General features: G+C 51.0%; 1 long non-coding RNA gene across 1 annotated transcript; it reads right to left on the bottom strand.

Moving 5' to 3' along the window:
- Nucleotides 1-17,842: 17,842 nt before the first annotated feature.
- LOC116909589 lies at nucleotides 17,843-51,203 on the bottom strand. Its single transcript, XR_004389083.1, has 3 exons — nucleotides 50,964-51,203; nucleotides 19,068-19,200; nucleotides 17,843-17,934 (listed from the first exon to the last, which is right to left on the bottom strand). It is a non-coding gene; the product is annotated as an uncharacterized LOC116909589 (long non-coding RNA).
- Between the last annotated feature and the right edge of the window lie 20,886 nt (nucleotides 51,204-72,089).

The following is a 72,089-nucleotide window of genomic DNA, read 5'->3' as shown; positions in this document are numbered from 1 at the left end:
ACCATTCTGCTACCCTGGGAGCCAACCATGTTTGTGTCAGAGGACCTCAGGCGATATCTAAAGGGACCCTTGATTTGACAATGAGAAAAGGTCCTGGGGACCATAGAAGAGGCACAGGTCACATTTGTGAGTTCAGAGTTCCTGAGGCTATCATAGTCCAACCATTTGCCAGAAGACTTACAGAAAGTCATTTTGCTCCCACAAGGATGGTTTGCCCCGGGGAAAGGACACAGGTAAACGAAAGAAGAGGCCCTGGGGAGTGACCAGGGGACCAGCCTACAGCACACTCTGCTCTCTCCATGAGAGGCCCACGAGCAGCACTGACTTTGTCAGTGATGTGCATAACCACACACGTGTGGGTCGCCTGCAGAAGAGGTCCCCTGGAGCTGAAGTCCCAGGCAGTAGTGAGATGCCTGATGTGGGTGCTGGGAACTGAACTCTGGTCCTCCGCAAGAACAGCAAGCCCTCCTCACTGCTGAGCCAGCTCTCCTGCCCCGGTTCCTATTTTGCTTATTGAACTAATCAGGCAGCATTTGCATAGACTATAGCACCTCTTGCCCAGTGAACCAGGAGAAAAGAAAAACGTTGCCAAGTTGCCAAAATGGGTATCTGAGACTCAATTTTTAAAAAAGATTTATTTATTTATTTTATGTATGTGAGTGCACTGTCGCTGTCTTCAGACACACCAGAAGAGGGCATCGGATACCATTACAGATGGAGCCATCATGTGGTTGCTGGGATTTGAACTCAGAACCTCTGGAAGAGCAGTCAGTGCTCTTAACTGCTGAGCCATCTCTCCAGTCCCTGAGGTTCAATTCTTTTGACTCTTAATTGACTTAACTATGGATCTGGAAATGACTAAGACACATGCCTCGAGAGTGCTTGTGAGGATATTTCCTGGGAAGGAATTGGATAAGGTAGGAAAACCCTCTTCTCCAGTGCCCAGATATAAAGAGGTCTGTGGAGCAAACAGTCCTGCCTGCCTTTGCAGCTTGCTGATGAGCACATCTACCCTAGGGCTGCTATGGCTGCTACCACCTCCCCTGCCGCTAGACTCCAGTTTCTTCAGGTTCCAACATGGACTGATGACCAGTGTCTCTCAGGACCCTTGCAGGCCTCTAGCACGGGATCGAGAGTGTTGATGTATCCAGCGTCACTGAGCCTCTCCAGCACTCAAGATGAGTGGTGTTGGTCTGCCCAGTCCCTGCTGATTAATCTTACTAGTAAATCTCCTTTTATAGATGGGTAGGAAGGTAGCCGGGTAGATGCAAATATTTATTTTATTAGCTCTGTTCCCCTGGTACACATCCCTGCCCAAGAGCCAGACACTCGACTCTCACCCACGATTCACCCACTTTAATCTGCTTACTCAGTTTGAGCACAAGTTTGGTTTTGTAGGCTACATTATATATAGTTGAAATTGAATGGGGTAGATCTTCACCCTGTAACCACTGTTGGTACAACTATAACAGAATGCCGGATGGGAATGGAGGGCCAGGGGCATCATCTCTGAAACACGGAGAAGGGGAGGAAGTGATTTACAATCTCAGCATTCACCAAAGTTGACTTGCATTTTAGGAAGCAGACAGTCAACTCTCTGTCAGTGGAAAATGCTCAGGTCTGGAGTAGCCCCTCCTACCCATGCTAGTGACAGGCATCCTGAGCATGTAATCTTCCTTAGAAACTTCTTTTTTTTTTTTTTTCTTTTTTTTAGAGCTGGGGACTGAACCAGGGGCCTTGCGCTTGCTAGGCAAGCACTCTACCACTGAGCTAAATCCCCAACCCCCAGAAACTTCTACTCCCTTCCCTTTTCCTGAACATTTTATGAGTTTGAGCATGTGTAAGAATGTGAATTTCCTGTGTTATGGCCACCTCTACCTAGACTGGCCCAATAGTGGGACCAATCTTTCACTATCCCCTCAATGATGATTTTCTAGAGTTCAGGAAAGTTGGTGGGGTAGAAGTGGGGGCAGGTAGGGTATGGCAGTTTCCTCCCAGTTGCAACATTCCATCCTGTGGGGAAATTCCTTAAGATTCAGGAAATAAGCAACTCACAAGTCTCAGGAAGCCCCTGAAACTTATAAGATTCACAAAGCCCTCCCCTGTCCAAGGTTAAGTAGGTGGTAAGGATTGCTAATGAGAGGAGTTCTACGTGTTGAGCTTCCTATAAGTTGTGCAGAGAAATCTAGGGTTCCAGCTTTCATGAGTTCTCACCCACACTAGAATGGGCTTTGGGTGATGCAGCTGATTTTGACTCCTCCACATTCCTATATGTAACCCAGATAAATTCATTGTCTCATCACATTGGGCTTTGGTGGTATTGTTACTTTCATTTGTTCACATCTGCCCAGGAACAATATCACAGAGCTAGATAATTTAAAGAACACAGACAAGCCAGGCCAATCTAGTCACTTTGCCCATGGGAACAAGGGAAGCTGTCTCCCCACTTGGCTCCCGCTGCTGTCCTGGCCTTGCTCCCAATGGTCTCTTGGCACCTTCCTCTCTAATTCCATTCATGCTGTGCTCCATTCCATGTATGGTGCCTCCTCTATCATTTGTGGGTCCCTGCTAGCTCTCCCTCTGGCTAACTCCTGCTCACTTTCCCCTCAACCTCATTTGGATGGATCACAGACCGTCAAGAGAATGTACCATACACCAGAAGAGGCTGTTTCTCATGCTACTACACCAGGAGGCTTCTGACTTGCCCAAAGCTCATTTATAAAAGCCCTATAGGTTTTAGATCAACTCATGGTCCCTTAGCCTAATCCTCCATCTGTGTCATGCCTAGGTGACCAAGGATGCTAACTGGCAAGGTGAGCCTTCTTCCACACCTTGAGCTCTTGACATATTGCTTCATTGTGGTGCCTGTCATACATGCTATCTATGACCACACCCCAAACATGCTGCAAAGCCTTCTGCAGTGCACCATGAATAGGCTTTAATACCCAGCAGAGTCAGCACCAGTGTTTGCTCAATGAATGAGTGGGAGCACAGTCAATGTCCCTTGAGATGCTCACAGGAATGACATCATCACACATGCACCTGACTCCAGGAGGGTCAAAAATTTCATGTGTCGTCTGGAGTTTCTGGCTCTTTTTTTAAAAAAAAGATTTATTTTATTTCTATTAAAGATGAATTTGTTTTTATTTTATGAGATGAATGCTTTCTTACACTTATGCGCGTACGGCACTACGTGTGCACAGTGCCAATAGAAGTCAGAAGAGGAACTGGATCCTCTGGAACTGGAGTTAAAGAGGCCTGGGAACCACCATGTGTGACCAGGAACGGAACCCTGGTCCTTTAGATGAACTTCAAATGCTCTTAACCACTGAGCCATTTCTCCGGTCCTTACCTGGGGCTTCAATCTTGAGTTTTCACTTGTGTGCTTGCTACATGCAGGCTCTTTCTGGGGTTGGAAGGGTGGCTCCCAAGTTAAGAGGGCTGACTGCGGGTATAGAGCACTGGAGTCTGAACCCACCACCCAGCTAACAAGCCTGTAACCCCAGCTCCTAGGAGTCCTCTACCCTCTTCTGGTCAGCCACAGGCATGCACACTCACCGATCTCCACACGAATGTGCGCACCCTCGAGGACACACGCGCACATACACGCACATAAGTAAATAAATAATAGTATTTTTATTAGATACTCTTTATCACTTTTACAGTACCATTTCTCTGTTTTACGTCGCAGCGTGTATAGAAATAGTTTTCGCGCGGCATGAATTAGTTCCTTTGCTTAGCACTCTGACAAAGTACTTGATGGATGGCTCTTGAGTGCAAAATGGAACGGTGAAATCGGAGCTCTCAGAACTCCAATGACCTGCTCAAGGCCTCCAGGGCTGCAGAGTGACTACCAAGCTGTTCTGCTGAACCCCACATGGGTAGGGATGGGGCAGGGTCAGATACATGAGTATGGACAAAGAGAGTATGGCGGAAGATGGGGGCTGGTACAGGTGTGGTGTAGGGTCGGGATAGGGATGTGCAGGCCTAGGGGCGGAGCGTGGGTAGAAGTGGGGCAGGGACAGGGGCAGGGGCGGGGCAGGGCAGGGACAGGGGCAGGGGCGGGGCAGGGGCAGGGGCGGGGCGGGGCAGGGGCAGGGGCGGGGCAGGGGCAGAGGCAGGGGACACTGTTGCCTTTATCCGGTTTCTTCTCCTCCCTTCCTTCTTATCCATGCTAGGTCTGACCAGAACTCGGAGGCTTTTCATTTTCTTAGAGAGACAGCTCTTCTGAGGAGTACCATGGGGAGACTTACGCTACCTGAGCTGGAGGGGAGGAGCAGTGGGGTCAGGAGTTGAGCTGTGACTGTGAAGACCCTGAAGCTCCTTTCTTCAAACTGCAGCCTCGTTCAGTGCCCCTTAGGAACGCCAGTCAAACCTCGCCGCCATCTTGCTTTTTACCATTCAGAGAGGAGAAGGCAGGTTAAAAATACATGACTGGCATTTTCCAGGTTGCCCTGCTGAGCACCGTGAAGGCCCTCCTGCCTCTCTCCTACCCCGACCCACTCTGAAATCCAAGGCATCTCCTGGAGCAAAAGTGGAGGGGGTGGTGGTGCGAGGGGGCAGAGGCGCAGGGAGCAGAGGGGGTAGGAGGAGGCTTTGTGCTTTATTGAAAGAAGGTTTCTTTTCATTCCAGACTGCCGCCTATGCTGAGGTCCCCCAAAGCCTGGGGATTCGAGAGTAAGCAAAGAAATCCAATCCCCTAGAAGAGTGGCTTTCCAGCAAGTGGGCTCAGCAGAGGATTAGGTGGGAGCCTGGGCTGCTCTGAACCCTGGTTTCTAATTGGACCTTGCTGACCCTCAGAGAGACTTTTAAGAATCTGACCCGGCGTCTCTGTGTGTGAGGATGGTGATGAAATCTCCTGTCCCAGCGCTGCTCAGGCCTCCCTTTGCTGAATGACAGGCCATCGGGCAGGGGTGTATGGAAGGAGCTGACTAGCCCAGGGATAGATCGCTTAGAGCAGTCTACAGTGTCACACACGGGCCCCTCTCCACCCAGCAGTGTATTTTTAGGGTCACTTCTGCGCAAGGCTCCGACCCTGAGTAGAGTCACATGGGCTGCTCCGGGAACTCTGAGCGGATCATCCAGCCAGCACTTACCAACAACACACCTCAGGCTTTCTTCTCTACCCTCAAGATAGCCCAGGTGCCGGGCACTTTCCCAATTAAAAAACAAACAAACGGGGGTTGGGGATTTAGCTCAGTGGTAGAGCGCTTGCCTAGGAAGCACAAGGCCCTGGGTTCGGTCCCCAGCTCCAAAAAAAAAAAAAAAACGGGGTTGGGGATTTAGCTCAATGGTAGAGCGCTTCAAGGTCCTGGGTTCGGTCCTCAGCTCCGGAAAAAAAGAAAACAACAACAACAACAACAACAAAAACAAAACAAAACAAAGCAGGGCCCAAAGGGTTAGGAGTGGGGGAACCGGGTTCGAGTCTGGTTCTTTCATGTAACAAAGCTGGGACTTCTATGTTTCTATGTTTACCCAAGTTAGGGACTGAAGAGGAGGGCTAAGCCAGAGCCCCACTCCCCTCACAAGCCCCTGTGTGAGGGAGAGGGATGAGGCCCACAGAGGCTTCCTGTCCACTCCTCTAGCCTCATGCTTGGTTTAGCCTCTCTTCCCCACATAGGTTTGAGGTGTCCCTGTACAGTTGAAGTGGGGGGGATAGTTTTATGTCAACTTGATGTAAGCTAGAGTCATTTCGAAGGTGAAAACCTCAATTGAGAAAATAACTCCAGCTATAGGGAATTTTTTTATTTAGTGATTGATGGGGGAGGGCTCAGCTCATTGTGGGTAGAGCCATTCCTGGTTGGGTAATCCTGGGTTCTATAAGAAAGCAGGCTGAGCAAGTCACGGGAGCAAGCCAGTGAGCAGCACCCCTCCATGGCCTCTGCTTCAGCTCCTGCCTCCAGGTTCCTGCCCTCTGAGTTCCTGCCCTGACTTCCTTCGATGATGAACATTGACCTGGAAGTGTAAGCCAAATAAACCCTCTCATCCCCAACTTGTGTTTTGGTCATGGTGTTTTATTACAGCCATAAAAACCCTAGGGGCATCTTCTAGACCGTGAGGTCAGACCCTGACCCTCAGTCCAAGGAGATCTCTCAGTGCCCTTTCCCTCAGAGCCCAAAGCTGAGGTCTTTAAGCCTAGAGTCCCTCAGGCTTCCTACATAAAAGCTGCCTCTGTTGGGGTAACCCCTGGCTGTGGTCTTCCACCCACTCCCACCCCCCCCATCTTCTTCCTGATGTCAGAAGTGGGTCCAAGAAGATGTGGGATGGATCCTTTGGATTCGCTACAGCCCATGTGTCTTTCCTTTAAGGGTGATGACAGCAAATACCCGTGTGGTAAGGGCAGACGGGTCTGGCTCAGCACCAATCCACCTACCACGGAGGGGCGTCCAGACTCACCTCCCACATCAAGCCCTATCCCTAGTTGGCCTCAGTACAGATGGGCCCCTCTGTCAGCCACTGGGTGTCTCACCTGGGCACCAGGAAGGATTGGTGAATCTGTTTGTTCATGCCCAGTCTAGAGAGCCATGCATCACACATCATCCATCCATCTATCCGTCCATCCATCCATCCATCTGTCTGCCTATCTGTCCATCCATCCATCTGTTCATTCATTCATTCATTCATTCATCTGTTTATCAATTTTTCTGTCCATCTATCCATCTGTCCATCTGTCCATCCATTCATCCATCCATCTGTCCATTCATTCATCTGTCTGTTCATCCATTCTTCTGTCCATCCATCTATCCATCTGTTCATTCATTCATCCATTCATCTGTCCATCTGTACATTGATTAATCCATTCATCATTCATCTATTCATTCATTCATCTATCTGTCCATCCATCCATCCATCTGTCCATCTGTCCATCCATTCATTCATCCATCCATCTGTCTGTCCATCTGTACATTGATTCATTCATTCATCCACCCATCCATATATTCATTCATCCATCTGCCCATCCATCCATCAGTCCATCCATCAGTCCGTCCATCCATCCATTTACTCATTCAGAAACTTTCATTTGCATACTCACTCTTGTATGGATGTATACATTCACATTCATTTCTTACCTCATTCCACTTTCATTTGCTCCTCTCTCCATTAACTCATTCCCTCTTGCATTCATGCGCTTCGCAGCTGTAGCCCTGCAAGTAGCTGCCTCTTAGTTTAACACTTAAGTGGCTTGATCAAGATAAGCTTCTTTCCAAGAAGGACAAGGAATTATCCAGCTTTTTTTCACCTACTCTGGCCATGCTGAGCAGCCAGTGTCCCAGAGCCTTAAATGATCACCGTTTCCTGCATGCTGTGCTGTGCTGTCCAAGCTGAGACCATCCTGGCTCATGCTGGCTCAATGCAGTCCCATCTTAGCTCCCAGAAGGGAAGAGTTACAAAGTAACAGAGTCTAAGCCACCCCCACCTGCCCTCCTTTCACATTAAAGGAGCTCAAATGTCCAATTACAGCAGGGAACACGTGGCGGCTTTAAACCAGAGGCACTGGCTCTGCTCAAGGGTATTTGTGATTGCCTCCAGCCTCCCCCGAGCTAAAAATTATCTGCTTTTCTCTCTTTGCTAAATTACAACCCCCTCAGATTGGTGCTGGGACTGGAGGGAGTCCCCGATGGAAAGCCCGAATGTCAATCCTTCTCACCAACTCAGAGCTATTAATTGGTTTGGAAATACCGAACGGGTAGCTAAAAAGGCTTCTGGGGGATTAATGTCAAGTAACGCACCCCCTTGATGGTGTGAGGAGTCATGGTGTGGACAGAGCTAGTGGCAGACACCACTGTGTTTGAGCCTATGGCACAGAAGTAGGACTCTGCCTGAGCAATGCAGCCTGTGGCTTAGGCGCTCACAAGATGAAGGGACCTTCTCTGCTGGGCTAAGGCTGCCCTCGTTCTGAGAGGGGCGTCGGGCTGGGTGAGTCAGAAACCACACACAGGCTGTGCCTACCTGTTGCAAGGATTTTATCCCTTGGTTGTGGGGTGGCTGGGGCAAGGCCAAGGAACGAGACAACATCTTACCACCACCCCCCCACCACCCCCCCCCGTTCTAAGGTCCCAGTGACAAACCAGGGAGTTTATCGAGCTTACTTAGAGAGTAGTGGGCAGCGGTCGTGAGTGTGGGTGACTCTGAAGCAGCCACACTGACGGGTTTGCACCCAACAAGGACGATGACTTCCTCCAGGCTACAGATGCAGTCCCCTGCCCTCTTGTTAGGAGCAGAGCAGAGAGGGTGATACTAAGGAGGGAACCCATTGTCTCCTGCATAGCTTTAATCTTCCAAAAACACTCACCTCAACCTGAGCACCCAGACTCACCTCCTGAATGGCTCTTCCCTATGTCCACCCACCTCAGACTCTTAGGAACGGAGCGAAGTCCTCAAGGCTCTGGAATACAGGGTGGAGAAGGAGGCACTCAAAACAAGCAGCCTCGCAGGCCATACCTCTCTGCCCTGCATCTCTGGCCCTCCCTCCAAGCCCCCCTGCCAGGTGGCAGGACATGTGACCCCGGTGGAAACCAGTTAAGAAAGCATCCTGACATCCTGACATCTGGGCACTATTGTTGTGCTGTGACCTTAGAAGTGGGAGGCAGAGACAGGAGGATCCCCAGGACTCACTGACCAGCCAGCCAAAGCTAGCCAATCAGTCAGCAAGGTCCCAGTGAGCGACCCCATCTCAAAAAGCCAGGTGGACTTAGGAATGAGGCTGAAGGTTAGTAGGTTAGTGAGAAAGTGTGTGCATGTGCGCATGTATCTGTGCCGCACACACACACACACACACACACACACACACACATACACATACACACACATATACATACATACACACACACACACACACATACACACACACACACACACACACATACACATACACACACACACACACACACACACACACACACACACACACACACACACACACACACACACACACACACACACACAGAAGGAAGGAAGGAAGGAAAAACCACTCTAAGCTGTCCAATCATTTGCTTCTGGAACCTAAACCAGGAAGTCATCTGAAGGATTAACTGGAACCTCACTCAGACCAAGAGGCTTCGCCTGCAGAATGCACCCCTTGCCCCTTCTCTCCCCAGCAAGCGAAAGTCAGCTGTCTGTACCGGGTTAACAATATATATTTATGAGATGCAGCCAGCTGCCTGTGTTTTGCACATGTTTGTTAATGAAGGGTAACCTGAGGGCAGGCTATTATGTAAATAACCCACTGTGGGTGGAGGTGAAGCCCTGCATAATGACTGGTCTTGACTGGTCTCAGCAGCTTTTGGGAGGTGCTAATTGATATTGGACCTTGTCATTTGCTAGGCCCCGCTCTCACTTTGCCAAATGAAGGACCCAAAGGATGTGTCCCCGTCTCTGTTTGAACTCAAATGGCCTTTTCTCCTCTTGGTTTCTGCATGACCAGACATCCTGTTCCACCATGCCTAGACATCCTCAGAGACCAGCCTAGTCAGAGCTTGCAGCCATGCAGGATGCTGGCAGCAGTCAGCAGTGTGCAGAGGGACCCCTCTCCTGCACTGTGCACAGGGACCCCTCTCCTGCACTGTGCACAGGGACTCCTCTCCTGCACTGTGCACAGGGACCTCTCTCCTGCAGTGTGCACAGGGACCCCTCTCCTGCACTGTGCACAGGGACCTCTCTCCTGCACTGTGCAAGGGACCCCTCTCCTGCACTGTGCAAGGGACCTCTCTCCTGCACTGTGCACAGGGACTCCTCTCCTGCAGTGTGCAGAGGGACCCCTCTCCTGCAGTGTGCAGAGGGACCCCTCTTCTGCAGTGTGCAAGGGACCCCTCTCCTCATGTGAAGGGACCCCTCTCCTGCAGTGTGCACAGGGACCCCTCTCCTGCACCAGGGACCCCTCTCCTGCACTGTGCAGGGACCCCTCCCCTGCACTGTCAGGGACCCTCCCTGCACTGTGCAGGGGACCCCTCCCCTGCACTGTCTGGGGACCCCTCTTCTGCACTGTATGGGGATTTCTGCAGTGTGCAGGGACCCCTCTCCTGCACTGTGCACAGGGACCCCTCTCCTGCAGTGTGAAGGGACCTCTCTCCTGCACTGTGCAGGGACCCCTCTCCTGTACTGTTAGGGACCCCTCTCCTGCAGTGTGAGGGACCCCTCTCCTGCACTGTGCAAGGGACCCCTCTCCTGACTGTGCACAGGGACCCTCTCCTGCAGCTTTTCAGAGGGACCCTCTCCTGAGTGTGCAGGGACCCCTCTCCTGCACTGTGCACAGGGACCCCTCCTGCACTGTGCACAGGGGACCCCTCTCCTGCACTGTGCACAGGGAACTGTGAAGGGGACCCCCTCCTGCACTGTGCACAGGGACCCCTCTCCTGCACCGTGCACAGGGACCCCTCTCCTGCACTGTGCACAGGGACCCCTCTCCTGTACTGTGCAGAGGGACCCCTCTCCTGCACTGTGCACAGGGACCCCTCTCCTGCACTGTGCACAGGGACCCCTCTCCTGCACTGTGCACAGGGACCCCTCTCCTGCAGTGTGCACAGGGACCCCTCTCCTGCACTGTGCACAGGGACCCCTCTCCTGCACAGGGACCCCTGTGCACAGGGACCCCTCTCCTGCACTGTGCACAGGGACCCCTCTCCTGCACTGTGCACAGGGACCCCTCTCCTGCACTGTGCACAGGGACCCCTCTCCTGCACTGTGCACAGGGACCCCTCTCCTGCACTGTGCACAGGGAACCTTGTCTGGCTGCCTCAGCTCGGAAATTATCAGCCTGAGTCTGCCCTGAAGAGGAGAAATAAAACAGCCAGCTGAGGAGTGGGTGAGGGAGGTCTCACACACAGTGAGGGACAGAGGTGGGTGGGGACCGCAGGTGAAGACTCCAGCCTCGATGTCAGGTCACCGAAGGCTGTAGACACTTGCAACCTCTCCCAGGAAGGGTCAGAGCTCCCCGAAGGGTCAGCGGGTGGCCCTAAAATCAGAGTGGGGTCTGATGCCAGAGGTGAGCCAGCTGCTCATGCTCAATAGCCTGGTCCTGGGGCGCTGAGCCCCTCCCTGTAGCCCTGCAGGCTGGAGGGAGAGAGTGAGTCTAGTTTGTCTCTCAAAGTCCAGGCTGAAGCTCCAGCCAGGGCCTGACCTGGAAGACTGACACCAGGCTGTGCTGTCCACCCTTTGTTGCTCTGGTGGGGCCCAACCTCCCTCACCCCTTCCTTCCCTCCCCTTACTCCTTCCTCTCCTCCCCTCATCCTTTCCTCCCCTCCCCTCACCCCTCCCCTCCCACCCCTTCCCCTCACCCCTTCCTCCCCTCCTTTCTCATCCCTTCATCCCCTCCCCTCCCACCCCTTCCTCCCCTCCCACCCCTTCCTCCCCTCCCTTCACCCCTTCCTCCCTTTCCTCGCCCCTTCCTCCCCTCCCCTTACTCTTTCCTCTCCTCCCCTCATCCTTTCCTTCCCTTCCTTGCCCCTTCCTCCCCAACCCTCTCATCCCTTCCCCCCCTCCTCTCACCCCTTCCTCCCCTTCCCTCTCACTCCTTCATCCCCTCCCTCCTTATCCCCCCCCCTCCTTCCTCCCCCCTCCCCTCCCACTCCTTCATCCCCCTCCTCCCCTCCTTCCTCCCCTCTCCTCACCCCTTCCTCCCCTCCTTTCATTCCTTCATCCCCCCCCCTCCCCCCTCACCCCTTCCTCCCCTCCTTCTTACCCCTTGCACTTTCTCTCATCCCCTCTTTTCCTTCAGCTCCCCTTCCTTCCCTCCAAACCCCTCCTACTCCCCCCCCCCTTTCCCTCCTCCCTTACTCTCTTTACCCACCCTTTCCTCCGCTTCCCTCCCTCCCTCCTTCCCCTCCCCTCCCCTCTCATCGGCTGTGCAGAGCTCATTTAGACTCTGAGTAATGGAGTGTTGCCACTGGGGTCTCCACAAATGAGATCCTGCCTCCCCCAAGACTTCCCTGGGTAAATAAAAGCTAAATACAAAGAAGGCACCTGCGCGGGCTCGGCTCTGCCTTTGACTGGAGGGAACACACTGAAATGGCTGATTAAAAATAAATAAAACCGGGCTCTTGTAGGTTCTTCAAACACAAAGGCCGGCTCCTCTCTGTACCAGCTGAGATCCAGCCGCCCAGGCCGGTGGCCCAGTGAGCAGGGCTTGCTCCTGGGGTCACGTGCTCCAGCTGGCTGCCTGCAGCCTGGGATCGGAACGTGCAGGCACGCAGCTGACAGACGCCTTTCAGCCACCAACGGCCTGTGTGTACACAGCGAGAAAGTCGCCTGCAGAAAACGGCTCATGTCCCAGGCTAGGAATGGTTGCCTTCCCAGGAGACAGGAGTGTGGGACACAAATAAACCCTGTCTTGCAAATGGGGACAAAAACCCAGAGCGGGAACCAGCCGCTCTAACCACGGCTGCCCATCACCTCCACACCTGCCTCTTTATGACAGACTTCCTCCCAGGCTCTGTGCCGGGCAGTTTGGTGCCACGGGTACAGAGGAGGTTGGAGGTTTGCATGAGAGTTCCACCAATGGGGAGAGGTAAGCAAAGACATCTCCTTTTATAAGTCCCCATCGACATCGCAACAGTAGCTCAACCATTGAGTTTATTGTTACTTACAGAGCATGGATAAGGGCTGTTGGTGCCTAAGGGAACAGGGGGACGCGGAAGCTGCCACACTGGAAAGTGTTCACCCAGCAAGGGAGGGATTACTTTGTTAACAGATAAGGGGGCCCACCCTGAGTGCAGTGGCATCGCTTCGTGCGCTGGGCCCTGAACTGTATCAGAACTTGTCTTAATCACTTTCCTATTGCTGGGATAAAACACCGTGACGGAGCCAGCTTACAGAAGGAAGGGTTTATTCGAGGTTATGGTTCCTGAGGGATAAGAGTCCATCACCATCCTGGCAGGAAAGTAAGGGCAGCAGGCAGGAAGGCAACCGGAACAGCTGCGAGCGCGTCTCCAACTATGAGCAGGAGGCAGGGAGAGCAGACACGGGATGCGTGGGAGCATCAGGACCGGGAGGAGAATGGGGTGGTTTGAATGAGAGGCCTCCCACAATCTGACCTCTTGCCAGAGGAAGTGTGTCGCTGGACATGGGTTTGGGAGCTTAAAAGCTGTGATGTGTATGCTCGACCCAGGGAGTGGCACTATTAGAAGGCGTGGCTCTATTCGAGTAGGTGTGGCCTTTTTAGAGTAGGCGTGGCTCTGTGGTTGTGGGCTTTAAGACCCTCATCTTAGCTGCCTGGAAGTCAGTATTCTGCTAGCAGCCTTCAGATGAAGATGTAGAACTCTCAGCTCCTCCTGCACCATGCCTGCCTGGATGCTGCCATGCTCCCACCTTGATGATAATGGATGGAACCTCTGAAGCTGTAAGCCAGCTCTAATTAAATGTTGAACTTATAAGAGTTTCGGTTATAGTGTCTGTTCACAGCAGTAAAATTCTAACTAAGACAAAGACTTTTGTCATTCCTGGGTCACTCTCTGCTGGGGGTTCTGATAGGTAGGTGTCCCATGCCTGTGTCTGCACTCCCCAGTAAATGGAGACACCCAAAGGAAACAGCTTATATTTCCCACAGTGTGGAGATCACTCACAACACAGGACACTCACTCTGGCACAAATCACACTTGTACCCAGCACTTGCGGTTCACCTGTCCACAACAGCATCCTTCCTAAGCAGGCTCTGTTGACACCCAAACAACAGGGGGCTGGTGAGATGGCTCAGCTGGTAGAAAATTTGACATCTTAAGTTTGCTCTCCCAGATCCACACGGTGGAATCCCTGGGGGTCCATGAGGTAGAGAACCGAGTCCTGCAGCTTGGCCTCTGGCCACACACACACACACACACACACACACACACACACACACACACACACACACACACACGCACGCGCAGGGGGAGTAATATGGACAAGGATAGCAGGCATTGAGAGGCAGATGACTCCCCCCACGATCCCACTACCACCAAGCAGGAAGAGAGGTCTCAGTGATGTCGTATTTCCTCCTGTGCTGGAGCAGACAAGATCCTCAGAGAGAACAGAGATGGCCTAGGTGCCACTGGCTGTGCACATGATAGCACCTTGGACAGATCCAGAGGCCCGCTCAGATAGTGGTCTAGGAAGCTGGCATTCGGCCCAGGATCCAGCTGTTCCAATGACAGTTCCTGGTAGCTGTGGCTGATCTTGTATGTCACTGTCCCTGGACCTCAGTTTCTCCCATCATGCCCCTAGCACTGAAACAGAAGCATTCAGCCAGATATGCAGGCAGCAGCATTGCCTGTGCAGTATGTTTAGCCATCCCTCTATAAATGCTCCTTCCATACAGTTTGCTACATAATTGCTAATTACCTCATTTCCCATTTCCAGGTGAACAGAGGTTGCCCTCCTGGCTCCATTTACTGAGAAGGGAGTCCTCCGGTCCCTGTATCAAGCTAGGTGAGCTCTTGTGCAGGCCACCTCCTGTTGTTATGTAGCTGAACCCAGGGGCTGCTTTGAGCTCAGTGAAGAGTCAGGACCACCCGTGATTTTGTGGTGCCACTTATGCCGACATCTGGGTCAGGCGCATTCACAGGGACAGGCACAAAGTGGACAGTAACTACTAAGGGCATCCCTCTGGAGTGGCGGGAACGTTCTAGAAGTAAATGGAGGTGGTAATTGCAGTGTGGATGCTCTAAATGGTAGGAGGCTGCGGATTTTAAAGTGATTCCTTCATAGCATATGGGTTTTATCTCCACGTAGAAAGGGAGGGGGCAGGGCAGATCCTAAGCCTTTTCCAGGCGCCATAGCCCATGGATTCCAGTCCAGTCTCTTGCCCTTCTTCAGTCACATCTGAAGAAGCTGACTCTATAGTTAGCACCTCCATGAAACAACCCCGATAACATCTTGACTGTCACCTGGGAGGGTGCTGGGGCGCACTCCATGGTCAGAAACTAGGGGTCGAAGCCCCTGAGGAAGGCTCATTCCAGCACAGGACAGAAGTGTGGATGCTGGTGTGACCCCAGAACTCTGGCACACAACAGAAGGTTAGACATGGTGTAACAGAGGTGCTAAGTGACAGCTACCCGGAAAGTATTGGCTGGGGGAGAGGGGAAAGCCCTCGTTCAAGCCAAGAGAACCAAAGTCAAGTGGATCACCTTCCGGGGATGAGGGGTTTAAGATCGGGAATGGAGATGATGGCCACCGACATCTGCCACTGGCAGGAGACAGTAACGATGACTCAAACCTACTGAATCCACACTCCCAGTCCAGCTCATACCTCTCTGTGGAATGTGGAATGTCCCCTACAGGCTCGCGTGCGAGTTTGAACACAAGGCTCCTAGCTGGTGGGGCTGTTTTGGAAGAGCCTTTAAGGGGTAGATCCTCACTGGAGGAAGTAGGTCGTGAAGGGGGAGGTGTCAGGGTTTATAGCTCCGCCCCACTTCCTGTTTGCTCTCTACTTCCTGTTCGCTCCCTGCTTCCTTATCGTAGAGTCAAGGTGACCACTGTCAAGTTCAAAGGAAATGCCAAACCCCCAAATTCCAAAAAGACAGTCTAGATACACAGAATGGCCTCAGCCTAGACTGTAGGAGGATTTCTGGTTCTTAGGTAAAAGCCAGCATTCCTCAGAAACTGGTGAAGCCAGTTGTCCCCTACCCAAAGGAGTCATTTCCCTTATCACTGGCAGAAGGGACAAATGACCACTCTATGGGTGATACCTGTTAGCATGCCAAAGCCCATGCTGGCCTCCAGGCTCCCTCAGTATCACAAGGACCTGTTATACACTTCGAAGTCCATGCTCCCCTCCCACTCCTTCCAGATCGTGGACTCGCTCACATTCCCCAGATTCCCATTCTCCTTATGACTGCTATTTAAGATATGCCGGGGTTGGGGATTTAGCTCAGTGGTAGAGCGCTTGCCTAGCAAGCATAAGGCCCTGGGTTGGGTCCCCAGCTCGAAAAAAAAAAAAAAAAAAAAAAAAAAAAAGAAAAAACAAACAAACGAAAAAAAAAAAGAAAAGAAAATATGCCCCCCACCCTACCTCCATCTCTGTCCCTCCCTCTTTCCTTCCCTCCCTCCCTGCCTATCTCCTACCACCATGAATTGGCCATGTTATACACTGTGCAGCGTTGAACTTTGACTCAGGACAAGCCCTCCCTCCCTCTCTTGTTCCTGTACTTCTTGTTGGGTATTTTGTTACAGCAGTAAGGATATAGGCTCCGCCCACCAAGATCCATGACTCCTTTCAATGATGGTTTGTCTAAGGAGTGGCTTCCGGGAGCCTCATTCACAAACGACGTTCCTTGGGAGTCTGTGGTCATTCTCTGCTATGACCTAGACCTTCAGAAGTGAGGGACACAACTTGCAAAGCCCCAGTGTCCATTTAAAACTGAGTGAGGGGTCCAGCCCACACTTATCTCCCAAATGTGCCCAGAACTCCAAGGGCAGTGAACCCTCTCAGGCCTGTGGTTCTGTGCCACGGGAGGAATATGCCCTAGGTGAGGTCATGGGACATCTAGGACCCCATTAACAAGGACACAGTCCTGTCGTGGAGCTGAGCCCAGCCTGAGTGGAGATGTCCGCTTTGGTTTCCCCAGTGGTTATCCATGCTTTTCTGCTGGTGCCAGCTTGGCCTCTGCTCTCCCCAGAGGAATGAGGGGAAACAATGTTTCAACTGCACAGGAGTCTGCAGCTGAGTTGGAGCGTCCAATCCCAGAGACAGGCTGGCCTCCGCCACACCCTCCAGTTCCTAGCCCCAGGGCCCAGGGGTGGTGGAGGTGGGGTGGGAGATTGGAGCTCTGCTTTCAAACCACCCATTTCATCTGTGATGGCAGCAATACAAAGAAAGGCAGGAGATTTAGAACTCCTGGGAAAGCACAAGAAAGAAAATCCTCCAATTGCCGGAGGCGTCTCCCTGAGCATTCTGGGAAGATCGATGTACTAGAACACAACCACTGTCTGCCAGGACTGTGGCTCAGGTCTGATCTCACAGGGGCCGTTGTGGTTCTCTGTCTCTGAATTCTCAGGCCTGTTTGAACAAGGAGCCTGTTTACATTTTGCACACTGTGTGCTGGCTGTTTCTGGACAGAAGATGCTTAGAGCAAAATTGAGATTGTGTGACACTTGGGTATGTTAATGATCTGTTTGCAAATAATCATAGTCATGTAGAACAAATTTCTTAGACTAATAAAGATCATAAGAAATTATATATATATACAGAAGGCTGGCTGGAGAAATGTCTCAGTGGCTGAGAGCACTGGCTGCTCTTCCAGAGGACCGAGGTTCTGTTCCCAGCAACCACATGGCTGCTCACAACTGTCTGTAACTCCAGATCTGGGGGATTTGCTGCTCTCTTCTGGCCTCTGCTGCACTGCACATGCAGGCAAGACACATACATATAAAATAAAATCAAACCATATGTGTACATATATAGATATAGAAATAAAACAAAGCGATCTTTTTTTTTAAAAAAACCAGCCAGTTATGGCACACGAATTTAATATTAGCACTTGGGAGACAGATCTCTGTCAGTTTTAGGCTGTCCAGGACTCTATCTAAAACAGAAAATCAAGTCATATTTTGAAATTATTTTTTAGAATCTGTTAGGTGGATTGTTATCCCCCTTGTGGCTCCTGGTTGAGCACCAGGTATGAGGCAGGTGAATGAATGAATGAATGAATGAATGAATGAATGAATGAATCGACTTAGGTGGTGGGAATGTCTTGGAAAATTGGCTAAGTCTCTTGATTCTCAAACTGCTCCAGAAACCCATGAGTTTCAAGCAAAATTCCATTGAATAAAGAGTTTTCACCACAAGAAAACAACCAGGGCAATCTGGCCCACCATCTGTCCCTGTAAATAAAGATTTATTGGAACAGGGCCATGAACATTCATGGGCAGATTGTCTCTCACTGCTCTTCCTGTGCAATGACAGAGGTGAGAAGTTGTCACGGTGATGTCCTGGCTGGCAAAGCATGGGTAGAACGTCATCTGATTCTTGACAGAAAAAAAAAAAGTGCGCTATTCAAATTGTCCCACTTCACAGATGAACAAACTGAGGTCCTGAGACTGGCTTCAGGAAGCAAACTAACACACCCCTTCCTCCCCCTCCTCCTTCTCTCCTTACTCTTTCTCCCTGTCCTCATTCAGTATCCTCACAGATGAACAAACTGAGGTCCTGAGACTGGCTCCTAACTTGTCATTTGCACTTAGCATTAGAAAGAGTGGAAGTGCTACAAGGGCACCGCTACTCAGCAAAACCACAGTAAGAACTGCTAGAACGTGAGACCTGCTAATGCCCACTTTTAATCCCAGCACTCAGGAGGCAGAGGCTGGTGGGTCTCCGTGAGTGGGAGGCCAGTCTGATGTACACAGTCGATGAGTTTCAAGCAAGCTAGGGCTAAACACTGAAATCCTGTCCAGAAAAAAAAGTGGTGGGGATGGAGGTAAGGGTGGGGTGGGGTGCACACTGGAGAGATGGCTCAGTGGTGAGGAGCATGGGTTGCTCTTGCAGGGGACCTGGGTGGTTTCCCTACATGGTGACTCACAACCATCAGTAACTCTGGTTCTAGGGGATCTGATGCCCACTTCTGACTTCCAAAGGCCCCTGGCATGTAAAGGGTGGCCATATACACCCAAAGGCAAAACGTTCGTGCACATAAAATAGATATATCTAAAAAAAGTTTTTTTAAAAAACAAAGAACTGTTAGAGCCCACCCAGGGACCTCATTCAGCTGCTGCTGACACGTGGGTCCTCCCACTGCCAACTGACACCTGCAAGGACATTTTCTGTGCCACAGACAAATGTGCCAACCATGTCCATGTTGGGCTCAGAGGGGCGTAAAGGGGGCCCTCTAAGTGGTCAATTATTTTGTTGCACAGAGTTGGCAGGGTCTTCTCCTCCTCTCCCCCACTCCCTCCTCCCTCTTTCCTCTCCTATTCTCCCTCCTCCCCCTCCTTCATCTCCCCCTTCCTCTTTCTCCCTGTCCTCATTCCATAGACTCATCTTCTCTCTCCCCACTCCTCCTCCCCTCCTCACTCCTCCCCATCCTCTGTTCTCCTCCTCCTCTCCTTCCCTCCCCTTCCCTTCAGCAAACCCTTTCTTCTGCTCATAGACCTCGGCGCCTCACCTGGTCATGCGTTCTTTGGAGTCTCTGTCACCACTTACTATCCCCAAGGGGTTGGACACTCAGCCTCCATGTCCTGCCCCACCTGCTGTAGACGAACTGTGGCATCATCATGACGGGAGTGAGCATGCAGTTTCTGTGAGGAGAGAACACTGTGCAGTTGGCATCATCACCTTGGCACCCAGCCCAGCCCTGACGTTTGTAAATGTTTGTGGTATGCATGTGTACGTGGATCGGGTGGAAGATGGATGGATGAATTGATCGTTAAGTGGATGAATGAATGAATGAATGGGTGGTCAATGTGGGCGGATGGATGGTGGATGGATGGAGTAGAGTGGAGATGGATGGATGGATGAGTAGATGGATGGGTGGATGGATAGATGGATAAGTGGACAGATGGATGATGGATGAACAGATGGATTAGAACATGGATGGGTTCATGGATGAACAGGTGGCCGAATGGTAATACCCACTCAAGAAAGCTACATGGTTCCTGGCTTCCACATCCTACTGAGGAATGAGGAACAACCAGAGACGCTTCCAGCTCAAGGAGGCCTGGAAACACTCGGGGACCTCGCTCTTGCTCCACAGTGCTCTGTCCTTGCACAGAGAGCACAGAAATTGATTTGACAATAGCCCAGAGAGAGCATCTCTCCTCAGGCTCCAGCTTTTGCAATCATTCTCTCATCTTCAGAGCCAGCAAGGGAAGAGTGCCCAGCAAGCGCGACGATCAAAGGCTGCCCGAGAAAATGCAGAATCAAATTACCCCATAGCCGTATTCCCTCAGAAGAAGCGGGTCTCAGGAGACTGAGAGAGCAGAGAACCCAAGCCAGCCCAGCCCTAGATCCCAAAGGTTTGAGCCAACTATCTACTGCCTGCAGAAGCCAGCTCACGGATGGGGTCAGCAGCCCTCTGCTGTGCTGTTTAATTCCAAAGCTTGGATGCTAACCTTCAGGTGTCATAAGCTTTGGTGTAAAATCTGTCTTGGTACTCTGCAGAAGCCAAGTGCTGTGTGAGCTCCTGAGCCCGTGTGAGCCACTCAGCCCCTGTCTGTCTGGATTGATGCAATGTTTCTGTTTCTTGGTTTTGTCCAGGGTAGCCTGGGGTGCACGGTCCTCCTGCCTCAGCTTCCTGAATGCCAGAATCACACTTTTACCCCAGCAGGTCCAGCTCCAGATTGAAGCATTTTCCTGGTGACCACGAGGTCCCTGAGGTTGGAGGGTGTACTGCGTTTCTGGTCACAGAGGATGTGTTGCCCAGATGGCCCCAGGTGTCATGAATTGGAAAGACCTCTCTTGCCTTTCATGGAAAGGAGCTAGTGTCATGGCCCTCTGTCTCTGTCTTCCTCACACATCTGATTCCACAGCTGACCCAGAGCTGGACCAGGCTGAATTCATAATCCTCACACATGCCAGCTTTCAGAGCCCTAATTGCACGAGGCCAAGCTATGCAGTCCTCCAGTTTAAAGGGTGGAGGGAAACTGGGCTAGGGCCTTTTCTAGCCACCAAAGGCCTTGAAAACTGTGTCTGGCAGGCTCGTGTGTGGCTCATGCCGTAACCCCAGGCCTTGGAGGGTACAGACAAATTGATCCCGAGTTCAAGATAAGGGTTAGAGCACTTGCTGCTCAAGCCTGGAGACCTGAGTTTGAATCCCCAGCATCCATGGAAAAACCCGGGCCTGGCTGTAACTCTAACCTGATGGGCAGAGACAGGAGGATGGCTCCCAGGCGCTGACCACAAGCCTAGCTCCAGATTCAGTGAAAATCCTGTCTCAAGGGAACGAGGCAGGGCTGGAGAGACCGCGCACAGTTCAGTGAGCCCTGGCTGCTCCTGCAGAGGACCTGAGTTTGGTCACCAGTACCCACATCTGGTGGTTCACAACTCCAAGAAGGGGACCCAAGGCCAACTTCTCCAGTGTCTCAGCACTTTCATTCACATGTACACACACCCTCACACACATGCACACACCTTCACACACACACATACACATGTAGCTAAAAGCAAAACAAATCATTTAAACAGAGACTAAGGCAGCAAATGATAGAGCAGGACATCCCATGACATCCTTCTCCAGGTTCTGCACATTCAAGGCCCCCAAGGTATATATGTGTGTGTGTGTGTGTGTGTGTTTGCGCGTGTGTGCGTGTGCACATGTACACACATCACACAATATGTACACACATTTATGCATGCACACATGTACATGTGTGCATGTGCACACATATGCATATACATATACACGCATGCACATGCACTTAGAAACACATACACACACAACACTCACACATACACACACACACTCATGGATCACACACACATGTGTCATGCACACATACATGATATATGCATTCGCATAACTTAGACACACAGCACTATAGAACATACACACACATGCATGCACACATGTGCACACATGCTTAAACAAGTGCACACACACACACTCACACACATATACAAACACACACTCACATAGACGTGCATGCACACATACATGCATATATACACATGCACATGAATTCAGACCCACATACATACACAGCACTCATACACAACATGCATACACATGGACTCAACACAAGTACCCACACATGCATGTACACGAATGTGCACACTTCATTCTATCAGTTCTGTTCCTCTAGTGAACCCTAACTAGTACACTAAGTACCACCCTAGCTTGTGGAGCCATGGGACGGGGATGCTCGGAGAGTGTTAGGATCCCATGGGATCTGGCTGGAGGAAGTAAGCTGCTGGGAGTGGCTGGGTGTAGCTGGCCCCTTCCAGTCTCTGGATCTCTTCTTCCTGTCAGCCATGTGGTCTCCTACTCACCAGTCTCACTGGGACTGAACACCGGATTGATAAGAACCAAGCCCCCCAATGCCATGACAAAACAAGCCCCTGCAGCAAAGCAGCTGACAGGCGGCCCATGGGATTATGGGAGCCATGTTCTGCCAGCAGCCGAAAGCCCAGAAAGCTAACTGTGTAGTCTAGCTGGAGCACAAAGGCCTGCTAAGAAGTAACCCACAAACGGATGCCCATGGGCTTGTTAGTGTTTGTCACCTCCACACAAACTGAGTCACCTGGGAAGAGGTAGACTTCAACTGGAGAATTGTTCAGATGACACTGGCCCGCAGGGTGCCTAAGGGCATTTTCTTGCTTGCTGTGTGATGTGGGAGAAGGCAAAGTCCACTGTGCACAGTGCCATCCAGGGCAGGTGGTCCAGGGTTATACAAGAAAGCAGGCTGAGCAAGTCACGGGGAGCAAGCCGTTAAGCAGCGCCCCTCCATGGCCTCTGCTTCAGTTCCTGCCTCCAGGTTCCTGCCTTGGCTCCCGCTGATGATGGACTGTCGCTTGCAAGTGTGAGAGTGAAAACCTGTTCCTTCCCAAGTTGCTTTGAGTCAGTGTTTGATTGCAACAGAAACCAGAGTAGAAACCCCACTCGTGTCTACTCCGTGAGGGCCGCTGTCATTCTCTCCTTTCCCCATTCCTATTTCCCTCAGCCTTGGTCAAGTTGACACCTAAATTAATTCCAGCCAGGTGGCCAAGAGCCAACAGCTGTGGGCTCCACTCTCCCATGGTTCCAGAGGCAGAAGGTGAGAGAAAGGAGCCCTATGTGCGGGGGTGGGGTGAGGGGGTGGATGGGAGTGGGGTGGGGCTAGAATCTACACCTATTTGCTCTTGCATAGGCAGGAGATTGTGTGGTCAGACAGCAGCCAGTGAGGACTGTTCTGGCCATGGTTAGCCCTTGTTCAAATGTATATCCTGGTCAACGAAGAGTCAGCTCAGCTCTATGCCACTGGGACTGAAGCATGTGCTGCTAGTGTTTGGCCGCAGGAGTCCTGAAGGGTGCTGGAACAAACCGGATCCATTCCCCAGCCAACATGTGCTTGTTACCAATTAGCCTAGCCCATCATGCTACCAGCCTTCACGTAAGCGGTCAGCCTGGGGAACATTTGCAGAACTCAGGATGGAAGGCACAGGGAGGCGACCAACGACATCCATACGGGGTTATGTTAGGGCTTACGGGACGCAGCATGAATTCAGGTCTCTCCAAGCCATCAAAGAGGAAAGCATATTTAGTGTAAGGTGCACATTCTTCCCACCCGGGGACACCAGAGCGGGGCTTTTGATTCTCGAGCACGTTCTGTGTTTTGAAGGGAGCAGAGGATCAGGATGAACCGGGCCATCCCAGCATGCAAAAACCTCTTTCTCACTAAAAATGAAAACCGGCCTGGGAACTCTGGCCCTTCTTCTGTCTCAGACTCACACTACCAGAAACCCTGGGAGCCCCCAACTTTCAGGAAGGGTGGCCCAGGGACCCAGATTTGAGAAACTCAAGAGCATCAAATTCCATAACCGCCCGTTGTACTGCCTAGGGCCGCTGCCCATCCACTGACTGGGGCACACGGGCTCTGTGTGGGACCCTTGTTCTCCTCAGTTTATGAGTATTTATTTTTAAAGGGAGCTCTTGTGCTAGCCAACAGTTGAGTCATCTCGAGCCAATGTAAAGACACCCACTGTGCCGACAGCCATATGTGGCACCGCCTGGGTATACTCCAGGCAGCTGCATTCATCTGTCACTGAAAAGGGGCTACTACAGGACCCCGCAGTGTGACTGGTTGAACAACCAGGTCTCTGGTGGGGGGAAAGCCCTGCTTTGTAGTGCCCGCCCGGCACCATGGCATAAATATTCCCACTGCGGCTGGTTTCCAGCTAGCGTTGTGAGGCCTCGAATCAGTGCAAGATGGCTAGCCAGCCCTCCTGCAACTTTCCACTGTGGTGATCGGCTGAGGTGCACCCTGAAGAAATAGACAACCTGAGAGGAAAGGTTACCAGAAAAACTAGAAATCTTTGTCCCTGAAGAGGGACTGGCCAGAGGCCATCTGCTAAGACAAGACTGTCAGGGAGTCCAAATGTCATGCCATAGCTGACAGGGCTGAGAGTGCTGGGCAGAGCCCTGGGCCCTACACTGGTGTGTGTGCATGTATGTACACATGCATGCAATGTTCTGTGTGATCATGTTCCAGTACAAGCGTGCTCACTCCACACCTGTGTCGTGGTCCAATGAGCACCTCAATTGTTCCTCTAACTCTTTCTACTTTTGGCTTGATACAAGGTCTCCTGTTGACCTGGAACTCCAACAAATAGACCAGCCAGCCAGCCAGCCAGCCAGCCAGCCAGCCAGCCAGCCAGCACCTAACATCTGCCTTCCTGTCTCCCATCTTGCTAAGGATGAGGGAGGGTGCCAGTCCATACCACAACAGCTCGCTTTCGCCTCAGTCCTAGAGCTTAGGTCCTCAGACTTTTGGGGCAGGAACTCTACTAGCTGAGGCGTCTCTTGGACCCCATCGCTACTGTGTCGACAGAAGAAAGTGGTCGCTTCAGTTGAGAACCGTGCTTTGTTCAGAGGCACGGACGCTGTGGTGAGCAGTGAGTGAGTGAGTGCCGCCCATTCTCCAACACTCAGTGGGAGCCTGGAGACGTCAGTGCAGGAGACACCACCCACAAGATGAGTGCAGTGCCTAGGCAACAGGTAGATGAGACCGAGGAGACTCCACCCGCACTAGGCAGAAGTGACCGTGACCCTGGGCTCTATTGGTGGCTGGAGATCCCAGCTGTCTACTTCTCTGTGAGATGTAGGGTGCCCCATAGTCTGGGGGAAGGGCATCGGCTCTTCCCGCCCAGGGCTCTTCTGATCCACAGCGGCCTCTCCAGCTTGCTTCTCGTCTACAGCAAGTTCGAAGGGTCCAGAACGCACATCTTGCCTCAGGTGCGGACCCCAAGGGAGAGAGTACACATTATTTTCAGTTGACCCAAAAGACTCCTTCTGGCCCTCTTGTCTCTGCAGGCACGGCCTCCAGAGCTACCATAGGCTAGCCCAGTACTGTCCTGAGGCTAGCCTGCAGCAGGATCAGAATCTTCCCACCTCATCCTCATCTCACTGACAGGATCCATCACTAACCAGTGTGATTAAATGGGTCTTTCTTCCGCCTCAGACTGGAAGGGAGGGCCTTTGCTCACCCCCCCCCGACTCATTTCCTTGGTGGCAGCATTGGCAGGAGTGGCTGGATGAAGGCAGACCCTGGAGCGGGACTGAGCATCATCACATGGCCACTGAAGAGAAAGGAAATTGTGATGGAGGCAGGTATGGTCCTCCCCTGTGGGGAAGAGTCTCCATCAGAGATGCCACCTCAAGCTGAGAAGGCAGCCTGCAGGAGCCAAGGGCAGATACCCACCTGGTGCATCATGGCGTTACAGATTGCGAATTAATCAAGTCCCGGGCCGACCTCCTACCTCACAGATTGTGCCCACAGTGCCAGGGGTTCAGCGAGTACCATCCCTGGGCCGCATCCAATGAGGTGACGTGAGCTCCCGTCTCCGTCTCTCTCCGTTCCCTGACTGCAGATGTTGCCAGCAGCCACCTCATGATGGCTGCCATGCCGTTCCCACCACGACGGACTGTATCCCTTCGAACTGTGAACCAGAAAAAGCCCTTTCCGCCTCACGTTACTTTTGTCGGGCATTTGGTCACAGCGATGAGAGAAACAACGAAGATGCTGTGTGGTTCGAAGCCCGGTGAGTGCTCTGGTTAAGTGAGAGTGGCATGACACAAGGCAAGGACTTAGCCCGTCCACACAATAGGATAATACTTGGCAATGCAAAAGACACAAACTGTGGTCCTGAGTGATGGGTAATTAAAACTGCTGTGTCAATAGGGGCTGGAGAGATGGCTGTGGTCCTGTTTATAGGTCCTGAGGAAAGCAATACAGCTCACAACCATCTAAAACTGGGATCCGATGCCCTCTTCTGGTGTGTCTGAGGGCATATATAAAATAAATAAATCTTTAAAAAAAAAAAAACTGCTGTGTGTCTGGGCACTGGCGCACACATGGAGGGCAGAGGGACTCTCCCAGGGTGGGAAAAGGTGAGCCATCCATTTTATAAGAGCTGATCGTAAGGCGGCGTCAACTGGCATCTGTGTTCCTTGCCCAGCCCCAGGTCTATGGGTCATTCCACCTGGAGACCCCAGCAGTCTAGATGGAGGACTCAGTCACGTGTCCCGCTCCTCTGTTCTGAGATGCCCCAGTAGAAGGCGCGGTCCACTCCTGCTAGTCTCTGAAGCTGAGGTAGCACGGCAGGCTCCACATCTGAGCGTAGTGGGATCTCCCACCCGTGACCCAGATCACCTCCTGGCCAGTGAGGCTTCTTCTTGGAGACAGCCCTCACCCCAGTTCTCTTTCCCAAGGCACCCTTGAGTCCCTCCATAGTGACTTTCAGGCACAATAGGTAGGTATCAGGCAGCCTCATCTGAGTCCAGCCCAGCAGCCATGCCTGACTCCACCTCCTCTCAGAGAGGGGAGGAATCCCACCATCTTCCCTTCCTTTGACATCTTTTGTTTGTTTGTTGTTTGCTTGTTTGTTTGATTTTAGAGCCAGGGAGACAGTTGCAGGACAGCCCTGGCTGGCCTCGAACTCAGAGATCCATCTGTCTCTGCCTCCCAAGTGCAGGGATTAAAGGTGTGCGCCACCACCACCCAGCCTTCCCTTGCCATCTCTTGCCAGGACCTCCTGGTCCGCTGCATAGCCTGGTACCTGGTTGTCCACAATGTGGCCCAGCATACATCCATCTCATCAATCCACCTTCTCCACAAGCCCTGCCACATATCCTCATCTTCTTCCTGGCCTTGAAGGCCCTCCTGTGGCCCATTCTCATTCTGTCCCATGGCCTTTCTTCCGTCAGAGCCTGGGAAGAAGATTCTAGAGTCAGACAGATGTATAGAGTTCAAAATCTGCCTGTGTCAATGGAGTAGCTCGCGTGTCCAGAGCATGGGTAACCTCCCTCTGAGACTCTCAGTGTCCAGCACCAGTGTCTTAGTCAGGGTGCTGTGAACAGACACCATGACCAAGACAAGTCTAATAAGGGACAACATTTAGTTAGGGCTGGCTTATAGGTTCAGAGGTTCAGTCTATTATCATCAAGGTGGGAGCATGGCAGTGCCCAGGCAGGCATGGGGCAGGAGGAGCTGAGAGTTCCACATCCTCAACTGAAGGTTGCTAGCAGAATACTGACTTCCAGGCTGCTAGGTTGAGGGTCTTAAAGCCTACACCCACAGTGACACACCTACTCCAACAAGGCCACACCTATTACAAAGCCACACCCACTACAACAAGGCCACACCCACTCCAATGAGGACACGCCCACTCCAATGAGGACACGCCCACTCCAACGAGACCACACCTTTTAATAGTGCCACTCCCAGGCCAAGCGTATACAAATCATCACAACCATGAAGCAGCGCTATAGTTCTCGCAGGCTATTGGAAACTTAACATGTGGTGGAGCTAGGGGAGGGCTGACCTTCACACAAGCCTCTGACGTCAGTGATCTCAATTACTTGAGGTCAAGAGGAAGGTATGATGACAGTATTATCTTAGTTACCTTTTAAGTGTTGTGATAAAACATGATGATCAAGGCAGCTTATCAGAGAAAACATTTAACTTGGGTGCATACGGTTGCAGAGGATTGGAGTCCGTGACCATCATGGTAGAGAACATGGCAGCAGGCGGGCAGGCAGGATGCTGGAACAGTAGCTGAGAGCTCACAGCCTGATCCACAAGCATGAGGCAGAGAGCTAACCAGGACTGGCATGGGCTTTTGACACCTCAAAGCCAGCCCTTGGTGACACACCTCCTCCAACTAGGACACACCTCCTAATCCTTCCCAAACAGTTCCACCAACTGGGAACCAAGTATTTAAGAGCCTAGAGGGGTCATTCTCCTTCAAACTCCTACACAACTGTTTCCAGGGCTGGGGACCTGGCTCAGATGGTGCAGTGGTTGCTAACGTGCATGAGGCCCTGTGTTGGTTCTCCAGCCATGCTTGTTAATATTTTTTAAATTTGTCATAGCTAAGGTCATCTGAAAGAGGGAACCTGAATTGAGAAAATGCCTCTGTGGTGATTTGAATGAAAATGCCCCCCCATAGGCTCATAGGAAGTGGTACCATTAGGAGGTGTGGCCTTGTTGGAGTAGGTGTGGCCTTGTTGAAGGATGTGTCACTGGGGGTGGGCTATGAGGGTTCAGATGCTCAAGCTAGACCCAGTGTGTCTCTTTCTCGTTGCTGCTTGCTATGATGTAGAACTCTCCAGCACCGTGTCTGCCTAGATCCTGCCATGACAATGATGAACTGAACCTCTGAACTGTAAGCCAGCCCTAATTAAATGCTGTCCTGTATAAGAGTTGTCTTGGTCATGGTGTCTCCTCATCACAAGGCTGCCTCCATGAGATTGACCAGTGGGCAAGCCTGGGGTACATTCTCTTGATTGATGGCTGCCAGGGGATAGTGACACTCCCCGAATAGTGGTCCTGGGGGTAAGGAAACAAACTGGGTGAGACAGCATTCCCCAATGGCCTCTGCTTCAGTTCCTGCATTTCGGACCCTGGCTTGAGCTCCTGCCCAGACTTCCCTCACTGATGGACTGTGACTGGACATGTAAACTAAATAAGGCCTCTCTCCACAATTTCCCTCACTATCTTTATCACAGCCACAGAGAGTGGCCCGGGACAGCAGGAGTGTATAAAACCAGGTGTTGGAGTACGTGTCTGTCAGCTCTACATCAGGGAGGGAGATGAAGGCAACCTGGGCACAAACTCAAGGACATTCTCAGTTACTAGTGATTTTGTGTCCAGGCAAAACCACCTTGATACCTGTTCAAAAGAGTGAAATAAAATAAAGGCATGTACTGGCTGGTTTTGTGTGTCAACTTGACACAAGCTGGAGTTATCACAGAGAAAGGAGCCTCCCTTGAGGAAATGCCTCCATGAGACCCAGCTGTAAGGCATTTTCTCAATTAGTGATCAAGGGGGAGGACCCAGCCCATTGTGGGTGGTGCCATCCCTGGGCTGGTGGTCCTGGGTTCTATAAGAGAGCAAGCTGAGCAAGCCAGGGGAAGCAAGCCAGTAAGTAACATCCCTCCATGGCCTCTGCATTAGCTCCTGCTTCCTGACCTGCTTGAGTTCCAGTCCTGACGTCCTTTGGTGATGAACATCAATGTGGAAGTGTGAGTTGAATAAACCCTTTCCTCCCCAACTTGCTTCTTGGTCATGGTGTTTGCAGGAATAGAAACCCTGACTAAGACAAGGTATTTGGAGAGGAAATGATCGTAGCACATGGCTTCTGATGGTACATCAGTATACGCTTGCTTCATATTTTTGAGTTGTGTTAACCTCTTATTGGGCCTAATTGATAAATGCTATTCCGGGTGTGACTGGGTGAGACCCCAATAAAGGTAAGGCCTCCTGTTCAGGCTGATTCAATCCTGACTCCCACTGCTCAGATGCAACCTGATATCCCAACACAGAAAGGCAGATCTGGTCTGAACCAGTTCCCCTGCCCCTGCAGACACACGGCTGTCCATCATCGCCTGCCTCCTGTGTGCCCTGGCACTGCGTTCGGCAACCATTTTAGCATCTAGCATCTCTGTCTTTCTCACCAGTGGCAACAGCACATTTAGGCAGCATGGGTAGCGTAGGGGTGGGGAAGGACACAGGTATGGGGGAGGGGCACAGGAGGACTTGGGCGTTGGTGGGTGGCTTGGCTGTCCGCCCATCTGCTAAGAGCGGGTGTGCATGACTGCCTCTCTCTGGTGCTGCCGGCTGCCCGGTTAGCCCCCTTGCTTCCAGGAACCACACGCCAGTGATGGATGAGACTTTAATTAAAGTAATGAGACGTTCATAATGGTGGTTATCTCCAAAATTAGGCCCTTTAGCGATTATTCCTGGGGAGTGCTCCCGGGGTAGATGGTGCTCCTTTTAGAACAGTTACAGGGAGGGGCCTGGCTTCTCGGGGATTTTCCCAGCATCCCCTAGGCACTAACGCATCTATGATGAGACCGTTTTCTCTGGAAAAACAAGAGCTGGCTTCTGCTTCTCAAGGTTTCTCCCTTGGGGAACTGAAATGACCGTTGGGGACTTGGTCAGTAGATGGAATGCTGGAAAACCCCAGAGAGAGAGGGAGAGAGGGAGAGAGAGAGAGAGAGAGAGAGAGAGAGAGAGAGAGTGAGAGAGAGAGAGAGACAGAGACAGAGAGAGAGACAGAGACAGAGACAGAGACAGAGACAGAGAGAGAGAAACTGTGGACTCTGGGTTGGGTACTGCCTTGATAATACTGGTTCATGCTGGGAATTCAGACAAAGCCCTCGCTTGCTGGGCCTCATCCATGTCTGTTAGTGCAATGAAGAGCTCATAGGCCATGGGGACAGGTGGCAGAGGTTTGCAAAGGCACTTTGTAAGTGCCCAGGCACCTGTCCCATGCTAAGTTCTTTGCTGAGTACTAAGTGTTCGGGAGCGGTATTGGGTACTGAGCATTGCCAACTACAGTGCCAAATGCTGTGTATAGCAGGGTGTGCCAAGCTCTGCACCACAGGAACATGAAGCTGTGACCGTAGTAGGCAGGTGTGCCCTTGGGAGCTGACAGCCCTCAGCTCCAGCCCAGTCCGAGACAAATGCTAGAGCAGCAGCCACTGTACATGGCCGTCTGGGAGACAGGCCAGAGGAAGCGCTCTGGTGCAGTGAGACAGACACTGGGGAACAGTGAGGCCTGGGTGGAGGAGAGTGAGCTACGACAACAGGAAGAAGTGAGCGGGAGCAGGAGATGACACAGGAACTGCTACGGTAGCTTCCCTCTCTGCTCTGACCCTGTGCAGGCTGGTGAGGGTAGCTCTCTGCCTCGGGGGCTGCCTGCACTGGGCAGGCCGGGTGATGGTTCCCGAGGGGCTGGCAAGGCTCCCACTCTGCCAGGCAGAGGAAGGCCAACCAATAGCAGAGGTGGGAGCAGATTTTTGCCCAGCAACAGCTGTGGAGGGACCGGAAGCTGCCCCTCCTCCACCCTCTCTCCCCAAAGCCCTGGCTGAGCAGACACCGGGATTTGCCAGTTTTGATACTGGCAGATCCTGAGGAAGGAGTCACTGTTCCGTGCCCTGGGTTGCCAGTCCTGCCCTGGGTTGCCATCCAAACTGCCTTGGAGGCAAGGCTGTCCCGCTGAGAATCACTCCAAATCCAGCTCGAAGATATCCCACAGCAGGACCCACAGAGGATGAAATCAAGAAAGACAGTTTGACCGTCAGGTGTAGAGGGCCAAGGCCTACTGTGTGAAGGGGATGGTGGCCTCACTCCCCTGCAGCTACCAGCTCCACAAGACAAGTGGCCATCGCAGGGTTCTTCCCTAGCCTGGCCCATCGGAGTCCCCCGCTCAGTAGGCAGGGCGGTGGACTGAGAACCCTGAAGGGGCATGCTCTAATTGTCCTGCCCTCTGTCAGCTTCAGCGGTGCCTGAGAGGGTCTGAGGCATATCTCACTTCTCGACTGTCTTCTCCCAGGACATCTTTAAGATGTATATCTCAGTCAGAACTCCCCAGAGCAGTCAGGAACAGAGAACGGGGGTAACACACAGCCCCCCAAGACACAGGTTCAGGATGCTTGTTCTAGCCACAGGTATACTAGGACACTGAGCATGGTCTCTGGGAGGGAAGAAGACCAGGACTCTGCCTGTCTTGTGGATCTGTGACATCATGGATGTGGGAGGCTCAGCCTGGGAGTCAGCCAGGTTCCAGCAAGTGGAAGGTCTGAAAGCCAGCAAGGAAGCCAAAAGGCTGGAGAATGGCTTGGTGGGAGAGCCCTGGCTTTTACACACACACACCCCTACCCGGTGCTGCAAAGAAAACAGGAAGAGAAGAAAGAGGGAGGAGGACGCCCATGCCTCCGGCCTGCAGAATAATCTAAGAGATGCCCTATTGTCACTCAGAATCACACCCAGGAGCTGGGAGCACAGTCAGCAGAGTGCTTGCCTCATGCATGGACTACTGGGTCTCATCCCCAGTGAAGGGGAAACTGTGCATGGTGGTACACACCTGTAATCCAGGCCCTTGGGAGATAAAGGCAGAAGGATCAGAAATTCACGGTCATCCTCAACTATATCATAAATCAGAGCTAACCTGGGCTACATGAGACTCTGTCTCAGAAAAGAGAAGAGGAGAGTCACCTGGGACAGAGCCTGGGTTGAAACAGGCTGGAACAGGCTTAAACAGGCTGGAACTGGGAGGATTGGGGGCTGCTTTTACCTGCCGGCTCCTGGAGCCTCCGCTAGTGAACTTTCTAACTCCCTAGGTGGGATGTGTTGGTTGGGGTCTAAAGGGTTGACCTGATGGGGGGCATGAGGGAGACATTTTAGTTAATGGTCTCCAGTCACGTATGTACTGAGAGCGGTCCATACCATGGGAGCCACACCGCCTTGGTGCTGTAGCTTCTTGGAGTCCAAGATGTCCCTAGAGAGAGGACCCTATCACACCCATTAGATGACCAGTAAGGAGGAGTGATCTGGAATCTCTGAACCCCACTTTCCTGATCTCTATGTGGTCCCTTCCCTCACACGTCCCCAGTACCCCCAGCCATGCCAGTACGGACGGGGGTACCTCCTCAAACCAGCAATATGACTGTCATGCCTGGGGAGGGCTTCGGTGGCCTTGGTTTCATGCAGGACTGAAGGCCTGCTGTTCAAGTCTTTGGGATCTTCGCCTGTCAGTCTGGGGTCCCCAGGCGTCAACCTTGAGGATAACTTTCCCTTCTAGACTTAGATAGCGCTGAGACAATGAGTGGCCTTCAGACAGGCTGGTCTGGTGAGGACTTGGAAGTAGAAAAAGCATCAACGTTACCAAGTTTTAATCTGCGGGGGGCGTGGTCCTAGCTTGGTGACAGGTGGAGCAAAGAAAAGACCACTGGAAAAAAAAGAAAGGGTTGGGGATTTAGCTCAGTGGTAGAGCGCTTGCCTAGCAAGCGCAAGGCCCTGGGTTCAGTCCCCAGCTCCGAAAAAAAGAAAAAAAAAAGAAAGAAAGAAAGAAAAAAAAGAAAAAGAAAAGAAGCCTTTGTCCAAGCAGACAGTGCCTCTCCTTCTCATTTCTGCTTCCCTCCTCTCCACCTTTCTCTTTTCTTGAGGAAAGGACTCAAGAGAACCCAGCCCTTTGCTCACGGTGACCCTGCTGGGTTTGACCCTGCAAACCCCAGTCATGTGGGTGTGTGTTCCATGCCCCGAGACGGAGGGCAGGGACAGACCCTCTGTATGTTTAAGTCCAGATCTGTTTATGACCTAAGCTGAATCTCTGGGATCATGACAGAGACCAGCATCTTGGCTCCTTTCTCTGCTCCCCCACGGGTCTGGAGACATGATTCCCCACCCACCTCTGCCCACCTCCACAGCTCTCGGTGCTCCAGCCCTGCCTAGCCCTGCTCTCTGCTTCCTTCCCTCGTGGTGGTGCCCGTACAGGAGTGAGAGCAAGTCCAGCTTTCTCCTTTCAGTCAGAATCAATAACAAAGACGGAGTTGGAGGGCAAGCCTAGCTGTGGAGAGGAAGAAGAAAGCAATGGGTGTCAGAATGGATGCAGGAGGCAGTTAAAGGAACCGATTAGGATTTCAGTCGCCTCAGGGAGTGCTGTTCACAGGCGGGAGTGGGTGTGATGTCAGTGGAGCCCACAGGCAGGCAGGCAGCCTTCACACACCCGTCATTAGCGTGCAAGGCCCGACTTCGCAGCTGTTAGTCTTCAGTGGGGTGCAGTAGGCGGTGCACGGTGGAGATGTCTCAGTCACACAAGACAGAGATCCGTGAGGAGCCTGCTGGGAATTCTGCTGAGATTCTAGGAGCCTGGGTTGGTGGTTAGGTAGTGTTTGGAGAGATAGGACCATGCATGCACCTCAAGGTTAGAGAGGAGCCCAGGGCAACACTAAGCTACTAAGATACTAAGATACCCCTAATCCATGCTAGTACTTAGGGTCATTTCACTGTCTCTGAGGGGCTCCTTTAGATATCCACCCTAAAGAACAGCCAGCAAACAGGAGTGTGTGCATACCCCCTTCTTCTGTCTTGGGTTTCTATTGCTATGGTAAACACCATGACCGACAGCAACTTGGGGAGGAAATGGTTTCTGTATTTCACTTATGCTCCTTGAACATGGTTCATTCCTGAGGGATATCAGGGCAGGAATGTAGAAGCAGAAGCTGAAGTTAAGACCCCATGGGATGCTCCTCACAGCTGCTTTCTTAAAGTACCAGTCACCCCTACCCCAAGTCTGACCCTGTCCACAGTGAGAAGGGTCCTCCTACACTAGTCATCAAATAAGAAAATGCCCCACAGGCCAATCTAGTGGGGGCATTTTCCCAGTGAAGTTCCCTCTTCCCAGTGACTCAAGCTAAAACTAACCAGGGCACATCCCTAGAGAGAGGAGCAGTGGGGTTGGGGCTCTCATTAGTAAGGGAGCCTGGTGGCAGAAAACCCTGGGGCCTTGGGCCACCTGGTGGTCTTCAGGGGTGACTCAACCCCTTTCTGCAGACAGTGGCTTCCCAGGGCTGTTGGAGGCTGAAGGCCCCCAGTCTGCAAGCACAGAGCAAAGACACAGGGTTGCTTGTTGACAGGATCCGGGAGAGCTTCAACAGACACCTGGGCTCCCTCATGGGGCCATCCTGTCAGCACTGCCTTGCTGCCAGGCACACCCCAGGCACCTTGGAGGTGTTAGGACAGAGACTGCATGATCCAGGGCGGGGGCCCCCACAGGGCAGGTGTCAATGGGGCTGCAGGTTTAGAGGTAAGTTATCATTTGAGGAGAGTGGCCCTGTGGCCCTGTCTGTCCACCCCTCTGTCCCTCTGTCCATCTTTCTGTCTGTCTGCATGCTCATGTGTGAACAGGGGCATGTGTGTATGTGCAGTGTACTCATGGAGAAGGAAGGGTAACCTCACTCCGTTACTTGGAAACCATTCATTTTGGGATTTGAGGAAGGGTCTCTCATGGGGTGACTGTCCTTATCTCATAGATAATCTAGAAACTGGTCTTTCCTCTTCCCACCAGAATACCTCAGTCTGTAGTCTGACTTAGCAGAGTCTGAACCAGACATTACTGCCTACCTTTCCCCCCTTTTCCTGCTTCTCTAGGTCACTTGGTCACGTGTGCTAACTCGTGCCCACTCTGTAGCTTCCAGGGTGTGTGGAATCTCTTCTCACAGGACGTACTCTTTATGAGCAGAGGCAGCTTGAGCAGGGCTTGGTGTGAGAAGGCACGTGGCTAATATTTCCATTAAATAAACACATTTTGCTAATTGGATTACTAAGACACTGTGATACGCTACTGGCCCTCCAACATGTTGCTAATAAATTGTGTGAAAAACTTAATCATGTTAGCATCCCAAAAGCCTGTCGGAGAGGAAATGAGAAAATCAGCCAAAGTTGACAGCCAGAGCTTTTTTTTTTTTTAATTTTTTTTCGGAGCTGGGGACCAACCCAGGCCTTGCGCTTCCTAGGCAAGCACTCTACCACTGAGCCAAATCCCCAACCCCGACAGCCAGAGCTTCTAGAAGGTTCTCAGAGCCTGGAAGCTTCCTAGTACTTCCCTCCACCTAGGCCTTTGTGCTGGGTAGGGTGGGGAAGAATTTGGGTACCCAGGCTGGACAGGAGTGAGACTTCTCTCCAGCCCTGGAACACCCTTCGTCAGCCAAAGGTGCCCTGTTGTGAGTGTTCACCTCAGGGGCCAAGCAGTCTGTGGCTTTTTAAATATCTGAAAAAGTGCCCCCTGCTTTCTGGCCTGTTCCTCCTCCCAGCAGAGCCCTTCCCTCCTGCTCCCACCTGTTAAGATGCACCCTTCTGTCACACAGCCCCCGTCACACCCCAGTGAGCTAAGGACTGCTGAGACTGTGAAACTAGATTTCGTTAGTTTCTCATTTGTCTGTGTTTTTGTGGGAGACCAGGTCATCCAGCACTGGCTGGCCTGGATCTCACTATGTAGTAGGTCAAGCCGGCCTTGAACTCAGCCTTTCTGAGTGCTGTATTTCAGCTCAGCACCCCCATATCACACAAAGGCTGCAGCTGTGGTTCTGTGGAGGAAGAGCAGGAACTGAGAGTCAAGTCTCTCCTGGCCATCAGTGCCTTTCTTGGGGCTCTAGAAACTTCTTTTTCTGTCTTCTAATGCGGAAAGGGGATGTTGTGTGCTTAATGAATATTGAGGTACAGTCTTGAGATGTAGAACAAACTCAAGGAGCTCATTTCGCCCCCTCTCTAGTCATACTTGCCTATCCATGAATGGATTGGAGAATGACCGTAATTCACATGGATGTGGCCTTGAAACTCTCGTGAGTGCCCTGCGGATGGCTCAGGGCAGCAGCGCACAAACACACACATACGTCAGCTCCCACTGCAAGTGAGCCCCCAGATATGAGTAGCTTCAACAGGCAGAACCTCATTAAAATAGTGGGGAGCTTCTGGGACATCCTCCCAGGTAAGCACAGCCAGGTGTTTCTCTAACTGCTCCAGGTTTAAAAAGCAACGGCTTACAAAGTCTAATTGGCACAACAGAGACCCGCAAGGAGGAGAAAGTACCTCTGGCTGGTGCTTCCTGGTAATTAGCAAGAACTCTTACCACAGCATCCAAATTTGCCCACCCCCAAACACACCATGGCCACACTCCAGCACGTGGGAGTCCACTTAGAGAAGCCAGAATTAGGTCATTAGGAGAGAGGTGCGATCTGGCATGACCTGCCTGAGTATCTGCAAGAGGCTGGCCAGCTCCTAGCAACTGTTGTGCCTACCTCTACAATCCCAGCTATTAGGAGGTAGAGGCCCAAGGATCAAGAGGGCAAGGCCCAGGCTGGAGAGACAGCTCAGCGGTTGGGAGCATTTGTTGCTCTTGCAGAGGGCCCAGCTTTGATTCCTGGCACCCACACAGTGCCTCACAGCCGTCTTGTAATTCTAGTTCTACAGAGTCAAGTGCCTTCTTCTGACCCCCAAGCATGCCCCGGTACACATGCCTACATTCGGGCAAGCACTCATGAACACAAGTGAATCTACAAGGATAAAAGTAAATAAGTAAATTTTTAAAGAGCTCAGTCATCGGGGTTGGGGATTTAGCTCAGTGGTAGAGCGCTTGCCAAGCAAGCGCAAGGCCCTGGGTTCGGTCCCTAGCTCCGGAAAAAAAAAAAAAAAAAAAAAGAGCTCAGTCATATTTGACTACATTGTTTGTGTCCAACCTGGACTACATGAGACTCTGTCTCAAAATGATAAAAAGAGAAAGCTTCGCAGACAGTGACACAAGCCAATGTCATGCCTGACGGCAGATGCCACACCTAGGGTTTGCCCATCAGCAAAGGGGACAGCACTGGGGTCAGAGGAGCCTGTATGCCAGGTCCTAGGCTTGGTACAGAGACAAACCAGCTGCCCAGAAATCTTGTGTTTATTGTTGGCCCATGGCAAGGCAAGACATGAAAGGAAAACGAGACAAACTCTCTTATAAAATATTGTTGGCTATGACCGGGGACATATGACATTGGTGTCAGAACCTGTTCACTCAGACGGACAGACTCCCCTCTCTCTGGGGCAGGCTTTGTGAACAAGTAAAGACAGAGCTGCACTTAAGAACTTGACACAGCGGGTGGACATAGGCAGGAGGAGAAGGTGTGCTGCCATCCATCCCAGCACTTGGGAGGCAGAGCCTGAGGACTAAGTCGAGTTTGAGGCCAGTCCGGGCTGCATGGTGTCTGGTAGGCCAGTCTGGAATCAAGAGAAAGAGAGAGCTAAGGGGGAGAGGAGGAGGAATGGGGAGAAGTTGGGGAAGCAAGAAGAGTGAAGTGGGGATGACTGGGACTGATGAAAGTGGGGCCTACCTACTTTCAGTATCTGATTATAAAATGTTCAGAAACTTTGTGAGCTGCTGTCTAAGAGAGCTACATAAAAAATTAATTTATATCAAATTATAATTCAGTTAATTTTATTTGAGACTGGTAATATAAGCTCAAAACCCTCTTTAATTATTTGACTTCATTTTGTTACTGTGTCCCTGTGGTCATTTACATTTCTTGCAACAGAGGGGTGGAAATATTATTTCAGGTGGAATATTATTTAATCGTAAGAGTGGCTACTATGTATCTCTTTCAAGCTCTGGCAGAACCACGTTGCAAATTTGGAAGGAAAGCAAATACCAATCCCGGCCTTGTTTACCTAGTTCTGTTGATGGTCTAGACTTGAGACAAGTTAGCAGAGCGGAATGATGCCCTTTTGGTGACTGTCACAAAATAGTTATAATAAGGTCCAGCGTAGGGGTTGGGGATTTAGCTCAGAGGTAGAGTGCTTGCCTAGCAAGCGCAAGGCCCTGGGTTTGGTCCCCAGCTCCGGAAAAAAAGAAAAAAAAGAAAAAAAAAGGTCCAGCGTAACCACGGCCACAGAGCCAGGAGTTCCCCAATAATCAAGTCAGTTTTCTGAATCAATTGGTAATTACAAGTGTTAATGTACATATGTGTGTACATTATAAACAATATATACATTATATTAATTATAAATTACAAAAAGGTAATTTTATATTTTATACTTATTTGTAAGTTTGTGGCCCCTGTTTCTGTCTGTCTGTCTGTCTGTCTGTCTGTCTGTATCTCCTTATGTGGCCTCCTACTCACAGTCGTCTTGCTGAATTCTTGGATTGCAGATGTCAAGCACCACACCTGGCCACCGCACGTCCTTTATGCTATTGACATTTATAAGAGCAAGCAGGGTTTTTCCCTGTGGGTCCAGAGGTCAGAGTTCTTTGTTGGGATTGAAAACATGGATGTGTTATTTGATGGGGCTTTGGACAATGGTCATGACATGAATAATTAGAAACTCATATGCTGGGAGGCAAGGTGAAGGGCCTGGCACCAATGGAGTGTGTGTGTGTGTGTGTGAATGTATATATGTGGTGGGCGTGTGCTATGTGGACATGTGATATGTGTATGTGGTGTGAATATGTGTATGGGTGGGTGTGTGTGTGTGTGTGTGTGTGTGGGTGTGTGTGTGTGTTGTGTGTGTGTGTGGTGGGTGTGTGTGGGTGTGTGTGTGTGTGTGTGTGTGTGAATGTATATATGTGGTGGGCGTGTGCTATGTGGACATGTGATATGTGTATGTGGTGTGTGAATATGTGTATGGGTGGGTGTGTGTGTGTGTGTATGTGTGTGTGTGTGTGAATGTATATATGTGGTGGGCGTGTGCTATGTGAACATGTGATATGTGTATGTGGTGTGTGAATATGTGTATGGGTGGTGTGTGTGTGTGTGTGTGTGTGCGTGTGTGTGTGAATGTATATATGTGATGGGCGTGTGCTATGTGAACATGTGATATGTGTATGTGGTGTGTGAATGTGTATGGGTGTGTGTGTGTGTGTGTGTGTGTGTGTGTGTGTGTATGTGGTAGAGAACAGTGGGAGCGGAGGAGGAGTGGGTGAGATGCTATTCTGCCCACTCCCACAGCCCAGGGGCACGTACTGCAGGGGAAGGCCCATGTATCTGCCCCCAGGCATCGATGACCACAAGGCCTTTCTCCAGTGACCCCAGGGGCAGCAGATGAAACAGTGAATTACCAAGACTGAGGGCCGACCTGTTCTGCAGATGTCTCCTGCAGACTCCAACGCATTCCATAACCTGCTCTAACAGTTATCCAGCCATTGGTCTTGGGGATTTCCAAGGTCACACCCAGCACCAGGCAAGCAGATGGTGCCTCTAAGTTCTCTTGAAGGCCATAGTGTACACAGACCTACGTCTAGCCCAGGCAGCCACATCTTGAGATAGGTCTCTCCCTCCCTTAGGCTCATCCTGATGGGGGAGGCCCCTCTGCAGCCTTGTGAAGGGAATCAAAGCTGGCCAGCCCCCACCAACATTCACAGAAGTCTCTTGCACAGCAGCTCTGTGCAGGCTGTGGCGCCCGCCTCACGCCCTCTGCCCCTGGCACAGCATGAGGCCAGCAGCCGATTCAGTGCATTGTCTGGAACCCCAGCATGGCGCCATCACTGCTGACTTTCATTTCTATTGGCAGAGAATCCTTGCCACCAGGGCCTCTGAAATGAGGGGGGCACACACGGATCTGCCCGGGAACGTGTGCTACAAGGTTAAGCGTGTTTGCCCAGGCGATGTTGGGTGATGGTCTTATCATGTATGACCTTTACAGTATGTGGAACGCTGTCTGTGACAAAATCGCCACTATTAGGATGGTTTTCACACCAGGGGACCAGCCATGAATCACCATGAATGTGAGTGCCTGCTTCTGTGGCTCAAGTCTCACCCTGTTACGATCTTCAGGTCCCATGGTCTCCTGTCATCCTGGCAGCCCCCAAATTCCAGCATCTTGATGACTCTACAGCCCAACATCCCCAGAATTCTAGCATAGCAACACCCACATATCCTGACATCCTGGCATCCCTGAATCCAGCATCCCCATCCCTCTCGATCACAGCATCCCTACATCCCAGCATCCCTGCATCTGAGGCCCCTCTACCCCCAGAGCCCTTGTGCCCTGGTATCCCAGCATCTCAGTATCCCTGCACCCCGCATTCTTGTATGGCCGTATCCCTGAATCCTGGTAAGCCAGCATCCTAGAGTCCTAGCCTGCTCCCCAGGAGTTCAGGTAAGGAGCTGCCTTCTCAGCGTCCTTGGCCAGAGGCTCCTCATTCTAAGGTTTCTTCGTGTCCCCAGCACTGATGAATAATATGTCCCCGATGCCTGTGCTGAGCCTGCATAATTTAGCATTGACCAACTGCATCTGTGACACAGAGACCGGCCAGTGCCTCACCTGGTCACCCCGTAGTTGCTTTTCAGAGGAGTTGACTGGCACTGGGCCCACCTGCTCCTGCCTCGCAGTTTACCTGCCTCTCCGAGCTTAACTGAAAGAATGTCGAACTATCGAGTTCAGAATCTGAGCACCCACCAGGGCGCTGCCCAATGTCACCCAGTCTACACCTGCCCAGCCCTAGAGAAGAGGTAGCGTGCCAGTCAGAACTCCTGAGGCCTCGAGATGGTGGCCGGGGAGAGGGGGGTCAAAACTCATCTTCCTGTACACACCAATTTCAAAAGCAAACCAGAAAAGTCATCTGACTGGAAACTCTCATGCTACCTGCCTGACAAAAGAGTGATGTGCTGGGGACTGGAGAGACGGCTCGGCAGTTAAGAGCACTTCCAGAAGACCAGGGTTTGGTTCCCGACACCCGCATGGAGGCTCACAATGATCAGTAACTCCAGTGCCAGCAGATCAGATGCCCTCTTCTGGACTTTGCAGTCACTGTGCACGAGTGGCATGCACAGACGTATGTGCAGGCAAAACACTCATAGGCACAAATAAATGAAATAAAATACACTGGTGCTTCGGATCTATTAAGTAAAATTTAAAGTGGGATTAAACCTCATCCATTTCTTTTATCCCATCTGGCGGCTGGGAGATGGGCAGCTAACACGGTACTTACTTCCCGTTCTACAGGCCAGGCTGCACCCCGTGAAGATGCCTGCCCTGTGTGGGAGGAGCTGCACGGGAGCACGGAAAAAGCCCACTCGTGCCCCAGTAGGCAGAGTGCTCCCAACCTCATGGGGATGAGGCCATGGCTCACCGAAGCTCTGGTATGCTAGCAACCTTGGGTGGCTGCTGATGTTTCCCAGGCCTGACACTTGGACAAGGACAGGTTGTGACACACACACACACACACACACCTCCATTGTACTTCTTGACACTTAGTCATGTTCTTGGACACAGACATACGGACAGTCAGACAAACGGACAGAGGCAGCAAGGGCATCTCCACATCACTTTTCTCAAGATTATTAGCAACCTCAGCAGGGAGCAGACAGTGGGCACTCCCCAATACAAATAGGCAGCAGTGCCCACTGAGCCTGGGGTGCTCCCCTCCCCTCCTTCTCCTTCTCCCTCCCCACCCCTCCTCCTCTCTCCCTCTCCCCTCCCTCTCCAGCACTTGGATACACAGATTTGTCCCAGGCTACACCTTCAAATTGCCACCAAGGAGAGGCTACTGTGGATCCCAGGAGTCTCTTGGTGCATACTGGGTGACCTCTGGGCCATGTGCAACAGAAACTGAGTGTCCACCACTGTCCACACACGCGTGGGAGCATTGGTTCCACTCTGGCCACAGAATAGATTTCTCCAACCCAGCCCAGCTTGGCTCTGTCTCACAAACACTCGGAGAGCCAGAGGGAGTCCAGGCTGGAATAGATGCAGAGGGTTGAGGACCAGTGCTTCCGGTCGGTCGCTGCCACTCCCAGGCACTGAATGTCTGTCTGAATGTCTCTGTCTGTTCCTGCTTGGCAGGCTCTGTGCTGGGTGCTTTGACACATGGGCACACTGCCCACTTCAGCGAGGGGTAAGAGGCAGCCTGGGCTGTCTTCAGGCACCGTGCCCAGTATGGCGGCTTAGGAAGGCGTTTTCAGACGGAGGCAGGAACTGGGCCGACGCCACGCGCTTGGAAGAAGTGGGCACCACTGTGCTAAAGGGCAGCTAAAATGGAGTGCACAAAACAGGGGGAGGGCATTCCAGACCTGTGTGACTCTGACAGGGTGTGGAGGGTTGAGGGGCTCGCTGGGCTGGTGCTTGGGAAAGGTCTAGACAGGCTGGAGAGATGGGGTTAAGGAAGGCAGGAGGCACCTTGGCCACCACACCCGGCTGTGATTGCTCTTCAGCAAGCAGTGGGAGCTTCAGAAGGGCTCTGAGTGGGGAACGCGCCAGGATTAGCTTCTCTAGAAGTTGATCTGGCAGACAGGGAGGCAGGGTGCAAAACAGCTAACACCGAAGGGACCGTTGGGGACCTGAACTAGGAAGACACTGAAGGACCAAGAAAGAGGCATAGGCCTGAGCTGTGTGTAAGATTTAAGTGGATGAGTCCACTGTCACGTCAGACAGGGGGATCGGGGAAGAGTTAGCACTGTGTCCTCCAAGGGACAGCTCTAATAGCCACAGCTGGGTCTCTGTGGATCCCGGACACAGACCTCCTGTCTAAGAGACAAACGCATCTCTGGACCAGCGAAGACCTTCAGCATCCGACTTCTGCTGACCTCTAGCTGGCTGTCAGGGCAGCCCAGGGCAGCAAAGGGAAGCCGCCACTGACTGAGAAGGCGGGTCAGCCCCAGCTAACTGGCTAAATAAAGCCGGAGTGGTAATAATGATTAAATGGAGGCACCTCATTAATTTCATGGGAGAGGTGGGCAAACACAAGGTGACATGTTTCCCCCCCACCCCCAAGACTCATTGTTTGGCTGGCCCCAAGACATCCCCACGCGGTATCTGCTTAGGTCTAATTTAAGTACGTATATTTAATGGTTCAGTAAGTAAAACTGTGGTTATTGTTTGGAGTGGTTTGTACAATAATTTACGGGCTTGGCTGGCTCCTTGATGGGTGCCTATGACGGAGTGGGTGGCAGCTGTGAAGAGGGTTTGTGAGTAGCTTGGGAAAAGAGGGAAGACTAATTCAACCCCCGAGGTACAAACCAGCAAGAGAACACTGCCCCCCTCCCCCAACCTGGAGACACCAGGGCCTCGTGTGGCCTTGGACATCTCAGAAGACCCAGAGGGGACCCAGGGAGCCTGCATCCTTCATTCCTTGGGTCTTAGCTCATGATAACACAACCTGTCCTGAGCAAGCTGGGGGAGCCAAAGTGCTGGCCTACTATGCATGAGGCCCTGGGCTCCATTCCCAGCATCCTGGTAGCTCATCCCTGTAATCCCAGAACCCTGGAATCCCAGGAGGTACAAGTAGAAGGATCAGAAGTTCTAAGTCGTCTTTGATTACATAGTAAAGTTTAGGGTAGAGACCCTGCCTCAAAAAAGAAAGAAGTGGGGTTGGGGATTTAGCTCAGTGGTAGAGCGCTTGCCTAGGAAGGCAAGGCCCTGGGTTCGGTCCCCAGCTCTGGAAAAAAAAAAAAAAAAAAAAAAGAAAGAAGTGGGGAAGAGGAGGGGGAGAAGGAGGAGGGTAGAAAAATGGGGAGAGGGAGGAGGGTAGAAGAATAGGAGGAGGATGAAGAGGAGGAAGAGGGAGAAGGAGGAAGAGGGGGAGGAGGAGGGGAGGAGGTAGCCTCTGGGAAGGAGCATCATAAACAGGCACAATTCCAGGTACTTTCCATGCACTTGTGTCTGCTGCCAGCATGACTCATCCCCTCCAGCTCTGACCAGCTCTGCCCAGCTCTGCCCCCTGCCCTTCCCTTCCTGCAGTTTCCTAGTCTCCAGCACAATACCTGCCCGTGAACACTCTTCTTTAGAGAGACTGAGAGAGTATGACCACCAGTGGAAAAATCCTAGCCAGTTCTGATTCGGGACCAGGGTAGGGGACGTGGACCCTGACATCTGTGGAGGAGGACCGATTCAGACAACCAGTTTATCCACCTCACAAAGGATGAGGCCATCCCAGGCTTGATCCGAAGGCTCAAGGCCCTTCCCCTCCTGTGCAGTTGGTGGGTGGGAGGGCAGAGGGCGGGTCTCCGTGGGGAGAGGCCGGCTGATAGAGGAAGAATTTGAGCTTTGGAGCTGAAGACCCTCTGTGCCCTTGATCGATCCCTCGAGCCCCCAGTGCCTTTTCCTGTCACCTCTGCGGCTTCTTTTTTAGCGCCCTCCTCACAGAACGACCAGCACTGAAAATGGGGTCGAAAGAAGGGCATTGTTGGCTACACTTGGACTTGGATGCTTGGCCAGATGAACGCTGTCTTGGCCAATGGTGATCTGAGTCCTGGGGCCTTCTGGGGACCAAAGGAGGTGGGAGTGTGACACTGATGGGGGTCCCTTCCAACCTCTGTGTGTAGAAGCAGGTGCTGAGGACCGCACTGAGCCCCTCCTCTGTCCAGGCCTGGCTCAGTGACATGCCACTCCCATCTCTACCCCTCCTTCCTCCTCCCCCTCCCGGGATTGTCTCGGAGAGGGTGGCTCTAAATAGGCCTGTCTACCTCTCCATTATCCACGGTGGGAGAAGCACTTTGTAGATAATCTAAAGCTATTTTTCGCTTCCAGACCAGCATTGCTGCGCCCGCAATCCTCCCTACTCCCCCATCCAAACGGGGACGCCCGGAGGAGATGCCTGTTTGTCTGCAATTCAGCCTCGGAAAAAATGCATTTTGCATAGCGAAGCTCAATAAGGATTCTCTGCAAAGGCCTATGGGTGACAGTAGATGGGGCTTCGAGCGCCAACGCATCCCCTGTGCCCCAGAGACTTTCTAAATCACTGCTGTCCTGCTTCTCTGCCAAGCAATCCTGCCCCTGGGAGCTCCCCACAAAGCTCTCCGTTTCAAAGGACAGAGGGGTGATATATATACATATATACATATACATCATATACATATACATACATATACACATACACATACATAAACACACATACACATACATACATATGCATACACATACAGACAGACATACACATATACACAGACATACATACACATACATACATACACACACAGACATACATACATATGCATACACATACACATACACACACAGATATACACACACACACATACACACATACACATGCACATACACACACATACACACACAAATACACACAAACACACACACACACATACATGCCCGAAAACACACATACACATACAAATACACACAAACACACACACACACACACACACACACATAGATAGAGGTCTTTCTGTTAGTCAACCCTTATTCCTGTCTCAGTCCAGTGCCACATGATTGGCAGCATCCTCTTGGCAGCACCCTGGATCAAAAACTAGGCAAAAATCTCAATGCCCGTGGTGGTGCATGGTGCATGTTTGTAATCCTAGAGGTAAGGCAAGAGAATCGGAAGTTCAAAGCCATCCTCAGCTACATGAGGCTAGCCTGGGCTGAATGAGACCTTGTTTCCAAAAATAAAAACAAACAACAAACAGAAATACGACTAATAAAAGGTAAAGGGTTAAAGGTCAACATAGAAAATGGCGCTCTTGCCACGCACAGTCTTCTGGGAGAGAATGGAGACTGACAGGGACTGGTAAAGACTGGGGAAGAGGGTCCGAGAGCACTGCAGGTGGGAATGTGGAACACCGCAGCTGTGCAAACCGAACAGAAAAGGAGGGAGCTGAAGAGAGGGCTCAACAGGTAAAGGAGCTTGCTGCCAAGCATGTGGACATGAGTTCAAACCCCAGGTGGAGGAGAGAAACGACTCCCAAAACATGTCAGCTCACTCTCTCCCTCTCCCTCTCCCTCTCTCCCTCTCCTCCTCCCTCTCCCCTCTCTCTCTTGCACACACACTGAAAATTAACAAAAATCAGGAAATTCTACGTCACGCATGTTTTAGCACAATTAAAAAGCACGGCTCCCACCCTGCCCTAGAAGGAAGAATCAACCCTGGGATTATAAATGTTTACCGCCATAATTCGGAAAGGCCAGCGAAGACCCACGTGAGCAGTCAGACTCCATTTCAGGCCCTCTGTGGAGCCCCGGTGTGGGGAAGCCAAACTGCTACTAATAAAATAATAATAATATCAAACAGCTGTGGGAATAAGATCATCTCGCAGGCTCACACGCGGATAATCGAGGGTTAACTCTTAATAAAATAATAAACCGTGGGAGCTGTGGGAACGAAGCGTCCCTCCGCAGACAACTGCCGGAGACCATACCCATAAAGTAATGACTCCCTTGTTTTATCCCCTCGTTTTACTGAACAAGACATAACCGTAGCCAGGCTGTTCCTGAATTTCTAGGGACGGTAACTGTCAATCAAGATAAAGCGTGTCATCATCTGTGGGTGTCCCAGCCTGACAAGTGGGTCCATATGGTCTGTGAGTGAGCTGGGATGGGGGGGGCAAATGTGGGGGAGGGCGATACCAGGGGGGGGGAGGGGCTGTGGGGAGGGGCTGTGGGGGGGAGGGGGAGGGAGGGATGGGGGGACTGTGGGGGGGGGGGAGGGTGGGGAGGGGGCGATGCCAGGGGAGGAACTGTGGGGGAGGGGCTGTGGGGGGAGGGGCGATGCCGGGGGAGGGGCTATAACCGGGCATCCTTGTTGAGACCCTGAGGACCAGGCTCCCTCAGACAGAGCCCCCTGGGCCACCCTCTCCTTCAGTTCTAGACCGGCAATGCGCTGGGGATCCTGGAAGGATCCCTTCGGCCCCAGAGATGGTCATAGTGGGTAACCAGAGCCCAGGAAAGGGAACTGCGTTCTGCCAGTTCTTGCATATTCCCAAAGCCACTGCAACCATAAACCTCCCATCCATGCAAGGAAGCTTAGGCCAAAGCTACAGTGGGTGTTAAGCTGCCTTCTTATTATTTTATGTATATGGCTGTTTTACGTGCACGTGTGTTTATGCACCCACCCTGTGTGTGCCCTGTGCTTTCCCAGACTAGAAAAGGCTATTGGATCTCCTAGAACTAATTACAGATGGTGTGAGTCATGGATGCTGGGAATCGAACCTGGTCCTCTACATGACCACTAACTCTCCAGTCCCTGTCTTTTTTCATTTTTCGTTTTTTTTTTTTTTTTTTTTTTTAATCTTTTCTATTTTTTTCGGAGCTGGGGACCGAACCTAGGGGCCTTGCGCTGCATAGGCAAGCGCCTACCACTGAGCTAAATCCCCAACCCCTTTTTTTTTTTTTTAATGTAGGGTCTCATGTATCCCAGGCTGTCCTCAACCCCCTATGTAGCTGAGGATGACCCCTGACTGAGGATCCTCCTGTTTCGACCTCCTGTGAGTGCTGGGGTGACAGGCTGCCGCCGGCACACCCAGTTCACACGGTGCCAGGGAACAAACCCAGGGCTTCGTGGGGGCGAAGCAAGTGTTCTTCCCACTGAGCCACACGTTTACTTCTGAGATTCTTCTGGGAACAGGAGGTAAGAGATGCCCTTGAACTTTGACCCAGACAGGACTTGAGGGCTCTGTATCCACCTTATACCAGAAGGGCAGAGTCTGTGGATTCCTCTAACCGATGCCTCTGTAACCAAGGCAGCTTCACGGGTGACAGCCAAGCCCCCCACCCAACACAAACACCATGCACAAGCAGGAAACTGGAGGTCACCTTTTCAGGCCCTCGCAGCCCAGCTGCAGAAGATCCTGGGATTAGAAAACCCTTAATGGGCCAGCAACGTGGATAAAAGGCACTTGAAACCAAACCTGGCGTCCCTGAGTCTCATCTGTGGGATCCACATGGTGGGAGGAGAAAATCGACTCCCACAAATTGTCCTTTGACCTCCACACATGCCCAGGCACCTGTGTGACCACATACATACATACATACATACATACATACATACATACATACACAACACATTAATTAAATTGTACTCAAGTTTTAAAAAATAAAGTCCTCGAACCAGGCTCACCCTCTCCTATCCCCACCTTCAGATGCCTTTCTTGTTTTGTACCTGGGGCCTCAAAATAACCCAGCCTGGTGTCTGGTGGCGATCCTTCCCCCTCTTTACTCAGCACCCAGCTCTGGCTCCCCCTCATTTGGAGCCACACGGCTACACACGATGCACATGCATGCACATGCATGCACACGGGGATGCTGTTTTAAATAATCTCCATCTGGATGGTACGTCAAGCACACAGTGTGGGTCATTGACTGTGGACAGCGGCCTCTCTCAGTCTCATGCTCCCCCTTGTCCACTGGGGTTGATTTATCCCTTTATGGTATCTGGAGCCTGGGGTGCTTGAGAAATTCCTGAGAATAACAAGAGAGGAAAGAGAAAACCCAACACACCCAGGCACACACGTACACAACTCTCTCTCTCTCTCTCTCTCACACACACACACACACACACACACATGCTCACTCACACATGCTCATGCCCACACTTCTCTCAGAGAGCCCCCTCCCTGCACCTGCATCTCACTTCCTCCAGAACTGATAGCTTCGCCCTCTTCCACAACAGCGACCCTCCTTTGTTTCCTCCTCCCTGTGTCCTGAGGATGTCCATTCTGCTTTACTGTCAGTGCTCCTCTGAAACATCTTCCTCACCACTTTAGAGGGTGACCTGACCCCTCTTTGCGACAGTGGATCCATCAGTAGAAAGCAGAGAAAGGGACAGGCAGGCACAGACTGCAAGGGAGCCGGGACCAGTCAGGAGACTTGGTATCTATTCTCCCCACCCCTCCCCTACTGCTGCCCAGACCCTGAGCTGCAAAGCCTCAGCTAATCGGATGTCTCAAATGTACTCCTGAGCCTTCCTAACCTGCAGCCCAGATCACCTCTAAAACAATGTGACCGGCAGCAGCTACCTCCAATCTCCGTAGGTAGGTGTGTCTCCTCTCCCCACCTTCCCTCCACTAGGGGAGCAGCCCCTCACCTTCACAAAGCAGCCTCCCTGGGGGCAAGGGCACAGCCAGGGTGGGCAAGAGACTTAGCCTAGCTCTCTCTCCTCTCCCCTCCCCACTCTGCTTCCTGCTCTCTAGATCTGCTTGTAACTGACATTTTCCATTTGACAGGTCCTGTTTTCCCTGCCTCCGGTTGCCAGGGCAACAAGTGGAGAGGACGGCAGCCAGGGAGACTTTAGCTGCCTTTTCAAGGCGCCCTGGACATAAACAGCACTTTCCATAATGGAGGCCCAGCATCAAGGTTTTAAAGAGCCAGGCAATACAGAGTAGGAGGCTGAGGGGGAAGAAAAGTTGGGGTCACTGGTCAGTGTGAGAGACAGAGAGACAGACACAAAACAGCCTGCTCTCTGAGGGTTCTAATCCTCTGCCTGACCCATGGCTCCAGACCCTGCTGCCCCAATGCCTTCTGTGGCATCAGAGATCTCCAGAGCAATGCCTCTGCCTGGTGCCCATGTCAGTGAGGTGCAGGGAACCCTAGCATGACCTCACCCTCTGGATAAAAGACACTCCCATAATACCAGGGAAATAAATGGCTCGCTGTGTAGAGAGCCTGCCTTGCATGCGAGAGGGTCTGAGTTCTCAGATAAAAGCCTAGGCAGGGTGTGTCAGTCCACAACCTCCAGTCTCAGGAGGATCCTTGCAGCTCACTGGTGGCCAGCCAGTCTAGCTAATCAATGAGCTCCAGCTCAGTAACTGGAGAGACCCTATTAGTCAAAAGCCTATATCATGAACTCTCGAGAAGCCTCAGATATAAGGATAGAGCCTCATGGCTCCCATGGCCCAGTGGCTCAGTGGTTAGGAGCATGCCTTGTTCTTACCCAGGACCTGAGTTCCATTCCCAGAACCCACTTAAAGTGGCTCACAACTGCCTGTAACTTCTGCTCCAGGAACTCTGCCACCACCTTCTGGATGCCATGAGCATCTATACTCAATGCACAGGCACACACATACACACATACATAATACACACATGTGCATATGAACATACACATATATACATACACACATACATACACAAATATGCATATAAACACACATATATACATATACACATACATATATACACACATGCATGTATACATATGTACATATACACACATACATAATACACAAATGTGCATATGAACATACACATATATACATACACACATACATACACAAATATGTATATAAACATACACACATATACATACACACATACATACACAAATATGTATATGAACATACACATATATAATACGCATATAAACATACACATACACACATACATGCATACACAAATATACATATATACATATGCACATATATACACATGTGCATGTATACATAGGTACATATATACACATATACTCATACACACATACATATATACACATACATACTTACACATATACACACATATATACTCATACACACATAACATATATACACACATACATACACATATACAAATATACATATAAAACACACATACTTATACACTCGTAGACATACACACATATATACACATATACATGTATACATATATACACATACATATACACGCATACACATATACACACATGCACATATACACATACATTCATGTACATATATACATGTATACATATATGCACACACATAATTCACACGCATATATACACATACACACATACATATATACACATACATGAATGAAAATGAAGTACACATATTTTTAAAAGCTCTGCAGCCCAGCCCTCCCCACCCTTTCCTTCCAGTATTGAGCATTGAACTCAGAGACTCACATACACTGGGCCAGAGCGCTCTGCTACAAGCGAAGTCCCCTGCTCGCTCTCTCATGCTTTGATTCAGAGATTACACGCACCCTGCCAAGCAGAGCTTCATAGGCAGCTAATTCACCCCTGCGGGTGTAAAGAGATTTTCTGTCTCCTGTCCCAAGGTGATACATGGGGACTTGTCTGCAGAGTAGGCAGCCACGGAGCAAGCCAGCCAGTCCTGGGTGACACCAGAGAGGGAGGGGGAGGTGAAACAGAGCAGCCAGGGTTGGAGGATGGCCTGGTCCCAGAACAGCAGGCTGGGTATGAGTGTGCAACAGAAGGCTAAATAGGGAGGGAGGGAGGGAGGAACCTCAGAGCCAGCCAGAAGGGCCAGGCCAGCGCCTATCTAGCATCCCAGCCAGGGACAGCTGAGAAGGTCTCACCGGTTTCCATCACAGAGGCTGGCGAAGGCACCAGGTGGCTCCAGAGAGAGATGGGTGAGGCAAAACAAGGGTGCATAGGTTCAGGGGACTGCAGTTAGGACTTGGCCTAAATAAATAGATAAATGAATAAATGACTAAAAAATTTAAACATTTTAAACATTCTGCTTTTGGGTTTCCTCCTCCGCTCACTAGCCTGCTTTCCTTGTTCAGAGTGTTTCCTCGTCCTCTGCTTTTAAAAATCTGTGTTTGCATGTATGTGCACTGTGTGAGGGCCTGGTGCCCAAAGAGGTCAGAAGAAGGCGTTAGTTAGATCCCCTGGACCTGGAGCAATGGAAGGCTGTGAGTCACTATGTAGGTTCTAGGAGCTGGGCTTAGGTCAGCTGCAAGAGCAGCCAGTGCCCTTAACCACTGAGCCATCTCTCCAGAAACTGCTTTTCCCTTTCTCAATAGCTATGTCTAACTTAGAAGACCCAACTTTTTCTCTTAGTTCCTGGTGGCTGCTAGGATTGTTGCCTGCCCTATGTTTTCTCTTAAGTGCTAATAAAGCAGTTCTCGGGCTTAGAATAAAAATGAAAGACAACCCCACCCCCTCGACCGGTGGCTATGAGGCTGTGGTGAGACGCTGGCGGGTGAAGGAGATGAGAGAAGGATTGGGTAAACATGGGCGCTGGATGGAAGGCTTTGTGAGGGATGGACCAAAGCAAGGCTCTGGGCAGATGCCAGGACAGGAGGACCAGAACAGTACAGGTCACTGTCCACCCAACCCAGGTCCCCATGTCTACCAGGGCCTCCCGTCTTGACTGTGGGACAAATTAGATAGGACCTCACGATCCGCCCTCGGCTCCTGTCTCTTGTCCTACAGAGATGCAGGCCATGGCTCCAGAGATGCTGGCACCATGGACAGAGATAGTATATGCATTTTTAACTTATGGTTTAGGGGTCATCCTTAGAGGCCTCCTGTCCCCGGTAAAGGGCGCCTGGAGGGTCTGGCTTGGATTTGAAGTCCTCTCTCAGCCCAGGCATCCCTGACATCTATGAAGGGACGACTCACAAGAAGCTTGTTCCCTTGAGCAAGTGCTGGGGGATTCAAGGTGTCCTCCCGGCACCCTAAGAGCGCCAAAGCAGTCCAGGGAGGGAGAACAGCTGGGAGCTGATAGGGCAAGGCTCTGGGAAACATGGAACCTTTCCAGAAGCAGAGAAGGCTGAGGAATTAGCATTGGGAACACCAAGGTCATCTAAGGAGACATCTTGCGGCGGGAGGGGCATTTCATCATCCAGGGGGCCAAATCCCAACGGAGGAGACTGACTGTGTGTCTGGCTTGGATCGAGTGTTCGCATTTCCAGAGTACATTCCCTTCCACTTCCTTTACTACAGCCCTGCAAAAGTGGCAGGGAGGGAGGGAGGGAAGGAGAGACGGAGGGAGGGAAGGGCAGAGGGATGGAGGTAGGGAGGAAGGCTGGGAGAAGGAAGGCAGGGAAGGCAGGGAGGGAGGGGAAGGGGATGAGAGGAGGGAGGAAAGGAGAGGGGGAACAGAGGGAGGGATGGACAGAGGGAGGGAGGGAGGGGACGGCACATGCCCACCTGTCTTCATATACACAGAGCTCAGCTCACTGAATGCATTGTGAAATGATTACAAGAGGAAGCCAAGGCCTAGGGGCACTGGATCAGCTGCCCTGCAGGCCAGAGGAAGAAGAGGTTCACAAGGGTGTCCGTACCATCTCAGCCATGGCTTCTCTTCGATAACTCCCCTCTAGACGTCTCCTTGAAATGATGGTCAACTGGGGCAGCACAGACGACGACGGCTTCTATCAGATTCGTGCTCTAGCTGACAGTAGAACGAAGTTGAAGTGGGAATCAAGGGTTAGTTAGGCTGAGGGGCTGGCGAAATGATTGAGCCATTAAGAGCGCTTGTTCTTGAAGAGGACCCAGGTTCCGTTCCCAGCACCTACACAGGAGCTCTCGACCACATGTAACTCAGCTCCTAGGGGCCTGGCACCTTCTTCGGGTCTCCGAAGGCACTAGGCATATACACAGGCCATGCGGTCATACGCATAAAGAAAACACCAATACACATGAAATAAAGTGAAATGAAGTAAAATAAATCTCAATTTTTTTCCCACCATGCTTAAGGGCCTGGGGGGAGGTAGCTAGGTCGGTAGCGTGCTTGCCTACCATGTGCAAGGTCCCGAAGTACCTCATAAACCAGGTGTGCTGACCCACATCTGTAATCACAACACTAGGGAGGTGTAGAGAGGAGGACAAGAAGTTACACAGCAGCTTAGAGACCAGGCTAGCTACAGGAAATACTGTCTAAACTAACAAAGACTCCAGCTAAGGAGGATCCCAGATACCAGGATCAGAAGTTTCAACCTTTCCCAGGACTAGTGGGGACTGAAAGCCTCCCTCCAAGACCACTGCGTGCCCACATCTTACCTCCCAGAGCCTGGGAATAGGGTTGGCTTGGAAGCAGTCTGCGGGTGCAGTCGCTCTGCAGAGCAGAAGATGAGAGGAGTTGGTGAACCCTAAACGCCATCTCAAGGGTCCTTGAGAGACACAGGCAGACAGACTTGTGAACACAGAGGTAGAAACTGGAGGGATACAGTCACCAGCCAAGGAACACAGCAACCACCACAGCAGGACGAAACAAGGAAAGGTCCTCTCCTGGACATCCCCCAAGGGACACCTGCCTGCCAGGTTTCAGACTTTGGCAGACACCAGAGCTGCGCTGCACCATCATTATAGCAGCAGAACACAGATGCAGAGATGCAGGGGTGCAGGGGTGCAGGGATACAGGGGTGCAGGATGTAGGGATTCAGGGATGAGCTACATGATGCTGCTGGGCAGGCCTTGATGCATCAGCCCTTCTCCTCCATTCAAGCTCACCTTCATGGACCAAGGATCCAGCCTTGGTCTTGCTGAAGTCACACAGTGAGCGTGAAGGACCAGAGCCCGGGTGTCCTTACCCCAACCAGGCTCTCCTTCTGCACACTGTGGAGGATCAGAGACTGTGTCCGACTCTGTGCACTCCAGTCCCTCCCTGCCTTCTACTCCTTTTGTAGACTCTACTCCTGAGTCTACCGATATTTTGACCTGATTTTCACCAGTCAACGAAAGACCCAAGAGAAACCTCTGAGTTGGTTCCAACAGAATCTATCTTAAGGCTGGGGAGATAACTCAGGCCGAGAGGTGCTTGCGCTGTGGTCAGAAGGACCTGAGCTTGATCCACAGTCCCATCCACATGAAAAGCTTGTGCATGGGGGTGTGTGGAAACCCAGCACTGGAGAGATCAAAGACGGGGAGGGTCCCAGGGGCTCTCAGACCAGCCAGACTGGCCAACGCAGGGAGCTCCAGACCAATGTCAAGGAGGTGGATGGGCTTCCCTGAAGAGGGCACCCGAGATCGCTCTCCGGCCCACATATGTATGAGCACACACATTCCTGTGCATACACAGACACACAGACACACAGATGCACAGACACACTCTTGCCTGTGCACACACACGATGTGTGATAAAAACTCTACTTTAGGGGAGGGGATGTTTGCCCGGAAACCGGAAAGGAATAACATTGAAATGTATATAAGAAATACTCAAGTTAATAATAATAAAAAAAAAAAAAAAAAAAAAAAAAACTCTACTTTATTTTTTTTAAAAGATTTATTCACTTATTTATATGAGTACACCAGTTGTCTTCAAACACCTGAGGGCATCTGATCCCACACAGATGGTTGTGAGCCACCAAACTGGGATTTGAACTCAGGACCTGTGGAAGAGCAGTCAGTGCTCTTAACCACTGAGCCATCTCTCCAGCCCAAAACTCTACTTTAAAATAAGTGGGGAGAGTTGAAGAGAAGGCCTCTGACTTAGGAACGCGGCCACATTTTCCACCCATTGCTCTCCTGAGGTCACGATGCAGGATGTGTGACATGGACACCAGCTCTGAGGTCACCACCAAGCGCCTGAGGGAGAAGAAGGAAGCAGTGCCTGCTGGGAATGCTAAGGGGGAATGGAGTGCAGGAGGCAGACAGTGATGTGGAAGGGGAGAAAGGTGGTGGTGAGGACAAGGCTGGAAACTGAGGCCACCAGAGGGAGGGGGCTAAAGATGACGTTGAAGCCAGAGACAGGTGAGCAGGCAGCCACAAGCAAAGCTAAACTCAAGGCCACTGTGACCTGACCACCCTCCACTTTGCGTCTCAGCATCTAAACTCAATGACCTCCTTCATGTGGAGAAGTCAGTTACCCCAGCCACAGCCGGCAGTGCTACCACCCAAGGTGACTCACACTACCACCCAGGGAAGGGAAAAACTCTGTTTTTATTCTTTAAAGTAGATTAAAAGGAAATTTTCTTTGTATTTGTATTTATATTTTGTGTTTTTGTAAATCCTGCTAAAAGTCGGCCTTTTTTGCTTTTGTTTGGTTTGTTTTGAAACATTGTTTCTCTCTGTAGCCCTGGCAATCCTGGAACTCGCTCTGTAGATCAGGCTGGCCTCGAACTCACAGAGATCCACCTGCCTCTGCCTCCCAAGTGCCTCCCATACCCGGCTAAGGTCAGTTATTAATGACGACAACAACTTCTACCCCAGCCTCAGAGCATTCTCTGTCCTAGTTCTTACCTTTCTTGTAGCATTACCAAGCTCGTTTTAATCTCAAAAAGAGATTAAAAAAAAAAAAAAGCATGTTAAAAAACAAGCTACAAAAAAAAATCTTATTTTGAGCTTTCCAGTAACTTTTTTGCACATCTAGCCGGACTGTAAGAGGTTGGTTTGTGTGTGATCGTCTAAAACCCAAAAATAACATTTTTTTCTTTTTTTCTTTGTCTATGAAACGGCAGGGGTTTTCTTCTGTTTGAAGGCTGTTTGGAGTGTGAAACAACGTCCAACAACAAACTGGAATTTTATTTTGTTGAGTTGTTTTTTTGAAAGAGAGAGAGAGAGAGAGAGAGAGAGAGAGACAGAGAGAGAGAGAGAGAGAGAGAAAGGAGGAGAGAGGAAGGAGAGAGAAGAAGGAAGAAAGGAGAAGGAAGGAAGGAAGGAAGGAAAAGAAAGGAAGGAAGGAAGGAAAAAAGAAAGGGGATCTGGGTAGGGATCTAAGACCATCATCTCTTTCAGGATGACTCATCTTTGGAGATGAGGACCAAACCCTTTGGGGATTATTTTTTGTAGTGGTTTATTCCTAGGGATGCCATGAAGAAAAATAAACAATAAAATAAAGTAAGTAATATATCGAGCAGGCAGGATGTCAGGGTCTCATGCAGATCCCAGTGGAGGAGGACAGTGATGGTGACCACCATGAAGATAACAATGACAGTCATTATGGTGATGCTGGTGAGAGTAAACTGCTTAAGTCCGTGATGATGCCAATAACAATGATAACTAAAGAGCGTGGTAATAATGGTGGTAGTGGTGGTGGTGGTGATGGTGGAGGTGGTGATGATATCTGTGGTGATGGCTGTGGTTGAGATGATGTTGGGGGTGATGGTGATGGTGATGGTGATGTTGATCATGGTGGTTGCAGTACCATATTGAAGAAGCTTGATTTCACTAGGTAGGACTCAGGAAGAATGGGACTTGTTTTGAGCATTGGGGATCCCCCAGGGAAGAGCCCACATTCTGACCTGGCCAGGTAAAGCAGAATTAGTGATCACATCAGGACAACACTTACAGTGTCCTCTGTTGGCCACAAGGTCCCCCGAGTCACCTCTCTCCCTGGAGCATGACCAGCCAGCCATCGGCCCTTTCTCTTTCTTCTTCCTGTCTAGCCAGCTCACCCTTGGGATCAGATACAAATAATTTGCCTCTGTTCTGGTGATTGTGCACCTGTCCCCTCTAATTCTCTGTCCTGCAGCAAATTCCCAAGTGTTGCTGAAAAGACAACCATGTGAGACACTCCGCTCCTGACACCAGCAAAAGAAAGGGCACATGGTACTGCCTTTCTGCTACTTTGAGTCAAGTTAGAGCACACTGGATGAGCAGAGAGCGAGCTTGCACCCAGCTGCAGAAGGAAAGGTGTTTGGATCCACGTAACACGTAAAAAGAAGCCACTCACATCACTACACAGACTTCATGCCCTCTGGGCATCTCAGGGAAGGTAGATGTCAGCCGTGTTGTGAGTCTTTAATAACCCACCTCTGCCCACTCACTGGAGCATCAAGGCCAGATGTTCACCAGTTGCCCTGGCTCTCTTCAGCTTGGCACCAGCAGATGCTGGATGCTACAGGACAGATCCAGGCTCTGTGAGAGTGAACAAACATAGGCCACAAGGCAGCATCTCCTGACAGTGAAGAGACGAGCTTCAGCTTCCTGAGCATCCAAACAGCATCACCAACCACCTCAGCGTGGTGTGAGAATGAAAGGCGGGCAGATGTACCCCATCATCAGCCAATCAGCAGTGTAGAAGCAGCCCAGTTGGTGGAACTGTTTGGAAAGGATTAGGAGGTGTGGCCTTGTTGGAGAGGATGTGTAACTGGGGATGAGCTTTGAGGCTACTTTTTTTTTTTTTAAATATTTATTTACTCATTTTATGTATGTGAATACAGGGTCACTATCTTTTGACATGCCACAAGAGTACATCGGATCCCATTACAGATGGTTGAGAGCCACCATGTGTTTGCTGGGATTTGAACCCAGGACCTCTAGAAGAGTAGTCCATTCTCTAAACCACTGAGCCATCTCTGCAGCCTGAGCTTTGAGGTTTCGGCGAGCCATTGCTAGTTGGCTCTCTCTCACCTGGCTGTTGTTTGATCGTGTAAGCTCTCAGCTGCTGCCCCAGCACCATGCCTGCGTGCCACCATGCTCCCCACTGTGGTGGCCATGGACTCACCCCTCTGAAGCCGTACACCCGTAATAAACTCTTGCCTCAGTCATGGTATCTCTCCTAGAAAGTCACTAGGATATTTGCTTCATCCCAGAACCCTGCTGGTCTCCTCTCACCCTCCAGCTACTGAAGGGATAACACAGGTGAGGAAGGAGGAGACTAGAGCTAGATCTGTGTCCCATATAAGATGAGGAGGGGCCTCCAGAGGTTCCATGGGAAATTTGCTTCAGCTGCAGCCAAGGCTGGATAGCCATGAACACCTTCTCACAAGGTGTCTGCTCCCCAGATTCACAGCCTCCCCATGCATTGCCCTGCCCAGCTTCCATGAGCATACAGGGTAGGTGGGAGGTGGGGGGGGTGATGGGAGTGGAGAAAGGCTGAGTACCAAGTGAGACCCAATCACAATAGCAGTGAAATCTCCAGGCTCAGCATGGTCCACCAGGCATTGTTCATCCTTTCTGTGTCTAAGTGACTGTCTTAGTCAGGGTTTCTATTCCTGCACAAAACATCAGGACCAAGAAGCAAGTTGGGGAGGAAAGGGTTTATTCAGCTCACACTTCCACACTGCTGTTCATCACCAAAGGAAGTCAGAACTAGAACTCAAGCAGGTCAGGAAGCAGGAGCTGATGCAGAGGCCATGGAGGGATGTTACTTACTGGCTTGCTTCCCCTGGCTTGCTCAGCTTGCTCTCTTAAAGAATCCAGGACAGCACCACCCACAATGGGTCCTCCCTCCTTGATCACTAGTTGAGAAAATGCCTTACAGCTTGGGTCTCATAGAGGCATTTTCCTCAAGGGAGGCTCCTTTCTCTGTGATAACTCCAGCTTGTGTCAAGTGGACACACAAAAACCAGCCAGTAAGTGACACACTTGGTGTCATGCTGGATAAGAAAACATGGTCCTGGGGGTCAAGGAGAAGACAAAAGACCACAAAGAGTCACCTCGACCCTGACTTGAGCAATGGCAGAAAGTAACAAGACGATGATGTCACCACACTCTCTGAAGGTGTGCCTGCAGTGTGGCGTCCTCTGGCCTACAAAAACATAGACCCAACCAATGACAAAGATCAAAGACAGCAGAAGAGACAGGTTGACAGCATGATCCTCTGTGGCCATGGCCATGCCAGAGTCTCAGCAGGTCAGCTCCCTTGAGTCCTGGAGGTTGTGAAATCCTGATTGGTACATCAAGACCTACCCAGAAGCAATAGTGTGGGAACAGATGACCCCACCCATAGCTGGGCTCAGGATAAGTGTCTGTATGAAGAAACATAACACCTGCAGGGAGCTTGATGTGCCCCATGGCCATCCTGCAGGCTGAGAGGTCTCACACGGAGCAGAGAGGGTCTTCTCAGCTGAGATCCCAGACCACCCAGCCTGCCCCCTGTCTAAATTAGGATGAGGCTAGCTCAGCTCCTGGCCCCAGTATGGCCACCAGATGCACCTGCTGACCAGGAAAGCAGCTCTAGAAGGTAGTGGGCCAGCCGACCCACAAAGAACAATACCGCTGACTGAAGCTACAAGGGACTGCATGTGAGAGACTATTTATCCACGCTCCCTACCCTCTGCCTGCGTCACCGGAGGGCAGAAACGACCCGATTTGAATTTGTCTTTTCATGCCCAAGACAGGACAGCCAGCAGTTGATCAAAGGCAGCACAAACATACGGTGCGTGCACACGTCTCTCGCAGCCAGGCACCCGCTGAATGTATGGAGCCTCTCTCCCTGAAGACACCCTGATTGGAATTTTCACAGCGCCACTGTGGAATAACCGTCTATAATCTCGGACGGACACGTGCGGTGATATCCGGCTGTCCAGAAAGCCACGTACAGGACGACCAGGATACGCCAGCCCCTTGTCAACCTCCGGCAGCACAGACGGAAGGTGAAGGCAAAGAATTCCCAGTGCGTTTCCTGGGAATGAATGTGCACATGTCACAAGAGACTTCCTGGGAGTGACAGTACAGAGGTCTTATAGGGCAATGGAGACTAGGCCACCCTTGCTTCACCAACAGTGCACAGAACGCACGGGACCTCACACCATCTGTGAGGAATACTTCTTCCCCCACCTCAGAGGACATGCGTGCCGGGGCCCTCATGAGCTCGGGTGTGTGATCAGAGTCTGGCGCTGCAGCTGGGCCAGTCCGTCCACGAAAGCCCCTCCTGACCTGTCAGTCAACACAGGCACTGTCCAGTCCTAGGTCCAAGCAGTTCTCTGCTGATTGAGAGGGAGAGGTGGCAGGTTCTGGGAACAGCAGGAATGCCCAAGAGCCAAGCCAGCAGCTATGGACATGATTTCTGAGGCTCAGTGAGTGCTCAAGAGGGCAACAGGAAGGAGGCCCGAGCTGGGGAAGTTGCAGAGAGAGCTGAACTGGGCGGCACCCCCATTTCCTCCTGGCAGGACCCCAGGGCCTGAAGCGCCCAAGGGCAGCCTGAGCTGGCCATCTCCTGACTCCCAACCAATGGTTTCCAGGAAAGGCTCAGTTGTCATGGCAACATCCCTCCAATTACTCCACTTTTGCAGAAATCACTCACCAGCCAACTTGGCTGGAACTCACCCCTTCAAAAAGAACAAGTCCTCCACTTGAAGTTCGGCCTCACTGTGGCCAAGCGTGTGAAGCAAGAAGTGGAGAGGCGGGTAGGAGCACTCAGGCCACAAGAGAGATGGTCACAGAAGCCAGGGGCTGTACCCAAGGGACAGTGGCCAGCCTTCATAAACCAGAGATGGACAGAGAGCTAGGTCCCCGCAAGGTACAGAAGGATAGACAGGTGAGGAAAGCAGCTCTACGCTAAATAGCTTTGCTGCAGACAGGGCTGGCCACTGAGAATGCAGAGGGGCCTGCAAAGCCTTCCTAGAGGGTGCGGAGCCCAGAAAGAAGGGGCTGGCAGTTGGTTGTATTCTGGAGGTAACAAAAGGGAAGACAAGTGGAGAATGGGTAACCCAGAGGCTGGGTTGTGATAGACACATAGGAGGTTGCCAAGCCAACCAAAGAGGGCGGGTGCTCCGGGTAGAGACAAGGTGAGTGACAGTGGACGGTAGAAGATCAGTTGATTGAGTCCGGCCAACAGCCAGAGCAGGCTGGGAGGCCAGAGGCCAAACAGGCTGGCTTTGGGTTGGGTGCCTCGGGAGGAACTCAGGCTGCCACAGAGCAAAGGAAGGGAGTCCGAGGGCCGGATGGAAGCCAGAAGGCCGGAGAGGAGACTGGGTCCCTGCAGGCAGAGGGGGAAGAACCCGAACCAGCAAAGGATAGACGTAGAATGGGCTGTGAGGGCAAGGCCGTAACTAAGAAGAGAGCCAAAGCTCTCTGCCCAGCTCTGAGCTTCAGGGAGGACAGGAGCAGAGAAGGCCAGGTTGGGCGGCTCTGAAGAGGGGAACCCATTTTGCACTGTGGAGGTACTTCTGAAGCCTGACACCAAGATTCCCAGTCCCAGTGCTTCTGATGGTTAGCTGTGCAACCTTAATCATGTGTCTGAACCTCTCTGAGATGCTCTCGTCTACAATAGCCTCCTTCCTCCTCACTGGGCCCTTTTGGGGACCTGGGGCTCTTGGTATGAAAGGCATAAGCCTCAGGATGAGTTAAGATGAGTTTTAAGTACCACGTCCCGGGCCTCGGGCCTCCAGCTGCCAAGCCTGCTTATGGTGCTGCTTGGCTCTATAAGGTGTGCTCTGTGCAGGACTCTCTCCATTAGCCAGGTCACTGAGACTACAGGGCAGACTCCAGAAGACCCTCCCATCCCTCCATAGCATAGCCCACAGCCTTGCTCGACAGAGCTCAGCAAAGACAGAAGTCAGCACTTGTGGGCCCTCGCAGCGCTTACAGCTGGCCTGGGTTCGGTTCCCAACACCCATATAACTCATGACTGTCTGTAACTCTAGTTCAGGGGTTCTAACACCTCCTTCTGGCCTCTGTGGGATCCAGGCACACATGTACATACATCCAGGAGAATACACACATGAAATAATAAATTTTTTTAAGATAGGCAACCCCCACCTGCTAAGGTGCTGAGATTTTTTTTTAAGATTTATTTATTTTATATGAGTACACTGTCGCTGTCTTCAGACACACCAGAAGAGGGCATCAGATCCCATTACAGATGGTTGTGAGCCACCATGTGGTTGCTGGGAATTGAACTCAGGACCTCTGGAAGAGCAGTCAGCGCTCTTAACCTCTGAGCCATCTCTCCAGCCCTAAAAATCTTTTTAAAATGTGTGGTTTTTCATGAGTAAGCATTGCGGCTCAGAACCAGCAGCCTCTACTGGAATCCCACCTCTCCCAGCCCCCACTGAGCGAGGGCACATCCTCTGGAAAGCAGCAAGGCCAGTCAAGGGGTGAGGAGGCCAAAAGAGAGAGCATCCAGGACACAGGAGTGGAGAAGGTCAGCTTCCATTACAAATGGTTTTCTCCCATAGGAAGTGGTGGACGCTGGGCCTGGCCAGGAAATCCTCCCACCTCCAAACCTGGAACAAATTGTGCCCTCCACCTTTCACGAAGTCTCTGCTGCTGCGGGACACGCAGGCGCGAGTGACGTCATGACTTCCGAGCCCAAGCAGAAGCTTCCTAGGCCAGGAAGAAAGAAATCGGACTCTGACCTTTACTGGATCGTTTCCAAATCACCGCCCAGCAGGCGCCTGAACAGCCGGTGTTCTCCAGCCCCTCGTAGTAGTTCCGCCTGTGTACCATGAGCACTAGATTTTGTAGATCCCCACATGTCAAAGTCACAAAAACCTCAAAATCTGGAGGTGACTGACTGGGAAGGCAAGAACTGACGCCCAGACTGATGGAGACAGACGCACAGGGTATGGCCTGACCCAAGTGCTGCTCTTCAGTCTTCTTCAGTCACCATCCAGGCCCTGTCTACAAACCCTGACATCCATCCGCCTCAGCTTCTATGAGGAGCGGCCACGCCCACGCCAAGCAATCGGAGAGAGGAAAAACATCAGACCCCCTCCGGGCTGATCCACGTTCGGGAGGGCAGGGAGGGTCGGGGTCGGGGTGAGGGTGCTAGCGGAGACATTACAAACAGCCCAAGGGGAAGGCCCTAAACAGCCCCAAGCCCTGAAGATTGTTTGTTTGTTTGTTTGTTTCTTTGTTTAGCTCCCAGCTCCGCGGAGCCATCCAACCTCCCAGGGACTTGATTAAAAGGTTGCTGCTGTGCCCGTGGCTGGCTCACTGTGCCGCGTGTGGCACCATCTTCCCGGGAAGGACTCTTCCTCTTCAGAACAATGGGCAGGTGGTAATTAGTGAGATGCTAATAGAGGTTTGGGCGGGGTGAGAGTTCACCTGGGCTCTCCGGAGGCTTTTGCATCACACTTAATGACACCCCCCCTTCCTCTGTCTTCTGCAATTTTTTTGAACTGTAATTATTTTAATTGAGATCTTCCCCTAATAAAAACAAAGAGCACAGCCTGGAGCCCTGTCTTCTGGGGCCTCCAGAAGCTGCCATAGCCTCCTTGCCGGCTCTGGAGACCCAAAGTCTCTGAAAGTTTCCACCTCTGTCTCCAGCTCCCTGTTAGGAGTGTGTGTGTGTGTGTGTGTGTGTGTGTGTGTGTGTGTGTGTGTGTGTGTGTGTGTGTGTGTTTGTGCATGTATGTGTGAGTATGGTGTGCATGTGTGTAGGTTGTGCATGTGTGTGGGTATGTGTGTATGTGAGTGTCGTGTGTGCATGAATTTTTGTGAGTGTGGTATGCATGTGTATGAATGTGAGTGGTGTACATGTGTGTGTGAGTGTGGTGTGCCTGTGTGTGAATGTGTGTATGGTGTGCATGTGTGTGGGTATGTGAGTGTGCTATGTATGTGTGTGAGTGTACATACGTACATGAGTGCATGTGTGGTGAGCGTATGTGTGAGTGGGGTGTGTATGGGTTTTTGTTGTCATGTCCCTGAGCCACAGTGGACAAATGGGAAATGTGATATGTCCCATGTGCCCTGGATTACCACTTCTGTCCTCCATCTCGAACTGGGGTGAGAGTTGGGGGGGGTTGTGCATGACCCTGGCTGAATGTCCTTGGGCCTTTGTTTTCTGTCCTTTAAGAGACCAGGTTTGCCCTTCATCTCAGTAGGACGCTGAACTCTCTCCTAGGTCCTCTCCTGACTCTGTCACAGTAGTGAGCAGGTAGGAGAACAGATCCCAAGACTTCATTTAAACCAAGGGCCTTGTTCTAGAACCTCTGCTGTTCAAGAATCCACAAATCTGTTCACAGAAATGAGAAACGAAAACAGCAAGCGTACAGTGGGCCAGACTTCAGACTGAGCTGCAGGGTTGCGGGGAAGTGGGACTGCGGGGCAGCAGAGTAAGGGTGGAGCCCGCTTGGTGTGGTGCCCTGGTCTGAGTGTCCTCTGGGATGCACCCTCCTCCCAGGCAGGAGCCCTGGCTTTGGCCCACGAACTCTGACTCCCAACCTTCAGTGCCTGGATTCTTTTTTTTTTTTTTCTTTTTTTTTTTTTTTCGGAGCTGGGGACTGAACCCAGGGCCTTGTGCTTTCTAGGCAAGTGCCCTACCACTGAGCTAAATCCCCAACCCCCAGTGCCTGGATTCTTAACTGCAGACTTCCTATTGCTGGCATGAATCTGTTGCCAGCAAGGCCTCAGGGAGGGCTCTGCACACACACACACACAGAGGCACACATAAATATACACACAAACACACATGTGCACACAGTGTACACACTCAGATATACAGGCACACACACTCACACGCACACTTATGCACACATACACACTTATGCACACTCACACATACATGTGCACACACCCAGGCACACACACATAAATATACACAGGAACACACATGTGCACACACTGAACACATACACACTCAGACATACAGGCATATACTCTCACACACACTTATGCACACTCACACATATGTGTGCACACACACAGGCACACACACAGGCACACACATAACTATACACAAGGACACACATGTGCACACACTGAACACACACTCAGACATACAGGCGCATTCTCACACACACTTATGCACACACACATGCACTATGTGTGCACACACATATGCACACACTGTACACACTCAGACATACAGGCACACACACTCACACACACACTTATGCACACATACACACGTATGCACACTCACACATACATGTGCACACACCCAGGCACACACACATAAATATACACAGGAACACACATGTGCACACACTGAACACACACTCAGACATACAGGCACATTCTCTCTCACACACACTTATGCACACACACATGCACACATACATATATGTGTACACACACACAAACACACATGTGCACACACTCAGATATATAGGCACACTCTTTCTCTCTCTCTCTCTCTCTCTCTCACACACACACACACACACACACACACACTCACACATACCAAGCTGATCTTGCCCTTGTTTGTGGAAGCTTTTTTCCCCAGAGTCTTAGGTAGCACAGGGTGGTGAAGAGCCCGCTCTGCTCAAGTCCTACTCTCTGGCAGACGAAAGACGATCAGACTGAGTTTGGTGACACACACCTATAATCCCAGTTCTCAGGAAGTTGAGGCTAGCCTGGGCTACACAGCAAGATCCTGAGGCCAAAAAAAAAAAAAAAAAAAAAAAAAAAAAGCAGAAAGCATGGTCTCTAAGAGCCATGTTTCACAGTAGTTAGTGTGGGATGGCCCAGAGAGCCACAGAAGAAGCAAGTAATGAGCACAATTCAATAGTCAGGAACCCACTATACCTGAGGCTACCCCCAATAACCAGAACCCAGTGACGTCACTCACTCAAGATAACCAGACACAACCCTAGAACCCCACTGGACAGTGTCTAAGCAGAGACCACGAGCAATGCTCAGCTCTGCGCGTCTGGAGAAACATCCACCTTGATTTGCCTTGCAGCTAGAGAGTCTTGCCCAGGATCCTGACCTTCAGTCTGTTGGAGACTGGGCCTGACTGTTGGCATTCTGTCTAAGCTCCACCCCCACAGTTACCTGGCAACAGCCAGGTATGCCTGACCTCCGGCTAAGACGAGTTGCACAGGTGAGCAGCCTTGGAGAGATGGGTTTAGGACCTTAGTTAGGAATTTAGAGTGTCAGCATAACAAGCTGGAACTTCTGTTACAGTAACTACGGTATCCACCTTTTACTGACTGTCTAAGGGAGCGTTAGCAAAAGGTCAGCTTTACGATGACCCCAGGGCATCAGCCACCTGGATTCAGTTCCCAGGAGTACTTGGCACATGGGCCCTAATGAGCTAGGTTTGCTGAGAAAGACTCAACTGTCTCAAGCCCAGCCTGCCAGTCTCCCGTCTCAAGACCACAGCTCATCATGGCCCAGATCCACGAGGGACAGAATCTTCCACACACTGAGCCCCACACTCTGGGCCACACGGGGCCATCTGGACAGCCAGGGCCTCAGGGCCTGGAGCCAGGTACCCTACCCAGGCCCCTCCTTCCAGAACCAGCCCTGTCCACCCTCCTCAGCCACAACCCTCCCACTTCAGGACTATGGAGCAGCTGGAGGAGGAAACTCCACCCTGAGTTTCCATTGTTTTTACAAAAAAAGCCAAAAGGGAAAGATTGAAATGGGAACAGTGGCCTCTGGAGACTCGTGACTTCTTCATGAAACCCTGGCCATCTGCCCTCAGCTCCTCCTCAGCCTCCTGCTCTGTGGGCTCAGGAGCAGGACTGGATGGGAGCATCAAAAGGAGAAAGAAACCCCAGACTTCAGAGGTAGGGCCATGCCCAGAAACCCTGACCCAGGATTCCTGGCCTGTAGCTCCGATGACACATAACTGAGGTTCTGATTAGAAAATCTGCCCTGTCACTTCCATGGTCACAGGGGTCCTGTTGGACGCCCTCCTTGTGGAAATCCAGACCGTCAAGCTGGCTAGCTGGGACCTCCATGAATTCCCTGAGCTGTGAGTGGTCAGTGTCTTTCTCGGCTTCCTGTGAGTCACCACTAGGCTGGGTAGGAAGCAGTTCTGGGAGGGGGGGCGTTCCTCCACCCTCCCCAGATGGCCCAGGGGAGCTGGCCTCTGAGCCCTGTGAACTTGGGGAATGTACAGCTCCCTCCCTAGCCCAACCCAGCCCAGCACCTCCCGGTTCTCTGCCTGCCTGGGCTCAGCCTGTGGAGCCTTTCAGCTTCTGTCTCTGCTACTGGGGAGGTCAAGTGACTGGGTAGTGTTGGCTCAAAGCGGTGTCTTCCTGCCAACACCTCGTCTGGAGAATGTCAAAGAGGAGAGACAAAGCCATTAGGCATCCTCTGGGAGGTGCGGGTGGGCAAGGCCAATGGCAGCCCCTGGACTCTTGCTCATTGTAGCATCTATTTAACTTCAAATTTGGGGGTTCTACCCCACCTTGGATCGTTCAGTTCCCAGATAAAAGATACATAGCTTTTATATTTATCACAGGCCTTTAATGCTCTAGTGCTGGGCAGATATGTATCCTGGAAGCTATTATTCTTACCTCCCTATCAATAAACCGGGTTATAACCACCTGAACGGCTCAACTCCAATTGGCCAGCCCTCATGGCCATGTTTTCATAACTCGCCAGCCCCATAGTGACTTCTCCTTTCTACACCTTCTTCTCCTCTTCCCCTCATGGTCTCTCCTCAGACCCCAAGCCTGGGAACCACCTATCTCTCTCCTGCCCAGCGGTACACTGTAGGAGTCTTTATTCACCAATCAGAGATGACTTGGGGGTCAAAGTTACGTAGGTCGCTTGACCAGGCCTTGTGGGCCAGTATTTAGCCTTGCAGCACACAGCAGAAGACCCAAAGGAAGCTCAACACCTGCTTTTCATTTTTTCCACAGTATCCTGGCCTCACTCCCCCCGCATGTTAGGGTTTAGCTGCAGAAGAACACCTCGGCAGATGCAGGCCAAGCAAAGCTGCAAAGATCACACCACATAACTGCTTTCACTCAAGAGATTTATTGGGGGGATAGAAGGCAGCCTCTGAGAGTGAGAACCAGAGAAAGGAACAGAGACAGAGAGCGAGAGGTAGACAGACAAACAAGAGAGCGACCATAATGGCAGAGAACTTTTAAAAGCGTAGAGTGTACACACATAGGGAGACTATGCCCCAGGATCCATGTTCCTTCCCAGGCCTGCACCTTTAGGCCAGGATCAAGCTACACCTCCCCAAAGCTCTCTCAGGAACAGAGTTGAGAAGTTTGTGGTACCTGACTCCTCCATATTCTGCGTCCAAATGCTATGCCGAACTAAATCATGCAATATGACAACTTCCTGCCAGCCCTAAGTTATTAAAAGTCAGATCTTGACTTTGTTCTTGGAATTTAGGTTCAGAGAATTCTGATAGTGGCAGGGGGGCAGAGGGGTGGAGCAGGGTGCCAGGAAAGGTGTTCTGAAGGCTGCTTCCTGAAGAGGTTCTGCCTCTCCATCCACTCACAGCAGCTTTCTCTCTCTCTCTCCTCTCAGTTTCTCTCTCTGATTCCCACTCTTCAAGTTCCTCTCTGAGCTCTAAAGGGAGCCTCCCCTTGCTGTGAGCGCCCCCATTTGTTTAGCTCACGGGCTATTGTACTGCTTCTGCCTAACGCTCCCCTCCCACCTCGAGCATCATGCCTGGGAGGTTCTCTCATTCTAGCATCACGGAGGGAATTGTGTCAGCTTCCGTTCCAGATCCACCTCTGCTGCTCATAGTTTAATTCTGTTTGACCATGGCCAAAGCAGGCAAAGCCACAACCATTGCTTGAGGTACAACCCAGAGGTCTTCCTCCTGGAGGCAACTCCCACTTTTCCAGGGACATTTTGGACATTTGGACAGGTTTCCCATACAATGGTAATGATGTTTGCACTCGAGCTATGACATCACCTCTGGATTCCATTGGTCTGAGACCAATGGAAATGCTGTGCAAATAAACCCTTGTGTTATACATTGGGGTGTTATCTGTATTTTGCTCTCTCTCTCTCTCTCTCTCTCTCTCTCTCTCTCTCTCTCTCTCTCTCTCTCTCTGTGCACACTCACACATGCACGCGCAAGCACACACACACACGCACACATGCTTCTTCCAAAAACCTTCCTTCGATTGTAGCTTATCTTTGGCTACTTTGTGGGTTCTTCTTTCTTCCATCCTTTCAACCACTACCTAACACAAGATAAGAAAAAAAACGAAAACAAGGATAGTGAAGAGAGCAGAGAGATCCTGAATAGAGTCAGGGGTCAGAAATGGGGGTGGTGTAATCATCAAACTACTTCCTGTTGATTAGGAGCATTACTTCCTCCTGATTAGAAGCATTAAGTTCCTTGGGGCAAGTTTGATCTTCACTGTCAGGATACCTATTTTCTTCTTGTTGTTCCACCAACCTACCACCAACCCAACACTTATCTTGGGGCTCTAGCACTTATATACTCTCTGAAAAGTCCCCAGAATTCCAAACATCACACAATCGCAGAAACCATCCGCCGCTGGCAAAATCATGTCCCTACTAGAGCATGAGGCAAATCATAGTCACCTGCTATGGAAGATCTGAAGCAGCCCCCCATCTCCTACCTGAGATTAAAACAAGAATATTTCTGTGGGGTTTTTTGTTTTGTTTTGTTGTTGTTGTTGTTGTTTTGTTGTTTGGAAACCCAAATTCTGGGGCTGGAAAGATGGCTCAGCAGTTAAGAGTACTGACTGCTCTTCCAGAGGTCCTGAGTTCAAATCCCAGCAACCACATGGTGACTCACAACCATCTGTAATGGGGTCTGATGCCCTTTTCTGGTGTGTCTGAAGAAGGTGACAGTTTACTTATATATAATAAATAAATAAATCTTTTAAAAATAAAGAACTGATATTGGTGTTATCCCTTATCCACTTGTCCATAGGCGCTGCTCTTGCCTTTGATGGGCTAATAACTTTCTTACATTTGGTATTCCCGTTTTTCAAATGCCAAGGTCTCTAGCAACACCTTCCTTTTGTCAGGGTCTGATATGGCTTTGTTCATAGCTGAGACTAATCTTTGTCAAAAAAAGAATTGACTTTTTCCCAAGCTCCTTTTATTTTTGTCCCAAGCTCTTTTGTTTTTCTTTTTTCTTTTTTCTTTTTTCTTTTTTTCGGAGCTGGGGACCGAACCCAGGGCCTTGTGCTCGCTAGGCAAGCGCTCTACCGCTGAGCTAAATCCCCAACCCCTGTCCCAAGCTCTTAAAGCCACTAATTGGCCCTGTTCTATAATAGCAGCGTCGTATTGAATCTGTTCTTGTATGTCAGAGAACCACCTTTCACCCAGGAACTGATCTTTGACTCTATTCATTTCCCATGATCTATTTCACTGTTCAATATTCTCAGCGTCCTCCCTCCACCATGTTCACCATTGCAACTGCAGACCAGTCTTGAGTACAGCTGTTACCAATCTCTTCCAGTCTTGAGGAGTAATTCTACTTCGTGTAGCCCAGTTATATAGAATTCATTTCACATAAGGGGAGTGCAACCCATATGAAAGCATGGCCTCTTTAAAAGAAAAAAAAATGCCTTGGAATAACATTTTTTTTTCTTTTTTTCGGAGCTGGGGACCGAACCCAGGGCCTTGTGCTTGCTAGGCAAGCGCTCTACCACTGAGGGATCTAACATTTCTATGGGACACCATCCTACCTCATCATAACCTTCCTCCCCACCATTAGCAAGCATATGCTGTATGACTACTGGGAAAGCTGATGGTGATCTCATAACCTTGGACAGCTCCTCCTCCCACTCTGGTAACCCTTTGTTTTGAAACACACTCTTTCGACAGCCTGTCCTCCCACCCTTTCAGGCTTTCTCTGATCTGATTGCCCTCTGGCAAGGTTTCCTTCCCTCTTTCTTTCTGAGGGAAACTCCTACTCTCTTGCTCAGTCACTGTGACTGAGCCTTCTTGTTTTCTCTTTTCCAGCATTCCTCACCTCCTAAGTGCTTCCACCTCCACCTGTAATTTTTCCAACTGCTCAGCCATTCTTCAAACCTTTTCAAAACAGAAGATATGAAGAAGAAATAGAAAACACAGAAAATCCCCTCTGGGAGCAAAGTGGGGCATATCACAGAGATAGCACCCACAATAAATTTTTTTGCTGGTGTTTTGGGGGGGAAAATTCATCCTTCATCCCCTGCAAGTTTTTCTATAGCATTTGAAATGAAATTCCCACTCTGGTTAGCCCCATATCTGGGGTCACTTGTAGCTGGTCTTTGGCCACTTTATGGGTTCTTTTTCCTTCGACCTTTCTCTACCCTTTTTTCACCCTTTCAACACCTTAACACTAGATTAGAGAGAAAAAAGGATAGAGAGGAAAGGAAAGAGATCCTGAATAAAGTCAGGGGTTCGGGAGGGGGGCAATGCTATCATTAGACCGCTTCCTGATGATTATGGGTATTCAGTTCCTTGGGGCAAGTTTGAACTTCACTGTCAGAATATCTAATTTCCTCTTGTTGTTTCTCCTTAGTACATGACTGCTTAACGAGCTACGACCAACAACAACTACCAACAACTAACAATCAACAACCCACCAACAATCCACCACCTCTCTTGGAGCCCTAGCAATTACACACCCTCTGAAAAATCCCCAGAATTCTAAACATCACACAATTGCAGAAACCATCTGCAGCTGGCAAAATCGTGCCCCTGCTGGAGCACAGGGCAAATCATAATCAGCTGCTGTGGACAATCTGGAGCAGCCCCATGTTCTCACATCTGGGATTAAAATGAAAACATCCTTATTATATTTGTTTTTTAAAAAATGAAAACCAAGATTCCAAAATTCTCTCTATATTCCATTGTTGGACAAATCTGGGAAGAGGGAACCCACAGATGAAGAAACCTCCTGCCTTGGGACCCAAGTCAGTGTCTGCTCTGGAAGAAATGCAAAAGATCTAGGGGAGTGGGGCATAGGAGAACACACATACAGGCACGTGCATACACACACACACACACACACACACACACACACACACACACAAGCATGCACGTGTCATTC

This window comes from Rattus rattus, chromosome 9 (genome assembly GCF_011064425.1).
Source record: "Rattus rattus isolate New Zealand chromosome 9, Rrattus_CSIRO_v1, whole genome shotgun sequence".
NCBI lineage: Eukaryota > Metazoa > Chordata > Mammalia > Rodentia > Muridae > Rattus > Rattus rattus.
Note: the sequence above shows the minus strand (reverse complement) of the source record. Positions and strands in the feature narration are given on the sequence as shown.